Source organism: Oenanthe melanoleuca, chromosome 1 (assembly GCF_029582105.1).
Source record: "Oenanthe melanoleuca isolate GR-GAL-2019-014 chromosome 1, OMel1.0, whole genome shotgun sequence".
NCBI classification, from domain to species: Eukaryota; Metazoa; Chordata; class Aves; order Passeriformes; family Muscicapidae; genus Oenanthe; species Oenanthe melanoleuca.
Genome location: NC_079333.1, coordinates 87,929,931 through 88,002,019, shown reverse-complemented (window position 1 = coordinate 88,002,019; position 72,089 = coordinate 87,929,931). Strand labels below are relative to the sequence as shown.

The window sequence follows — 72,089 nt, the reverse complement described above, 5'->3', positions numbered from 1 at the left end:
TTACTTCCATTAATAAACTGTTCATATTTTCCATAGGTGACTGATGCAAATGTCAGGTGCTTGTATTTCTGGAAATAATAAGTGAAGAGATCTGCTATCTAGTGCTATTAGTAATAAAAGATGAAAACAAAGGAACTTTTGGAGGACGAGTTGAAAAGGTTTGTAACAAAGCTCAGATAAAACAGGTGTACCTTTATTTGTAAAACTGATGTAAATGTTATTTTAACAGTTTAATCTAACTTTAGGAGGGTTCATTGCCCCATCCTTTCTAATATAGGGCTTTTTAGATCAATTTCTTGCTTGAAGTGAGAGCTAGAGCCACAGAATGAGATGTGCCATCAGTGCAGGTGGCTCCTTTCTATGCTGGACCTTCACCTGTGTCTTTTTGAACAGCAGAGATTTCCTCCAGTGAAAATACAGCTAAAGCATCTCTACTCTAGCAAGCAGCTGCTGGGGGCTGTTTCATTAGCACCCTGAAATCCCTGGTCAACAATGTTTTGTTTCTGGGATCTCTATTTTTATGGGAACCGCTTAGGACGCATCCTCCTGGTAGATAGACAAGGACACACACACTTGTTTTTCACTCTGTGGGTGGGTGGGTGTTTCAGAAGGCTGTAGCAGACAAGTGGATGTGTTTCATTTTCTGCAATATACTGAATGAATTTTTTAAAGCCTATCTTTCTCCTTACCTGTCAGGTGCTTCTGGTGGACAGTCTGTGGATGCAGACTGTGGATGGGCATCTCCTGTACATGCTTGCAGCACGAGGTGACAGTAACAGCAGAGCCACTTCTCCTAGCCCAGCACTGCTGAACTTGGACAGGCTTTAGGGGACAGGGTTGGGTTTCTGCAGTAGGAGCAGAAAGGATTGTTATAGGACTGGAATTCCCAGCTGTCTGAAGGAGAAATTCCCTTCAAAGGAATGTGAACATTTCTCATTCCACATTTCTGCTCCCCCCAAATAATTTTAGGTAAACTGGAGTGATCAAAAAGATGGCCACAGGAGAGATGTGAAGGGAATTTACATAAATTATGCCAGGTGTCTTGACCTTTTGTATGCAGCAGCATGTGGAAAAGGTTATATATGATTGTCTTGAAAAGAGCCAGAAGCATAATTTGGGGAATAATTGGCAAATCAACCTTGTTTCAGTCTCTGGATAATCAGGGAGTCCATTTCTGGGCACATGAAGAAGACTGAGAGCTCTCAGCACAGCTTTACACAGGCAAATCATACCTGCCCAGCCTGTTTGCCTTCTGTGATAAAATGACCCCAGCTGTGAATGTAGGGAGAGCACTGGATCTCATTTACCTCAGCTTTAGTGATGTGGGTGCAGTTCATGTAAATTCAGCAAGGCTTTTAAATGTTGTTTCCCATAATATTAATGCACCTAAATTTGGCATTTACAGTCTGAATGGGTGGGAATCTAGATGGGTGAGCAGCTCTTTGGATGGCTGGGCTCAGAGGATGGTGGTTAATGGGTCACACACCTTCTCCTGGGAGCTGGCCCTGAGTGGGGCTCTGCAGGTCTGTCCTGTGACCAGTGCTGTTTGACACCATTCCCCTGGAGCTGGGATGAAGAGCCCTTTGCCCTGACACAGCTGGAATGATGGTGCCATCCCTAGGCTCAGTGCTGTCACCCAGAGGGACCTGACAGGCTGGAGTGGGCAGGGGGCAGAACCTTGTGCAGTTCAACAAGGACAGCTGAATTCATGCAGCTCTCCAGAAGCCTGCAGGGAAACACCTCTGGCTCTTATTTCAGAGAGAAGAATCCATTGAAGCTTGGGGACAAGCTTGTTGTTTCATCCATGGGGATCAGCACCATAAAAAGCAAATAAGCAGAGTAACCCTATTGGCCCATGCTTAAATCAAGTTTACAGCTCTGCAAAGTGTCTTCTTCATTTTTTTTTCCTTGGACAAAGATATGCCATGGTGGTTTCTGTCAAAGAGAAATGGATGAAAATATATCACCAGCTTCTCTGAGCCTTTTCTGTAACTGGGATGAAGGAGAAGGGAATCCCTGGATTTTGTAATTTTTTATGTAATTATTCGTGTTTTAGTTTTACTGTGCCTCAGGCAAGTTCACAACTTCCCACTTCTTGTTTATGATAAATTTTAGACAAATTTAAAACTTGACAACTATTTTGGGCTGCTGTATTTTTATTACTACTTCAGCACCTGGAAATGAACAGAACTGTTTGAAATGCTCACAGTGGTAGCAAAAAGTTTCACACTGAAACACTACTTCTGAGTTTCTCAAATAAACTTCCCCAGCAATGGGATTTTCTGAGCTTAGACTGGAGCAATGTGGAACTTGTCTGGTGTTGGAGTGGTGTTTTCATTATTGCAATTTTCTTTCTATATATCCTGTAACTCAGGAAACAGGAGATTTTTTTGAATTTATTTAGCCCAAAGCAAGAGCAGCCAGCTCTCTTGTGTATAGTGGAAGCCTACTGGAACAATCAAGAGTGAAGATGAACATAAATGAACCCAAAGAACAGGTGCTGCTGTAGAAGGCTGGGAACTGGGACTAAACTGTGATTCACATGCACAAGCACAATTCCTACTGATTTCTTATCTCACATCTCTACTGTCTACATGCACAGTGTCTTGTCACCCTGTCCTTGCCTTCTTCTGTGACCAAACTTGCTGTCAAATGAATTCCTACAGCTTTCACCAAAGCCACTTGGAATTTCAAATATTTTTTACATTATATTTTAAGTAGAAGTCTTGTTTTCACAAGGTTCAGTACAATTGGGAATTCATTTTGTTGTATTAGGAGGTCTTGATTTTTCACAATGCAAATGTTGCTGGGCTTTTCTGAGACTGGACACATTAAATTGCTCCTTATGATTCCCTCTGTCATCATGAAACGTCTTGCTCACAATACCTGGGTAAGTGCAGATTTGCTAATCATATCATGGAGAAAATAAAAGAAATTTGCTAAACAGACCAACAAGAAAAATAACCTGGTGTCTGTAAGCTGAAATTGCCATTAAAATGTTAAAAATATTAATGTAATAGGATGGTAGCACTTAAAATGTGACTGTTTAGAAGAGGACAGAAGAAAGATTGAAGTCAATACAGGTTGAAACCTTGAGACACTCATACCAAAACACGTCTCTGCTCCTGTATCCTGTTACCACCTGAGCAGGTGAATAGGCTGAGGTTTGAACAGCCAGGTCCCCCTTTGAATTCTGATGTTCTCAGTCCATTGTTGCTCAAGCAGCTTCTCACAAATCTCTAACTCTTCCTCTTGGTTTCTCAATTTTTGCCCTCCCTGAAGAAAAGTGCTTGGAAAATAAAATTTAAAAAAAGCAGCTGTGTTAGAACAAATGAAATCCATATTTTTCAAAGAGCTGAAAAATATTGAATGTTGCTTTTAAAGACCAACAAGCTGTTACTTGAAAATTTCCATGTGGTCTGCAAAAATAAGTTTATAAGTTTATCACATACTATGTGAAAGTGAAGGCTGAAGGAGACAGGAGGCATCCATGTATTCAAGTAGCAGAGCAAGCTGATGGAAGCATGGATAGAGCAAGCTGGGAACTTATAGCATGTTCTGAGGAGGGCAATGCATAAAGTGACATTTCCCTTTATACTGAGATTTGGCTAAATTTGATTTTTTTTTTTTTTAATTATTTAAAACACTGTTTAGCAAGCAGGACACTCAGTAAAGGGGTGGCTGGCAGCCCTAGGGAGCAGTGCCCTGTCCCTCAGCCTGGGAAGTTTCTCCATGCACATTGCCAACCTTCCCTGTTCAGCCTCCTGGTGTGGCTGTGTCCAGGCTCTCCTGGAAGGGATGATGCTGCAGCAGGAGGCACCTGGGAGAAACCACACACTGCTGGGCTCTGGGTCTTTTTTGGTTGTTTTTCATCCTGCCTGAAGCCTGAGCTGCCAGCCAGTCCCTACTCAGACACCTCTGTAGCTCCACTGCTGTTTCTGCTCCTGTGAAGCCTTTTATTTGCCTCATTCATATTCTTGGGAAAGTGTCTAAATCAGAATAGAATCTGTAAATTGCATGGATAATATACAGCTGCAGTGACATGGCCTGAAGCTTTTATTGGTAACTGTTATATCTTACTGCAAAGTCTTTTTTTGCACACAATTCCTCCCCTCTAGGTTATGGAGAGGTTATTGCTGAGGCAATAATTTTCTCATATACTTGTTTGTGATTTTGTTCTTTCAGGTCACAGGAGAGAGAAAATCACTGTCCAAAAACAGCATTCAGAGCCAGGGGCCCAGCTTGAAAATGTGATGCAGCTTTGGTATGGGGAGAGTGTGAAGCAGGAATTTCTGGATGAAATTACCCAAGTTGTGCTGTGCAGAATTCACAGCTGGAGGGATTTCCCTTGACCTTTAATCAGCAAGAATCTTTCAATTGCTTGCTTTCTGCCTTAGCAGCACATGGACAGGTGTTTGGTGTTTGATAATGACCTCACACAGTGACCACTGGGTGCAATCCTGCTGTTTGCTCATGCTGAGGAGGATGATAGAGCCTGATTCCTGCTCCCACCTCAGGTTACTTCTTGTCTCTGACCACTCCAGGGGCACTGCCAACAGCAGGCAAGAAAAAATACTGTCAGTTCAAGATATATATTCTTCCCAGTTTTTATATGGTAGAGTACTGTAAAAAAGACTTTTTCCTGGAGATCTACATTTTCAAGAGTCATTACAGGCTTGGGGATGTAGTTTTGCAGGATGGTCAGACCAGAGCTGTGTGTCTCAGAGCTAGCAACCAAAGCAGCACAAGTCTTTGCTCACATTTAAAGTTATTGTACTGTATCAAAAGACATCCAGAAATTTTTCCAGGTGTCTCTGAGCTGTGCCAAAGCTCCCAGTGCCTTCACTGGACCCACCCTGCACCTCCTTGGGGACTTCATCTCAAGGAGCTTTTCCAGCCTTAATGATTTTGTAATCCTTATTTGCTGAGCCCTGGCATCCTTCCAGCATGACAATCCTGGATTTTACATCTGCTTTGGATGCTTGGTGAAGAGGGTCTGTGTGTGTGTCTGTGTGTGTGTGTGTCTGCTCAGGGCAGGAGGGAAACAAAGCCCTCGACTATGGTATGTCAGATGCTCCCTTGAATTACAAATTACAATACTATGTAATGCTTATTAATGTTCTAGGTACAACAAAATAAATTGACTAATCTATTCATCCATTCTCTGATGAAAAGCTACTTGTTTGGACTGGCCTCATTTTCTTTGTCTGCAGCTCTCTGATCACATCCTATTTAATTTCCTCTTCCATCGAGACACCACACATCCAAATGTGAGTGTTGTTACCATGTTCTGCCTAATTAGCTATAATCATCCTTGTTGAGGGAGGCTGAATTCAGAAAAGTCCAGTAAAACCTGATTATTTTCCCCCTCCCCCATCATTAGCCTTGACTATCAGGCTGGTTTTTGTTGTTACAGTGCTAACCACAGCTGGTAAAATTTCCACAGCTCAAAGGCCATCAGCAGGGACAACCAGCATGGAAAGCATCTTCTGAAGGAGGATGAAGGTAGGCTTGGGCACCATCCTCCAGCTGGAGGCAGCCTGCAGAGACCTTGGACCAAAGATTAGTTTGTGGTGTGCTCCTTCCAAAGGGGTGTCATGGCATTTTATTTACAGTACCTGAAGGGTTGCACTGCCCACCTGTGGAAATCCTGTCAGCAGGGATTTTAGGAGCCTCCAGACAGGGAGGTGCCTGGGCTGGATGTTCTTACAGCTATTACTTTCATGAGGAATTCATTTCCACTGATCTATTCCTTACTTGATTTCCCAATTGTTGCCCTCCCTGAAAATCCTTTTTGTGTAGGTTTGCACCCTGGTGTTGATGGAGCCTTTTCTGTAGCTGTGCAACCAGTGCTCCCCAGGAGGGAGGAGCCCATACCAGGCTGGCATGGAGCTGCTGGCCCTGCAGGTGGACACACCATGGATTTATCACCTTGGATCCCAGCTGGCTGACAGCCAGGCATCCCACTGAAGGATGCTTTTTGCAGAAGGAGCACATTGTCTGATGTGTAACTGCAATGTTTGGCCTTCTGTGTGCAGTGTGTGATTGTGCCCTGGGCTGAGCCAGCAGCTGATCCAGCTCCAGGTGCATCTAGTGCTGCTCCTCAGCAAGGCAGGCTGAAGCCACAGCTCCCACTTAATGCTCTCAGGCACATGGTGTGATTCTTCATGCTGTCCTGTGGAAGGACAGGATTTAGGCTTGGTGATCCTGGTGGGCCCCTTCCAGCTCAGGATATTCTATGATTCTGTCATTCACTTGAGGCTTTGGGCACTTAGGGAGCACTGGACTTTCAAGGCAGGGCAGCAGCAGCTCTGCTGGCTCTGCAAGGCAATGATATGTGTGCAAGCTGAGGGTCACACTCTAAGGGCTTTTCCTGGGATTCAATAAAGCTTTGTAAATGAACCACAGAGAAAAATGGCTGTAATTTTTCAGAGCTCACTGTATATAAAGATGACATTTACCCAGAGAACTGTTTCCACAGTATACAGACATCTGGAATACACTGTTAGATTGATCCCTTGTAGCTGAAAATTACCATTACTGTTCAATTGCACACAGACATCTTAAATTATTAATGGAATTCCTGCCTGAGGGTAAACATTGTAGATTCACGTTCTGAAATTTTTCTAAGAGCTCTTTGATTGCTCACAACTAGGGCTGTTAAATACAGTTATTTGTTTTATACATCTTAAATGGATCAATATCAACTGAAGAAATATCAGGGGGATGGAGACTGAGAGTAAAGGAGTAGGAGTAAAGCTACCATCAGTATCCCTTGTTTCTTAAGGGATTTTTAAATCTGAGCTGAGGTTTTGTCCCTTAACTTCTGTGGAGCAGTTTGGGACCCAGCCCCAGACCTGCACACTGCCCTTATAGTCATGGATGTCTCAAGAGCTGTTTTTTGGGATACCAGAAGTCTGGAGTTTATCAAGGGGGAAGGAGAAGAGCACATGGCCCTTGCAGCAGGGATGCTGCCCTGGGCAGTCCCACCAGCTCTTGCTCACCCAGATAACTCATCTTTGTGCTTTCCTTTCCCTAAGGGAAGTTACATTTTACTCCGGATATGAATGGCTTTTTCTAAAGACACACTGCTAGAGATGGCACATGGGGCTTCAATCTGCTCTTACACCTGTATTGGGCACCTGTGTTCACTACTGCTGCTCCTTCTACTCCTGCCCCCTCACCAGCTTCTTAAAGCCAGCTGCCACAGGGAAAAGTCAGGCTGAGATGGAAGAAGCTGCTCTGCCTCCTTTCCAGGTTGCTGGTTGTGCTATTGCTCCTTTTGCAGCTGTCTTGGGGTAAGGTTTCCTAGGAAGGTGTGAGCCAACAGAACAGCTCCCTGCTGCCAGAAGGGGATGGTTCCCATCCCAGCCCCTGGCCAAAGCTCCTACCAGCACCTCTGCCAGGGATGACACACACCAGGCTCCTCTCTGAGCAAAAGCAGAGCCAGGTTTTGCCATTTGGGTAGGTGAGTGGGAACAGGAGAGGGTCTAAGGAGGTGCTAGCCATGCAAGGAAGGTGGTGGGCTAGTGGGGTCAGCAGCAGCAGGAGTGGGATGACTCCCTTTGCTCAGCCATGGGCAGCTCTGCAGGCTCAGCTGGGCATTCAGCTTCAGCTGCAAGCCTCAGCTCAGCTTTATTTCTGCAAGTGCTCCCAGGTGCCAGGTCTCTCCAGGCAGAAGGGAAGAGCCCTGGGGTTCAGGCAGACACACACTGTGCTGTGTGCTGTGCCAGGTGCCCATGCTCACAGGGGAAATGCAAGGGAGGATTTCAAGCCCTCCCTTTTGGCAGAGTGGTGCTATTTGCTATTACAAATTCAGTCATGCAAAAAGAGAAAAAAAAAGATAAAAGCTTCTCCAGACAAAACTGGCACATAAGCAGAGGGCTGAAGCTTTGAAAGATACTTATGTCCAGACTTTGAAGTATGTTTCATTTTAATTATTGTAAGCAAAATAACTTTCTCTTCAGGTAGAAGACAGAGACCAACCCAGCTATTTTCTTTTTAATTCAGCCTAAACTTGTGAAGGCACTGGCATATACTTCATTGTATCAAGATTCATCTTCACTGGATTAACTCACGCCATTTCCATCTATTCCATTCAATCTACACATTTCTTCATACAATCCTGCTGCCCTCTGACATCCCAACAATGTCAGAAAACTTCAGCACTGAAGTGAGGAAAACGGTGATTTAGCATGGCCTGTAGGAAAAAGAGAAAAGATTCTTTTAATGCTGTGGAGAGAACTGTTGCTATATTTGATGCCCCATTTGCCACAAACAATATCTTAATACAAGCATGTTTCACAGTATGTTAATCTTAAATCAAGCATGTAATAATTAAGACTGATGTAACACACCTAGAATCACAGCACAGTGATTAGTCCTTACAGTGCCATTAATTTAGAGCATTTTAAAATGAATGGTGACATTCAGAGATATCACAGGATATGGTTACGATTCCCAAATGATGAATCAGATAATTTCATTCATTCATTCAATTTCCTTTTCAATGTCAGCAAACATATGGTCTGCTATAATACTCACAAATATATTTGAGATTTGAAAATGAGAATTAATTAACAAGATATTTGGGTCTGGAAAGATTGGATGGAGTTTCAAAGCTAGCATTTGAATCGTATATTAAGTGAATTCTGTGTCTCTTTGCAGTGTGACCCACATATGGTGAACAAGCACAGTGTAAGGCTCAGAGGTAAGCAAACAAAAAAAAAACATTCAATCTTCCCAACAGCAACAGTATTGCTTTTCATGGAGTCACCTCTTATAAAACTTTTAGGAGGTAAAATATCACATTGGCAAAGGATGATCATTCAAAATTTCCCAGGAATAAAATGGATAAGGGATATTAATACTGCAACATGTTTTTGAAGACTGAAAACTCAAATCTGACCCCTGAAGACATTTAGCTAGAGTTGACATTCAGGCCCAGAAGTCTATGCCAAGTCATTTGAAAGTCCAGGACTTCGTTTCTAGCTGGCTGTTCCTTCCTTACAAATACACAAATGCCATTCAAAGCTGACCTAGAAAGAATTAGATGACACTAATATTGCAACATGAACCCGCCTTCAGGAGATGTTGCACAGCTCTGATTTTCTCTAATACATTCCAGTAGTAAGGCTGAGCTTCAGAAGGGACAGTGCAGTAATTTGTTAGCACTGGAGTGCAAAAGCCATCTGACATAAGGCAGGAAGATCCAAAGCTGTGATATTTCAACCATCTACCAGGGTTTCTGAAAAAACTTCCCCAAATCCCCCAAAGTGCTTGAGCACTTTGAGTGTATCACAGTCCATAGTGTGGATGGCAAGGTCAGCAAGGTCAGGCTAATAACCATCATCAAATCAGAGTATTGCAAACACTTTTCAGACATGTCCAAGTGCTTCAGTGGTATAAATCAACCTGATGAGAATCAAGGGGTAATAAATGGTGCCCTTAAATCACAAAACCCTCCCTTGCAAGTCCATCAGAGGCATTTGCCATGGGCTGGCTGCCAGGGTCTCTTTGCTAGGCAATGCCAGAACAGAGGAATTTGTGGGTGAAGGCACTGCACACACAGGTTCAGGCATTGAAGTCTCCCATTTCATGCACCCCCCACTTATTTATTACTCACTGAGCATTGAACATATTCTTCACAGCTGTGGAAAAGCTGCAGATTTTTGCCTAAGATGTTGTTAGAGAAAATATTTCTCCTTTAGCTATCACTTGATATTACTAGCTGTTACACTTGCCAGATGACTTATGTCAGAAGCATCTCTGTGCCTGGCATCCTCCAACACACGTGCTGAGCTGTATGCACTGTTAGCTCGTCCCAGGGATCCTGCTCAGCAGTTTGCTATTTCTGGAAGGGACACCACCACCTCCTGGCTTACTCTGAGATCCCTTTATTGCTAGGAAAGACTCAAAATGGAAATAAACCAGGCTTATTTGATCAAAGTAAAGTGTTAAACAAGTGTAAAGTGCTGGCCTGCTTGCAAAAGGCTGTACCTGCTGCCCATCCTGTGTTTTAGCTATTCTTTCCTCTTTAACTGTTCTACCTGCTTGACACAACTTCAAACAAAATATTTTTAGCAAGGAATCCTTTTCTTAACATTTTTACTCCTGTTTGCATGTGGACATTTCATGTTTGCTCTTGAATTGCCCAAGCATGTGGCTTTACAAGAGTAGAGTACCTCCACGTTGTGTTGATATGTTGATACTAATGAAGCATCTTTTAAATGTGAGCTGTTTGAGTAGAGAGTCCTTGATCTGCAGTTTTCCCTCAACTATTTACCCCTTCTCTCAAGTGTCAAGCAATTTGCAACCATCAGCTGACTTCCTAACATTTTACAAATCACACATACAGAAGGAGCCCTGGGGGACAGCACGTTTTTGTCTTCTCAGGGATGATGGGAACCCTCTCGTGAGCTGCATGAAAATTTGCCACTTACAGAGTCTAGAATGCCTGACTTTGACACACTTCTATTTGTGTAGTCCATGTGGTGCCCTCAGTATCTGCAGGGGCTGCACATGACTGTGCTATCACAGATGTCTGGCACAACAGGCCAAGTGCCAGGGGATTTTCTGGGCATTGGTATTTAAGTTTTGTGAGAGAAGCACACTTCAGGAGAAAGCTGAAAAACTAATAAAGTCACCAACACAATGAGCCTCATTGTTTCATTTCAGCTTTTTTGTCACCAGCCTGATCTCGCTCTCTCTTGGCAATTTTTTCAGATTTGTCCTTCTGAAATTGGTGCAATAACAGGTTAGTGAAGACCTAACTGGTGAGTTGTATTACTCCAGCCCTGACCTTTAAAATTCAATGCTAACATGGTTTGAACAAAAAAAGTAAAACTATTTTTTTATTTAAAGGGATTTTTATCTCTCTTGCACAGTAATCATCCCCACTAAAGTAATAAAAATTGAAGGATCTGCAGACCTGTCTTATATTGAGCACTGAGTTCAGAATTAAGTTCTGTAGCCCTTAGATTAGGCTGTAGGAGAAGCAACAGGCAAAAACCCAAGGAGTGGGTGCTGTGTCAGTGCTGTGACAAACACAGGGTTAACAGCAGTTTCCTTGCTCACTTGGGAGCTTCATCCAAGTGGAGAGCAGCTCAAGAATTCCCTCTTGCTTCCAGTGCTCCCCCAGCGCAGGGCTGTGGTGCCTCCCAGCACAGGATGGGGCACCCAGAGCAGAGTGCTCTCCTCTCTCAGGGAGGAGACTCCTTGTTTCTCCTTGCACATGCAGTGAGGAGAACCTTCCCCTTCCCCACTGTGGTGAGGGGATGGCAGCACAGCCTGTGGCTCACTCAGGCACAGCTCTCTAGAGGAGGCTTTGTCCTGCCCAAAGGGAAGCACCCAGGTCTCCTCCTGCCAGAGCTGCACTGATGTGATACCACTTATCTATCCTGGTGAAAGTGACTTTGTGCTAAATATTTGTTTATTATTTGAGAAAGGCTATTTTCTAACATCTGATGCAGATTTCATGTTGGAGGCACCTTTTGGTGCAGACTGAGCATTCTCTGAAAAGTCAGTTCAGGCCAGTGGATGCTGCTGACCTTTGGTATTTCCCCCAGATTGCTTTGTCCAAAATTTTTTAAGAAACAAAGATACAGAAGGACTTTAACAGCAGCTTTAGAAGTAGAGATATAAAAGAAGAGATAAATAAGCAGCTGAGAAGAGGATATGGGTGAAGTCCGAAAGAAATTTAGGTTGTGACCTACATTATTCAAAATACTTGTAAGTGATGTAGGAAGAAAAGCATCCATCATGAGGTGGGAGGGTTTGTTGGTCAGACAATCATAGGATTGTTTAGGTTGGAAAAAACCTCTCAGATCATTGATCCCACCTGTTAAAGCAGCACCCCATGTCCACCACTAAACCGAGTCCCTAAGGCCACATCTGCAGAATTATCCCAAGGTATCTGAACTGTCACCAGTTGCAGACAGTTGCAGAAGATCTCATGGTACAAATTAACTGGAAATAAGGGCAGAGGTGAAAGCTGGTGTTACAGCATTCACCACAGGTCACATACAGAAAACAATCTTTACTACATACACACGAGTATTGATGGGCTCTGTTTCCTCTAAATGCATAGGAAATATCTGATAGTGCTTTGAGAACACCATTTCAGTGTTAAGGAGTAAAGACACTCTTGGTAATTACTAGGAAAAGAAGGGAGCACAAAACAGCATGCATCATTACACTGTAAATTTATGATGCATCCTCTTTTCATATACTGTCATCTCATCTCAAAAGGTTATCATGGAAATGGAAAAGAGGTACAGGAAATAACAAGAATATGCCGTATAGATCCACTTCAGAAAAGTACTGAACAAAATGTGATTCTTCTGCTTGGGAAACAGATGATTGAGGAAAAATACAATGTAGCTCTACAAAATTGTGTGCTGCATAAGAAAATTTATTCACTGCTTCTCACAGAACTGTGGGTCACCAAATGAAACCACTAGAGAAAGCAAATGAAAAGGAGCACTTTTTCATGAAAATTGAATTTTCTCAAAACACTGGTGTTTTTTTGAGCTCATTGGCAAAGGATGTAGTAGTCAAAATTATGAGCAGGTTCAAAAGCAATGAGACAAGCTGATGGAGAGGAGCAGTAAGGGATATGGGAATCTGGTCTGCAGATACACACTCTGACTGGGGCAGAGCTGGGCAGGAGCTGCAGCAAGGACAGGCAGCAGATCTGGGCTCAGCAGCAGCAGCAGCACAGGGAGGAGCTGGGGCAGGACCCCCTGCCCAGCTCTGATGCCAGAGCACATCTGGGCAGCCCAGCTTGGTGCCCCAGTGCAGAAAGGGGCTGATAACCCCTCTAGCCTGAATTTCCCGGTGATCCTATCCTCTTATCCTCTGATTCTCTAATCCTAATTCCTTTAGGGAGAAATTTTCAGAGGTCAGAAAGATATATGGGGGGAAATATTATACTGAACAAGATCGCCCTTGATTTGAACTCAATGCATCTGTTTATTTTTCATGTGTTCTTACAAAGGAATAAATGTAGACAGTAAGAAAAAAAGTAAATTTAATAAAAAGTGGAGCACAATTCTGGGGATAACAGAGCACATGAGGAGAAGCCCTGAAGCCTGAGAGTGACCTGAGCCTTATGACAGTGTAAAACTGTAACTGCAGTCGATTCGTGTCTACCCTGAGGAGCTATTTCAAGGAAGAGAAAGTAGTTTAAGGCATCCACTCTGTCTTGTACATCTTCAGCTGGTTCCTTCTGCAAGTTGCTATTACTCAGCCAATCAATCACTCCTGCCCTGTGGCTGCAGAGGTGTCAATGGAAGCCTTCAGTACCCTGCACAGTCCTGAATGCACTCAGCAGTGTGTCAGGCAGAGGAAAGACAAGCTCAGACCTATGTTCCTAGGCTGAGTTTGGAGGTGCTGTAGCTCAGAAGACCTAGCACAGGTGTTTTCCAGGGTGACCTGAGCTACTGGATCTGTGGTGCAGAAATCACAGATGTGTTTTTCACCTAATTTCACACAAGGCCATTTTTCACCTAATTTCAACCCATGTTTTGGTACTGAGTGAATTCCTGAAAAGGTTGCAAGTGAAAACAACAGTGGAAGATCTGTTGGTCTCTTGGAAGTCCCAGGGTGATGTTTCATAAATGTCCATGGTGCAGGGAGGCTGCAGCTCACCTACTGGTGCAGAACAGATGCTGTATGGACTGCAGGGTGAGAGCAGTGTGAGAGTCATTCCCAACCATTTATTGGTTACAGAGAAATCTCTGTGCTGTTCAGCAATACCCATCCTTTTTTCTTTTTATCTATGTATCTTTTTAGCTTTTTATAAGAAGGACAAACAAGCTCCTCCATCAAGTGCTAGACAGATGTTGGCAAATGTTGTTTTCCTTATGCAATAGGAGTCCCTGAGATAGTTGTGAGTTCATCAGTCACTTCATGACAATGCATATTCATTTTGCCCTCAGGTAAATTTGAGGCACAAGTGGGAAGGAAACCTTGGTGACATTGCATCTGAAATCTAGACCTAGCCCTGCCATCAGAGAACCACAGAGTCACAGAATGGAGGTTAGAAGGGACCACAGGGGGTCATCTCATCCAACCTCTCTGCTCGAGAGGGATCATCCCACAGCTCAGGGCACAGGATGGTGTCCAGGCAGTATTAGAATATTTCCAGTGAGGGAGACTTCACACCCTCTCTGGGCAATCTATTCCAGCCTATTCCCACACAGTAAAGTTCTTCCTCATGTTCAGGGGGAGCTTCCTGTGCCTCAGTTTCTGCCTGTTGCCTCTTGTCCAATTGCTTGGTACCACTGAGCAGAGCCTGGCTCCATCCTCTTGGCACCCTCCCTTCAGACACTGACAGAGACTGATGAGGTCCCCTCTCAGTCACCTCTTCCTAAGGCTGAACAGACCCAGCTCCCACAGCCTTTCCTCACAAAGAAATGCTCCAGTCCCTGAACCATCTCTGCACCCTCCCCTGGACCTGCTCCAGGGGCTCCAAGTCTCCTTTGCACTGAGGAGCCCAGACTGGGACACTGCTGTACCTTAGTCCATGCCTGGTTCCACTGTGTGTAAGAGCTGAGGAACAGGCTTAGAGCATCATGTTTCTCTAAACAGCAACACCTGATTCCCTACGGCAAGACATCACACTTTCAAATTAATCAATATAGATGTTTCCAAAGTTTGATACTACAAATCAAGCAAGAAATTAATTTCAGAGTGCAGGAGCCCTGTACTTTCTTTCCCTCTCAAATCAGTTCCAAATGCTTCACTCAACAAGTTTCTCTACTTTTCAATTACAGCTCTCCAGTGGTAGCAAATAAATTTATTTCAAACACACACTTTTCTCTTCTTTTCAATTACAGTATCCTCTCAAGTAATTTAATTTCTTTCAAGTCTTCAATTCACATCCAACTTTCTCTCCAGCAAATGAATACACCTGGTAACAGAAATGCATTCCAGGCTCTATTTTCTATGGAGGTTTTAGAAGGTTTTTTTTTTTCCTCCATTACCTCTGAATTGGCTAAGGCAGTTCAGCAAGAGACATTTATTCATAACATAATTGTGAAAGCTGCACAAGTGGGCTTTTTTTGGGTCATCTCCTTTGGTTCCAGCAGCTGCCCTAGTCCAGCCACAGGAGGGACTGGAGTGCTGAATGTCAGAGCTCAAAACCATATTTCAATAAAAATTTATTTGTTGTAATTGGCAGCAATAGCTGATGTGATAGTGCAACCCAAGAAGGCCTCATCATTAGCTGCTGTAGGCTGAGAATTATCTCCATCTCATCTTCACTGAGTAGTAGAAGATGTGGAGAGGACAGGGCTTACAATGCACGTGGGGTATGGACAGAGGGGTGCAGAGCTGGAGGTCAATGACTTACTTGGAGCTGAGCCTGGAATAATCATACAGTGTCTGGATGCTCTAGGGAGGGTGTCAAGAAAGCCTGGAGGACAGGGCAATCTGCCAGCAGGTGCACCCTACCCCTCCTGAGAATAAACACAGGACAGAGGTGAGCATTTGGCTACAGCGTGTGCAGCACTGCCTGGGGGAGAGGTGGTGAAAAATGCACATAAATTCATTACAACAAGCACTAATTTAAACTGCTCACATGACAGTAAGGGGCTCAGGGAGTGAGGTGGTGCACAGCCCTCACTTAGCATGGCAGAGATGTGTGGCTGGACTCTGGGATATTTGTTCATTCAGCCAGCTGAGCCAGCAGCTCACTGAACAGGCATGAGTATTTCTCTGATGCTTTGCTACAGCCACCTGTCAGAGGATGGGTAGAGCAGTCAGTAATCCAGAGATCCCCAAGGAGCTTTCTGCTGCCTTTGTTTGCTTAATCACGGCAGAGTGACGGTGATTCAGGCTCAGAGCCCTGCGAGGGTTATCCCAGTGACAGACAGCTCTCCTGAGTCAGCTCCCCTGAGCTCCAGTGATCTGATCTCCACGGCTACACGTGGGACAGGAGTGCTGGGGTGTTTTCTCCATTCCCACCTGCTCCATGCCCTGGCAGGTTCCAAGCAGGCAGGATCACTGCTCCCATGGCACTGGGCAGAGCAACCTCAGTGCCTGTGGTGAAAGGCACCACCAGCTCCTGATGGCCATGGGCGACAAGTTCACACTTGCTCTCACTTGGGACATTAAAAGAGAAAGCACCTTTCTGTCTTCAGACTCCTCAGCTAATAGAGGTTTATTTCTCTCTGGATTTGGCTTTTATTGTGCACCCCAATTGACATTTGCTGTTTTTATTTATTGAGTCTGTTTTGATGAGAGTCTGTATTCCCTTCCCTTCCCTTCCCTTCCCTTCCCTTCCCTTCCCTTCCCTTCCCTTCCCTTCCCTTCCCTTCCCTTCCCTTCCCTTCCCTTCCCTTCCCTTCCCTTCCCTTCCCTTCCCTTCCCTTCCCTTCCCTTCCCTTCCCTTCCCTTCCCTTCCCTTCCCTTCCCTTCCCTTCCCTTCCCTTCCCTTCCCTTCCCTTCCCTTCCCTTCCCTTCCCTTCCCTTCCCTTCCCTTCCCTTCCCTTCCCTTCCCTTCCCTTCCCTTCCCTTCCCTTCCCTTCCCTTCCCTTCCCTTCCCTTCCCTTCCCTTCCCTTCCCTTCCCTTCCCTTCCCTTCCCTTCCCTTCCCTTCCCTTCCCTTCCCTTCCCTTCCCTTTTTTTACTGTTGTTTTGGTTTTTGTTTCTTTGTTTGCTTGGGTTTTTATTGATAATCTCTTTGTCCCCATTTCACTGTGGTTTCAGTTCATTCAGTAGCTTCCTAGTTCTGTAGCTCTGACCCAGGATCTGGCACAGTACTCAGTCTGTCTCTGCCTATACAAGACCATTTCTTTCCTTACAAAGGCTTGTTTTCCTGATATCCAAGTTGTACAGAGGCCCATATGTTTCCATAGCCCATGTGCTCTTAAGCATAGCAAATCTCTATTTAGAAGGAGTGCTCTGCAGTCCCCTGTGCAAGCCAAAACACACTCCTTGGCACAATGCCACTCCCCTTTACAGAACTGTCTCAGGGAGAAGGTTCTCAAGAGGGCACCAGAGCTGATGTGCACAGCAGAAATACAGGTGCAACCAGAGACCAACTCAGCCAGTGCACTCAACATGTAATAATCTGCAAGACAGAAACCTCCCACATTTGAAACACTACGCAGGGCACATGCTGAGCTCCCTTTTCTGCAATGTGCAATGATTAAACTCCTTCAGAGGTTCCTAAGTACACTGAAACCCACCTCTAGCCATTGGGAGCAGACAAAGGACCTCGTGGGAGTGCACAAATATTTACTGGGGCTTCATTAAACACCTTCCCCACTTTGCTTTTGTCCTTTCCCATATTTATTCAGTGTCAAACATCTGTTCTCACAACTGTCTCCCAATTTACTCCCCTCACCATTCGAGAGGGGTCTTTGTTTTCATGGAACCAGCACACCTCCTTGAAACCTTGGTAACTGAGAAGTCAGAAGGGGGTCTTAAAATGAAATCTGAGGTAAGGAAAGGGTTGTTTTTTGACATATTACAGGAGCAGGATATGGAGGAATCTTAAATGTATAATAAATGTATAATAAATGTTCTTAAATGTATAATAAATCAAACTTTTCTTGCACACAATCACAGTGGGTTACAATCTGTAGCATTCAGAGTATTTGATATTTTCAAATAGGTTCCTATGGGATATCACATAGAAGAAGAGGAAAAAAGACAATGTCTCAGTGTTACTGCCACTCCATGATGGAGCTGCTGTTTTCTGAACTTCTTTCATGATGAAAAGAGGCAATAATGCTCATGTTTGCTGTCTTCAGTCTCACAGGACCCAGCTGACCTGTCCAAGAGGTCACCTGTGCATAACTTGGCTCTTCCACGCTGCAAATTGAGTCCAAGGGATGATCTTATTCTGCAGTCCCTGGATTCAGCAGGATTATTCCCTCAGCTGTTCTGCCTTTTACTATTGGGGTCATGGCAGGTTTAACCTCAGGCAGACTACCAAAGACCTAATAAATAGGGCTTGTCATTTTGGGCTTGGTGCCATGCTGACCTGGCTGCAGCTGGCACACATCTGGCTGGGGCTGTGCAGCAGCTTAGCAACAACAACTTGAGGAACTGCTGCACCAGTGTGCCCACCAAGTCTGTGCCATTCCCAGCAGGGGAGGCTGGGCACCAGGGACTGGGAGGGCTGGTCCTGGCCTGGAGAGGGATCAGCCAGGGGTGAGGGCATGCTGCCCTGCTGCTTTCCTTCCATCTGGAACCTTTCACCCTCCACCCTTTTCCCCTGCAGGCCACAGGGCAGGTCTAGCACGATCCATCCTGCTGATGGGCAGGGGCTGCCCGAGCTAGGAAAAGCTGGCTTTGCAGGCACCTTGAAAATGTGAAGGTGGGTGCTGCCAGTGGGGATAATGGTGGTTCTTTAGCTCCAGAAGAGAGGTTGGAATACCCTTGCCTCCTGTAAAACTGCCTCTACCAGATGCAACAGGATACCTGCCCCTATTGATGGAGGCAGCACTGCTCATGTAGAGAATTGCTGTGCATTCAAGAACAGGGTGATCATCAATGTTGTATTTGATTACTGCCAGCAATGCCAACCTGCACCTGCAGGATGATGCTCTGAGATGAAGAGTGAAGATCTATCTAGCAAATGTTGACAGTTTTAGTGAAACAGTGTCCAACCCATCAGCTAATGGAAAACATCTCTGTGATTTATCAATACTAGAATTTCGGCTGAAAATGCAGGTTTGAAATATTAATAATGAATATAGTCCAATAAATCCCTAGGCATTTTATTAGATGTACTGTATATTAAAAAAATCCTCAGGATTTTACACTTCCTAGAATTTATAGGATTTTCTGTTTAGACATCTTATAGTAGGAAGAATTGCTTGATCTCAGGAACCACCATTTAAGTAAGTGCTTTTCTACATCATGCATATACTTTTTGCTTGGTTCTTACACTGTGTACCTGCCTGATTTTCATAATTTGTCTTTTTGGTACTGATTTTTAGAAAATATTTGTATTACACTGTGTGTCGAATATGAAGTAGAATAAACTCAAGTTCTAAGCTAGGTAGCTTAGATCCAACTTGCAACATCTTTTGGAAACAGTGAGAATAAAATAAAGGCAAAAAAATCTCAGCTCCTCCTCCCCCCCATATAAACCTGGCAAAAACTGCAAGCACTATGATGTTTGTGGTTGCCACAGGAAAGCACAAGTAGCTTTGGTGAGACTTAGCTGCCAGCTAGCACTTACAAACAGTGCTTGACCTTTCAGTAGCATCAAAATGAGAACTCTACTACAGATTACATCCTGCCTTTGCAGCAAAAGAAATTCAGACAAACTTATTTTTCTCCTTCAACTTACAGTTTTAGCTGGCAAGAAGAAATATAATTAAGACTATGCAGCTTAGTCTTGTGTTCAAGTACTTGGCTATTTCCCTTGTGGAACACTGCTTGGATTAGTGATCAAGCCAGGGCACTTGTCTTCAGTGTCAAATGTGTGTCTCCCCTGATTGCACTTCAGTCAGTTGAGCCTAATTCCCACTGATTTAGAAATGGTTATCAAGTGCTGTATGTGCAGCTCCATCTCAAGGAAGCAAAGAGAAGTTACTCATCACACTTAGGCATTCTGATCAGAGAGATGATGCCCAGCCTTCATTCTCATACCACAGGTAACATTCATTATGCTTTTTGGGGGGGTTGGGGTATGATTTTGAGAGTGGTAAAGCTTTTAAATTGGATATTAATAATGCTCATAACAGAGCAAAGTAGATGGCTCTTTTATAAATTATTCCACTGTATTAAAAAAAAATTAAAGCCAGATACGCTTTAAAAATAAACCATCTGCTTTAAACCAGAGTTCTTTTGATCCTTGCCTGTGAACAATCAGGCACCAATATGAGACAGGAAACTCTGGGAAAGGAAGGAGAGGTGTGAAATGTCTGGGAGTCATTAAGCAGTGCAGCAGAAATGTAGTTACCAGTTGCCAGGAATAGTAAATCCTGCTTACACAAGACTCTTTTTTTTTCCTGATTCAGCTGGGTCTCAAGGATTTCAGTTCTGTGAGTCTGCGTTCCCCAGTCCTGCAGCAGCAGAAAAATGGGATGCTCTCAGGATACCACCTTCCACTCCTGCCTCGTATGCTTCAGCCTTATTGCTGCACAGCACTGTCCAGCCAGGAAGATGCCCCTTCTATTCCTTTTTGTCCCTGTAGGACATCTACAACTGCTTCATCTCCAGGTTACCTGACCCCAAACATGGCATCCAGGAATTCCACCCTGGAACATCAAGAAATTAATTTTAGCTGCAGCTTGACATGAAGCCATTCTTGGCATTTAGGGGCAAATAACAAAAAAACCCACAAAAAACCCCAAACCCAAAAAAATCACTTATTCAAGTGCCAGAGAAGGTGTGAGTTCTTTTGTCACAAAGGTCTCTAAAAGCACAATTAAAAATAATTTTACCAGGTTAGTAACCAGCCTGGAGAAAACATATCAGGGTTTGAATATGTCAGTGGGAAGCTGCAGCATGTGTCCCCAGCAAGGGAGCAGGGGTCCAGCTACCTCACCCTCTGCTGCTGCTGCCCTGCATTCCCAGATCAGGGCACAAAAAGGATGCACTGCACTGGCTGTGGCAGCATGGAAACACAAACTGGGCAGCTCTGTGCTGGGGCAAGGTGGTTTTTCACTGACTGGGAGAAAGTGGCAGTACACAAAATAGGTGGAGATGGCGCAGGGCTGTAAGTTCAGAATCTGTGTGTGACTGGTAACAGCTGTACTGCAGGTTGTCCCTTGTGGGACAGCAAGGAATCCTCTTTGGTCCAGCTGTGCTTTGTGCTCAGGACTCATTTCCATGTGTTGTGAGGCAGCTCTTCTGGATGTATTACATTTGTAATTGGAATGGCAGAAGCTCCTTAATGATCTGTAACTTGGAAATAAAGAGGAAGGTGCAGTACAATTTCAGACTGCAGGAGGACAACAGATTGTTAAAGCAGTGAAATACACCATGTTCCTTTGCCAGCTTACCACATGAAGCCAGAACAAGGATCAGGATTTGATCAGTAAGATGCAAGACCAGCAATCAGTAAAGCTCACAGCATGTGGAACTTACTCGCATCTGCTCTAGAAGCTGAGCAGCATCTCATCTTAACCTAATACATATCTCAAGTGAAAGCCTATCTTCATCACTGTTAGAAGTTTAGACGAGATTTTATTTGGAATCAGGGGATTGTTAAAAAATATTAAGGACTGTAACTACGTAAGAAGCAGTGTAACACTTCCCTTTTCCCTCTTCCAATGTTGCTAATTTTAACTACTCTGTCAGAAATATTCTGTATCAAAATACTGCCTGAATCTGTACTGACTTGTATTTCTGCCAAAACTGCAAATGGTTTTGAAAAACAAAACAGGAAAGGACTTACATTTAGGGGGAATTAGGGCAACAACATTGGCATCAGCCAGAAAGAAATAAACTGAAATTTCACACAAAATTGAGAGTCAGATTATGAGGAAGATGGTGAGAATAACCAGTTAGTGAATTCCATATGACATTAGCAGTGGTGCTATGGAGTTACATCTGGCAGATGGGAAGAAAACTTTGCTTTTGGACAGCCATTTCGAGAACCAAAATAAGAGTAAGACAAAGCAACACCTAAAAAAATGTTTGCTTGATGCAAGTCTTGAAAATTCAAGACTTGGACATTCGGCCCAAGTATGAACAGTCCCACAATACTACTGCCCTTGCCAGGCAAGCTTGTGAGACTTTAGGCCCAGGTGTTTAAAACCAGCAGTCTCTTCAGGAACTGCAAAGCACAGCTTCATTTAAAGGGCTCAGCACTGCTGTCAGCAGAATCTGAGACTTGGTAACTCAGGCCTGGGGAGGGTTTGTGAGCTCTGACAGGCTTCTCAGGCTACCTCAGCTGGCCTAGCACAGCAACACAGGGAAGTCTTCAAGGTATTTAAAAAGAAGGCCCCTGCTTGTTTTTAAACACCCCTATCACCAATAGCTACATGTACCTGCCCACTGCAGGAGGTTTGGAAGTAGATGATTTTTAAGGTCACTGCTAACCCAGATCATCCTATGATTCTGATATGGAAAGACACAGCTGCACCTGGCAGAACTCATTCAGTGCTTGACAATTCTTTACCTACCAGCTCAGCACAGAGGTGCAGCTGGATCTGCTGAGCACATTACTGTTATAACTTACTGCTCACATGTATCTCAAATACAAGACAAACTGAAAACCAGAAAATTCCAAGTAAGCACGAGAAATTTTTTTTCCTATGACTGTGGTGTGGGCTTACAACAGCAGCATACACTTGGGTATGTATTCACCAACCTCACCCATGCTGGGATTCTGTGATTCCCTATTTCACGTTTTATTGAAAATTTATGGGATAATTTTAAAAACAAGACTTTAAGTGGACTTTGCAGTAAGTAAATATACCGTCTCAAAGAGCACCTGCAAAAATGCCATCTATGAATTCATATCCTTGTTTGATATTTTAAAATTGATACACCTCAGCTCCCTCCTGAGTCATACTCTGTCACAGAGTTCTACCTTTGCAACATTAACTGCAGACAAAGACACCTGGGGACACTCACAGCACACCTACATCGTATGGCCCTCACTGGTCTTTAACAAAGATTTAACAATGAATTGACAATTGGCTTCAATGGGGCCTGGCAAGATACAAGACCTTCAAATCTGTCTCTCTATCGGCATGTGGCTGAACACACAGGCACAGAAGTGTTTTTTAAAATAAAGCTCTGAGTTCTTCCTTTGAATTTGAAGTACAATGTCTTCCAAGGTATTTTTAGGAAAAAACGTGTGAAGAGCAAATGAATGAAAACCAAATGTACAGATTTTAAAAATCTTGCCTTATGAACAGAGTATAAATCTTATCATGCTAAAATTATGTACCTAACATTACACCTCCATATGCCAGCGTGGCTGTACCCAAAGCAAGCTCTCTAGGGATCAGTTTACAGCCATGAAGGTGAGATTTATGAGTGCTTGGATGTATTAGAAGTACAAGAGAGCATGTGGAGCAAACCTGGCAAATACTGAGAAGATCCCCAAACCCCAACACTGCAGCAAATGAGATTCACTGTCCCGTGTCAGTACAATGGCAATGGCATGTGCTCCTCTGGGTGCTACACCAGCAAACCAAACCATCTCAAAACAGGGCTCAGGTGCAGCTGTCCAAGCCCAGTTAATGTGCATGCCTGAGCAGCTCATCTCAGGTGACACTCAGCTTTCTAATGGTCCTTTTTTTTTTTTTTTTGTCTCCAGAAGGCACTGGAGTGGTTTTGCTGGTCTGCAAAAGATTTGGTCAATCCTACTCTCAATCTGAATATCAATCCTGTCAGTCCTACTCTCAATCTGAATACACTGTGAGCATCTTGTGCCTAGTGAACCATGTAGAGTGTAAAGGCTATTTCAAACACTGACTCCCCTGCAATGAGCAACATTTTGCTTAAAAACGTTTGAATGAGACTGTAATTTTTTTTTATTTACAGACAGGCAATTTTTTAACCCAGTATTTTTCAAGCTGAAGGCTGATTCAACTTGTCATACACCAAATATCCAGTTTGTGTTTCTGTAATTCAGTCAAGGCCAACTTGTTGGGCAGTTCCCATTTGCTTTCATATACTGACAAAAAGAAATCCCACAGCAGCACTGAGAAAGATGATGAGAATTGTGACTTATAAACTATTTACTGCTTTCTCAACTTGCCGCTGAAATAATAACATCTGAACAAAATATTCAGATACAATGTAATATGTTTCTTTATTTTTTTAATCCAATTTGTAAAGGTCCCTTTTTAAACAAAACAAGAACAAAAAAATCAACACAATTCAGAGGGCTTATCTCATTTACCATATTCTTCTCCACTCTTCACTTTAACACAAGCAGCAACTCATAGTATTAGTGCTCATATAGTGCACTTATATGAATTTTGATTTATGTATTAAGCATTAAATACAATGTATTTTCTGTGAGCATAGCCCAAAGAGTACACAACGTTACATTTTCAAAGCATATGTTTAAAAAAAAGACAATAAATGTATATCCAAGACAGTCAAACTCAAAATATTTTGACTTGGCAAATTCTATAACGAGTAACAGCAATTTTAAACTGTGTACAAAGCAGAACAGTGCCAACATGCCTCCAGTCTGTGAGCTATGGTAAAACATCAAGCACACATACAAAGGAGAGAAGCCAAAGAAACCCACCACAGAGCTAACCTGAGGCACACCCAACTGCGACCGAACAAAGGCAGCCCACTTTCCCACTCTGTAATGCAAAGAGCCCAACAGCAACAAAAAGCACTGCTACGCTACAGAAAGTGAAACAGCAACTTCTCCCAAATTTGTCTCCGCATTTTTAAACACATTGTACAAAAAATTTAAAGATGAACATCTAATTATACCAAACGAATGTACAAACTATAAAGTCAGAGAAGCTCCAGAAGATTGCCACTTTCAACCTTGCATAGTGAGAGCTGGCATTGATATTGCTACCATAGCTTCAGCAGAAGATACGGAAAAGAAAAATCTTTACTTCTAAGTGATGCACATACGTAGCATTTTCTTCACAAAATTCAGTTAAACATTGTTATAATAAAAGGGAGAACAGCTCTAAAAAGGGAAAGATAGTGTTCACAAGCTTAGAAAAAAAATACAAAACCAGAACATTCCATAATAAAAAATTTGAAACAATAAACATTCCATCATGACAGCACCTATTTTATCACTAAATAAGCCCCATACATGCAACAAACTACAACTATTGTATAAGGCTGTCAAATCAAAGGTTTACTTTTCATATAAACAAAGTGTAAAAATAGCAACAAGTTGCGATCTTCAAATTTAATGCTATGTGAGGATTCTGCCTCCCCAGTTTCATTTGGTAGCAATTTCAATATGCATTTGATATAAATGTCATTCGTCTAGGAACCGTGGTACAAATACATTGTGCCTAGGACAGTATTGTCGTATCTCTGTTCGACCTTGACAGAATTGGAATGCTCAACAACACTACTGAGTTCAGGGATGCTTTCAGCAGTATCCCCAAAACCATGGTAGTGTCCATAGTGCAAAGTGTCTCCAGGGTCTTCCACCCACGAGGGCCGGTTGGAAACACAGCTACTCGGGCTTCCATTCAGGTGCAGAGATCCACACATGTCGGTGGAATTACTCATGGCTTTCTCCGGCTCCTCGGTGCCGTTACTGGTGTGAAGTCGATGCCTGCTGGGAGAAGTTCCCGCAGGAATTACCCCGTTGGGTGTTAATGCTAAGCACTCCTCACGCCTGGCATCCATCCCGCTGAGCTGCTGTGCGGCCATGAAATCCAAGTGTCCATTGATGGCACATCCATTTGTCAGTGCATTCAATATGGAGCTACTGCTATTCATATCTGCATCAAGAAATAAGCCTGTCACCAACAATTAAGAATAAATAGAAATACATCAAAACGTCTCCACTACACTTCACTCACTTAAAAACGTTTCCATACACAGCTCTGAAAATAAATCTATCCTTATCTTTATAACAATGTAGGTACTTCCAAGTAATGAGGTCTGACCAGTAAATTTGTGGCATGGACTCTTAGTTGAAAATGCAACTTTTTTATCCACATTTGTTTTGAAAATATGCCTATATTAGTCTTTGCAAAGGCAATGTGAACTTCCCAGATTTTTTTTTTTTTTTTTTTTTTTTCGCATTTAACTGTATGAAATAAGTACAGCAGACAACATTCTGGGCAGTGTTTTCAAGGGTGGAATAAAAGTGATCTTTTCACCTTAATTGTATTGCCCTCTTAGGAGGGAAAAAATCTGTGAGAGGGTGAAGGGTGGGGTTTTTTTTTTTCCCCCATTTTGCAGCTGTAATTTAACTGTGGCTTTTTTTTTTTTTCTTTTTAGTTGTAACTCTCACAGTACAGTATGCACTGAAGTAAATCAAACAAGGAAATGTTACATTGGGGTGCTAATATTAAATGTTTCCAAGTTCCTTTATTCAAAAGTACCTCAATGTACCTAGCAGCTTGCTAGATAACGTACTGGGCAGGTTTGTATTTAATGCTATGTTCATAATAGCATGTGTACAATCCACATGCAAAATGCCATACAATAGCAACAGCAGAGTGCACAGAAGACTAAAAACTAGTAGTAGGAAACAAAATTCTAAAAATGTGCATGCAAAAATCACTGATAACTGTTTTGAACCAATTTCCCCTTTGAAGTTAGTAATTGGTACAACAGGTTTTGTTTCCATGAACAGATTTTATCAGTCTGAAATGCATGTTTTTGCAGTGGTACTCAAAAGTACTAGCACAAAAAATGCATAAAATATTCTGCCTTTAAAATATAATTTATGTCTATATTGGTAGAGATGAGCAAGGCAAACATAGCAACTACAGAGCTATGTGGTGACATTTAAAGATTTTACATTCTGTGATTATCCTTGGATATATGCACATATGTTTATGTCTCCATGAACACATAAACCCATGTGCAAAACAGGATTGCATTTTCTGCGTGTATGCAAATTAATTCACTTAATTTAGTCTGTTGGCAACTTCCCACATTTGTAAAAGACTGGGTTCCCATTTAAGTGACACATAATGAGTACCACTGTCTGACAAGGAAGAATCTGGAGTTTTGGTTCTTTTGCAGTTTTTTGCATGGCTGTTATTTGAAGTACAACACTGACACTTCACAGACACCAGTATTTTATACAAGATATGTGTCCAATTTGTAACTCCCTGGATGTACTAACTGGAGTTTCCCATTTAGTCCCTACATCGGTTAAAATAACCACATCAGCCAAACTCACTGATCATGAATTCTCATTGAAAGTGGAAAAAACCCCCACAAACCCATCAAGACATCAAAGTTAATACTTCAGTGATGAAAACGCACAGAAGGAGTTTCATATAGTGTTTATTAACTGAAAAGTGCAAATTTTTAACTGTTTAAAAAGAAACCATTATTGGCTGGTTTTGCCAAACCAAATTTAATAAATCTGGCACTTCTATTAGTTAATATGCAAAAGTAGGTAATGAATAGTTCTAGTGATAATTATAGAATGTTATTATTGGCTAAAAATGAGCACCTATAGTAATACAGTAATAGACCATATTTATGAAAGAAAATAATTTTTGCATAAATAAGAACACTTAGTAATTATCACTGGAAAATATCATAGTCTACTTTTAAAGTATTGATTATATATATGTTATATATATATATATGTATTATAAATATCTATTATTTTATCATTCCCTTTGTTGAATTGGATCTGTCGTACAAAGCATAAACATATTTCTGGCAGAAAAAATTGATAAATAGGAAATTAATTTCTGAATGTAATTATGCACTACTGTAGCAACTCTGTGTCTTAACCTACAAAGTGCAAAAAAGGCTGACCCAAGACAGTTTTAATCAAACTCTATACACATCCTGTTACCAAAAGTATCTTGATTAATCAGTCCTTAAAAAATCTAGAGCATTAATATTGACCAATCCTAGTAACATTTTGACTGTTTCATGACGATTGGTACAAAATACAAAATCTGTTTTACCAGGTACACTACTTCCAAATAGCAGATTAAAACTGTGATGTCTGGTCTTCTATTCATATAAAAAAACCCCACAGCAGGATCCTGCACTTATGTCATTGTGTCTGAGCAAATTCTGAACACTGAGTGTATGTCTAGACTATTCTCTATAGTATTTATTGTACTATTCTGAATATAGTTTTGTCACAACGTTATTTTCAAAGCTAGAATATGTTTCTTATCAAGTCTTCTTACTATCTACTCAATCAAAATTAAACAAATAATTTAACTTATTTCTGAATTTCCTTTAACTCAAAATTATAGCAACTAGAAGCAAGGCACAATGTAATACAAGCCTCAGGTTAAAGATGAAACAGCCATCATGGACTTCTGTTTAGCTGAAATATTAAGAAATTACTAATAAACCTTCTCTTTCACCATTACAATACATTGCATGAAACAGCTGATTTTTGATACCTACTAAACCCCCAATATAATGGGTGTTACAGGAATACAATAGTTTTCAAGACTCCAGACAACAATGTGCAAAAATAAGGACTAAATTTTATACTTAAATTAAAAATAGAATGCATATTGATTCTTGCAACGACAAGGAGTTTGCATTGCAGAAACAGTGTATATTTCAATTTCTTTTGGTCCAACAGAAGTACTCTCCTGTTGTTTGGTGTCTTCAACCATTTGAATGTTGTTGTAGTTAACAGGAAACTGTCCACTCCCACCTGATACAACAGCAAACTCTCTATCAACGTGCATATTGTCAGCATCGTCCTCAGCTCCTCCGTTCACCATTGGTATTAAGCCATCAAAGCTGTAAGCTGACATAAAAAGTAATATTTAGTCATTAGTGCCTACTTGAAAACTCACCCAACAAAAAGATGAGTACTTTGATTATTAAAGCAAACCAGAAAATTACCAGGGTACCTATTAGACTTTGCACATATGTATAAAGTTATTAGTCTGATGTACAAAACGTTGAATGAAGAAAAATTTAAGTTACGCATTTTTAGGCTTTACAGGAGATGTGCCCAACTCCTATTTGTTTATTGTCAGTTTAGACTGCTCCCTTTTTCACTCCCAAGGGCCAGCTCCCAGTAACCCACCCTTATCCATATCAGACTGCTTCAGGGATCTCTTCAAGAGCTGAGTAAGCAGAACTGTGTTCTCAGAGAAGCTGCCAAGTGGTTAGACTGCTGGGGGGAATGCTTTAATAAGCAAGATGGGCTTGATTTCAGAACTACTTGTACCTACCCAGAGCACTGCTCCACTCCTATCCCAGCAGGCCCTACCCTGCTCTCACACTGACATTAACACATCTTTCTACACACACTGCACACACGCTAAATATTGTTAAAAATGCCTGCTTTGGTAGACTGCAATTCAGCTCCCATCACCTGGGGCACAACCAAAATTTTTGTAACTACTTATTTTAAAAGAACCTCAAGCCCTGAGGTGTTCCAGGTCCAAAGAGACCACTGAGGGCTTAAATGACATCAGGGCCCTTGGATCAGCAGGCTTCAAATCACCCTAAATCAGGAAGGGAGTTTTTTAGTTATCTAGAGGAATATGTAAGTGCAGTTTCATGCTGGCCAATTCCAGGGTCCAGTTCCAGGAATGCCCTTCATCACACCCCACACAGAACACCCAAGCATCTGTGCTGAGGCCTGTGACACCAAAACATACTGGTTATGAACAGCACACACATCACAGAGCACAAGTCAACCTGCTGAGGGCCGGACTAGAGGGGCCAGGATTACACAGCTGTGTGAACAGCTGGCCCAGTGTGCATCATCATCACCCTCTGCTGACCTTCCCGGGAAGCAGGATGAAATTTCTGGAACTGATTTCAGAAAAATGGACAGAAAATTCAGTTTATGTTCCTAAGTCAAAACGAAAAACGATTCAGCATATGTTCTGAAAGTGGCCACCAACTTACTTCTGTTAATTCTATTTGAATAATTAGTTTCTATCACAGTGTATCATGTATCAGTGTTGCCTAATTTTGAGGTTTAAGGCTTTTTAAAATATTATTAACCTGTTGGCAGATACACTTGTGTGCATATAAACAAGTAATGCCCATCCACTGCCCATTTTAGTTATTCCAGGTCAAAGCACACCTTAAGCATTTATCTTCTCTCAACTCTAGTGCTTACAGGCTCTTGTGACGTATGGTGTCCCATATGTTGTTGCAGCAAGTAGTTTCAAAGCAGTGATTGTTCTGATTTTGAGTATGGCCATCAAAACCTGACTTTTCCCTGCTAATACAGGTTGGCTACACTCTCTGAACATCTGGAATCTTCTGTGCAAAATAGTCTTTAAAGGACAATAGACTAGTGTGGTTTTAATAAGGGTTTAAAATTAACACAAAATTTGGCTTCTTCTGTAAAAAGGACAGCTAAGCACAAAGTTGTACTGCTAACTCATTACTCAGCTCTGTTGTTTACCAAAATGCCTCAGGAACAGTGACTCATTCTCAGTGCAAGAGACTTTTTACATTGATGCACTAGTTATTACTGATGCTGATGTCTTTGAGGGCAAACATGTCAGATTAGAAACTGCAGCTCCCACAGTTATCTTTTAGTTACTCCAAAAACCTTCAAGCAAAAGCAGTGAAGCTTTTGTATTTGTTCATGAAGGTCTCAGAAAGTTTCAGTTAGTAATTTCAAAAATTACCTACCCTGATCGCTTTTCCAACATTTTTGTAATTGCCCAGGAGCACTTGTTCACTTCAAGCACTGTCTGTTTACTTGCTTAATCTAACTTAGGTACTGGGCCTACTCTGGTACAGTGAAAGGTAATGCAGATACAGCACCAATCCTCCAGACTTGTGGGGAAACACTGCATACTGACTAGCTTGGAGCATATTGTGAAAGACAGCTGCTTAGGAACACTCAGATGGAGCAGCTCTTCAAAATGCAAGATAAATTAACTTGACTTCAAGCAATGCCTCCTGGTAGCAGATCAATGGACTGAAAACATCTTTCTGCAGCTGTTATGGACACTTGTGTACTGGGCAAGTTTTCTTATTCTAAGTAGCTACTTAGGAAATACTTATTCCTGAATTCTTGTATTTAATTGCATAGGGACTCTTCTCCATAATGAAATTTATCATTTAGACCAGCTACATGAAGCACCATATCCTGTTTATGATTGGCCCTGGAGTACCCAGTTAAGGTCTCTGATCCTGGTATAGGTAAAGCTGTGTTTGGATAGCAAGTATTGAACAAATGGTAGTGTTGATATTGATGTGATTTGTGTCATATTTAGAAATATGGATTAGTCTCAGTTCCCCCTTTGCTATCTGGAATTAAGCACTGTTTAAGCCCATTCTATCTGGCTCACTGAAATCCATGTATGCTAGAACATCTTTAACTGAACAAAGTGTCTTCAATGAAGACCTATGAAGCCCCTTTCTGGATGCTAAAGAAAAGCATCCTTTGGCATTATCAGGGAAAGAGAGGTCTAAATGCAGAATTACTCCCTTGCTCTTAGTAAGAATTTAGTGGAATGACTAATAGAAAGGAAGAAGATAATTCTCCTCAATCATGTTACTCAAGTTGTTTCTAAAAAAAGACTTCTACAGAGCTACCAAAAAGTATCAATAGGTTGTATTATTCCACTGTTGCTGGCAAAGCAGCAGCATCCTCAACGTACAAGGCTGGGTAGGAAACCTTAAGGTCCATTCTGGATTTACATCCTGGTATAAAATAGCAGTTCCCCAAGGAAAACAATCCTGGAAACTTAGGGTATGTTAATTTACAGACATAACCCCTCTTGATTTGGGAGACCCTTCTATATTCAATTTCTTCCATCCACCTTATGGAGCTCTTTCTAAACAGTGAACTAATCCCTGAATGGAAAATTACCATCAGAACATCCAGGCATCTTTGTGAATCAATGGATTGTTACTTGGCCCTCCTGAAGCCGAAGAAACTGAGGAAGGAATAGAAGCTAATTTCAGCTCCTACTCCTCTGCATAATTATTCTCAGCATCATGCAGCTTTAGCATTGTCTGGAAATAGAAATTTCTGAACATGCCAAAATGATGATAGGGAAACTGGGATCTTGCAGCATGGAATAATTGTATTAATCCACTTCTTCTATTAATATGTAATTTAGATATGCAAGTTTGTCAATAATACTCAACATCCACTCCAAAAGACTTTAAAATGTTTATTTTCCTTTCTCAGCAACAGTATGAACCCATCCCATTTACCTCTGGGGTCTCACCTTCTGTTCTAGCCTTCTTTACTCCAGCAGACTCCGTGTCTTCAAAGGATCTCTTTCGACTTGTCCCACCACTGAATGGATTGGGACCTGCATTCTGATGAACCCCATTTAAGGTGCCATTGCTATAGAAACGATTCAGGTGACAGTTCTGGAGGTTCAAGAGAAACTGGGCACATTCTTGGAAGCCCTGGGTATGTGCAAGGTCTGCTGCTGTCAGGCCACTGGCATTTCTCAAGCTGTACAATACAAAGAAACTGGATTACACTCATTCATCAGGCTAGCTGGCTGCTGCTGCTGCCCTTACTGACTATCTATCTGCTGGTGATGAGAGAAAACATACACTTAGCAAATTTTCCATTAAGAAATTAGTTATCAATCTTATTTTTATAACTATCTTAACTTTTTGCACATACATCTCACTTCTAAGCAAAATTTGGGAGACAATACACTTTTAAATAAAATCAATATACTATGTGCCTTAAACCATCTTCCTATTTAAACTTCTCAAAATGCTTTATTCTAAAATAGTCTGAAGTAGCTGATCTTACATAAACTTCAGACTAATAAAATGTTGAATTTTACCATCTTCTGCAGTTTATTCTGCAATCTATTGCTTTAACTTGAGCAAAAGATCAAATACTCAAAACAAACTTAACATGACTTGGCAATTGTCCATGGCATTCTGGTTTCTAAGGTAACAACAACAACAACACTATTTTTCCTAACAACAAAATATATACATATATAGTAAAAGATAAATAAGAAGATGCTATACTTAGTTATGCTTTGCTTATACTTTTGTTTCTGGTTTGTTTCTCATTTCAAAGTGTGTGACATCATAAGTACTGAAACTTGCTTTGGTAATTTTAACTAAGACTTTTCTGTGCACAAGAAAATAGCACTGGATTTTGCATATTGTAGTGCATCAAGGCAGTTAGGAATGAAATAAAGGAGAACATGTAGAAATGTAGAGGTCTAATGAGAAAAAGTGCTGTATAACATGCATTTACACAAATACACAGGATGTCTTGTGCTTAGCAATTTAGGCTAACTTCATCAGCAAGAGCATAAAAGCAAAGACAAGAAGGCCAGGAATGACAAAACTAGATGGTGATGCAAAAGATGCCAATTAATCTTTCCTAATATTTTTCCAGACAGATGTAACTAGTCAGAAAAACAAATTTTTGTTTCTTGGTTTCTGTCATTAAGACAAGTCGATTACTTAAAATTCCAGAAACAGACCAGCTAACAGAATAAGAATTCACAAGATGAATAGACCTGATTCTCTTGAAACTCCAGGTCATGAGAAGAAATCAAAGAACAAAGCCCAGATTTTCTTCTTAGATCACTGTAATTTACTTGCTGTAGGAAACCTTTAGAAACTGGCTATTGCAGCAGGACTATTTCCATGAATGGATAAGTGAAAATACTACAGAATCACAAACCTCACAATCTAAACCAGGGCTCATTTAATTCCATACTACACTATTACAAGTCATTATTTACTTGCACTACTAGTCAAAATCCATGGAACAGCAGTCAAGAGTGCTCTAGAAAGTAAGACTTCAGAATACTGAAAAATCTAGTTCGTCAAAAGACACTTGGAGGTGTTAATAGTTTTGAATATTTACAGGAGAGCTGCAAAGTCAATAATCTGTTCTGTGCATCCTGTGTAGGCAGTGTATGAATGGGATTAATATGAACAAAGGATAATTAAAGCTAGCATCAGGAGAAAGTTTGAGGATAAAGGTTGCTGAATTTTAAGAGGGGTCTCTTCTCATTTTAAGAGCTGCCTATGATATCAGAAATTCAGCTGTCAATCGTTTCCCCTGTTGAACAGATGACCTGTTGAAGCTGCTGGTAAGTAACATTTGACACTTCTTCAGTAATTATGATTTACTTGTGCAGCATAAGGATGTTGAACAATGAAACCACAGCTTAGAAAACAGAAACCTTAACAGATCTATTCTATTCAAGAAGAAAAGCTCGTATCATTTATTCAAGATGACACCTTTTCAAAATTTGTGAGCTCCCAAATGAACAGTGAAAGAAATCTAACCAAGAGCAAAATAAACAAAGTTACTTAAAGATAAAAATGGTATTGAATGGCCACCTAATTTAACAGAAGTTCAAGGAGTCAGTAATTCTATTACTTAAGAAGTACTACAGAATACTAACTCTGCTTTTTAAAACTGACTGCAAGAGACTACAATTAAGTCATCATTTTGCAAAGGATTGTCAATGTAAGATGCCAGAGGCACCTGGAGATTTATAAACTAAAATCAAAGTGTGTAAAGCTACATGACCAAACTCTGGGAAAGAAAAATTACATTTCCCAGAAACAAAATAAACAGAAATTAGTCTGCAAAAATTTTAAAATGTAATGATCTTTGATATTTAAAGATCTGTCCCATCCCTACCTGAACAAATTACTCTTAACCGCTAGACAAAGATGTCCTTGTTTTACAAAAATATTCTGGAAGCACTGCATAGGCCCTCAAACCTACTGGATTTAACAGTCTTTCTTCTTAAATTTAGAAATACCTCTCTTAAAGGTATGAATCTGAATTTAGCCTATCAAGTTAGTAATGAAAAGAAAAAAAAAAGTTCAATGAAATAAGAGGAGATTGTAAATTCTAAATTACTCTAGAGACTGAACAAATGTTATGGAAAATAACTGGGTTGTTAAGTTCTCTCTGCTCACTTACAGTGGGAACACTAATTTGAGTATCTTTTCTATATCCAGTTGTCAATATCCATGATTTTAATCAAAGCCTGATTATTCTTTCATACACTTTCAAATTTCTGTTATACTGGCTTGCATTCCAATCTTAACAGGAAGGAGAAAAGGAAAAGCTGACAAATTTTGCAGAAACCTTCATCTTTATCAGAAACTTTCTCAGAAACAGGATAGAAAAATAAAAAAAGACCTACTTCTTTGGCTGCTTTCTCTAAGAGGAAAAAATCTGTCAGTGGGAACACAAAAGACAGCAAGAGCTAGCTGTGCTATATCAGCATATCATAACCAAATGCAAGTAATATAAAAAATTTGCGAACAAAATAGGAAAGAAAATGCTCTTAACAGATATCACAGAGTTTTACCAGACTGGAATAGTTTATGTATTTCAAAATAATTTAGAAATATCGTCAATTACTATAAGGATTCTGAATCTGTTGCAGAAAAACAGGGTAATACAGTCCTTCCAGAAATGCTGGAGTACTTGAATGAATTAAAAATCAAAGATATCTACTACACCATTCTTTAAAAAGTGTTAATCTGAACTTGGAGTAGAACCACCCTGTTACAGCTGCAATTACAAGGAAGTAGGAACATATGTAATACTAAATCTGCTACCCATGTCTGACAGTGAAGCGTCTGCCTCAGCTTATCCCAAGAGCTAGGAATTTAAGTGTCATTACTGTAGACAGACTAGATTATACAGATAAAAATAGAAATGGTTCACTGTCCCAACCACACACAAGAGAAGTTCAACCTCTTATGTGCAATTCTTACATCAGCCCTCAGTCATTACCTGCAACTATATGCAACCTATCAAGTGAAAAGGAGTAGTATGAGATTCACTTGGCTACAAAGTGTAGTAGCCACGTAACATGGAACATGTACCTAAAAAAGTGGAAGAAAAATCAACAAGCAGAAAACTCAGAGATAATTACCATATTCAAGTAAATTTACAGCTATTTCAGTTATTAGGTATCCCTTGAAAGGTACTTCATTTATTGCAGCTGCTGACATAAAAAAGGAGGATTAGTAAAGGATATTTAAAGCTGAAAGTAACTTCAATACCTGGGCTGTGAAAGAAAAACTCTGGAAGAAAAAGTAAACCAGTGGACAACTACCTCAATATCATGGACCTTGAAAAAAATCTTTTCCACCCATCCTCCACTTCTTTTAGTAAGTTAAAAATCTGGCACCAGCTTTGATCTTTTATCCTAAACACCCTGAAAGAGTGGAAGCTCCGAGAAGCTCGGAACACACTGATATTAAATCTTCAGGCAAACTGTCTTTTTGTTACTGCTAATCACACAGCAAATATGACAGGTCTATTTCTGCAACTGCATTACTCAGAATTAAAAATGAGTAAGGAAATTTGTAGCAGGTTTTACATTTTGTTTTGTAAGGGTTTGTGTTGTTGTTGGCTTTTTAAAAAAACTTCTTGTTTTGTGGCAAAGATGCCAAACTTAAGGACAAGCTTATGTTTCTTTTCAAGGTTTGTCTCTTGGCTAGGCTTCTAGCTGAAACAAGACAAATAGCTGGTTACAAACACTGCATTTTCCAAATGAATTCATTATGAAGGAAGATGCCAGCAGCAAGGAAGGTGTGGAAGGATGGAAGGAAGACGTAAATAAGAAAATCAAAGTAAGTCTTGGAAAGTGACACGTGTTTTATGTTTAGTCAGCCTTTATTAAACAATATTCATTGACTTGGTGCAGAATTTTCTAAAGGTTGGCTTAGTTACTGTCAAATCAGAGAGCAGTGCTCCAAAAACTTAATTCCTCCTCTCTGCATTAAAAAAGGCAAAAACTAAAGACAACTCTGAAGGTCAATCTAGCTAGAAGAACAGGCAGAAAAACTGAAGAAAGGACACTGAAAACAAAAGCTCTGAAAATATCATTGCTTTTTTGGCACCTGCTCCAGACAGGAACATACATGAAAGCGTGAACTGACAAACAGAAGAAAAATTCCTTACTTAACACTGCCCAGGGCTAAAGCAGTCGTCAGAAAGTCAATTCACTCCATGTTTAGAAAACACATCTTGCATCCTTTCCAAGGCAACTCAAGTATTTGAAAACTGACCGAGTCGACTTCAGGCTTTCTCACTTAGCAGCAATTTTTTGCTATATACTTTATTCACTGTTTCCAAGTAGAAACAAATTAAAATAATGAATAATGGTATTATTTACCCTCAGCCTTCTTGTAGGCTACAATCCAGGAGCTGGGAATAAAAATATCTTGTTTTCTTCAAAGTACAGGAGTATAACATGCTAACTCCAACGCAAAAGAAGAAAGTCAAATGTAAGGAAGGACACATTTTCATATTATAAAGTTATTCTAAATAGAAAAAATCCATGAGAAAAGATGGGGAAAGTCTGAATATGGATGAGTAGGTGATCTTGAAGTTTCTTGACATATGACATTTGCATTGTTCTGTAGTGACAGGTGTTTTATAAATAAACTCAAAATGCACACTGAAATAGTGAGTTAACACTCTTTTGCATATACATTTATTCACAGACCTACAGTGCTTAAAACAACACTCTTATAACATGTTTTTCTTCTTCCATCAAGTGATGTCCACAGTCTGCAAAACTGACTGATCTTGGCATGAAGAGGACTTTTTTTTTAGTCTCCCTCTGGGTTGACATCATATGAACTCCCATTCTAAATGCCAGTTCATCTGAGAGTCCTGGTATCCAAGTAAAGCAGCTATAAAGAGGACACTGATGAAGCATGAGTTTAGGTATTTCTTCTGAAATGCTTTTCCAAAAATGTTGGCTGTGAGTGGAATTCAATTGTTGCTCAACACCAAGAGACAAGTCCATTATGTGGCCAAACAGGATTGGTGTACAGAAACACAAAGTTAACTTTCAGTTTAGCTTTATTTGTGAGGAAATGTTTATTATTTCAATCTAATTTAAGAAGTTTACTAAAGGAAGGAAAAAAATTGAGGCAAGCTTTTAAAAAATTCTCGAGATGGTTCCACTACAGCTAAGCCATAGAAAGTAATAAAACCAAAACAACGAAACACTCAAAATTTAGAATTGTTTAAATATGACTTTGTGAAAGGAAGATTTACTTTAGTGTAACATACAGAATTTACTCTTTGAAAGGTTTGTAGAAAGAAAACAATGACTTGTGCTTCTCACATTGAATTTACTATCAAAAAAATTGATTCCAAGTTGCTTTAATTGTTCATTTTTCATATTCACTGGCAGAAAAAAACATAGCAGATTTTTGTTTTTTAAGATAGTATATTTCTATCTTCAACTTATAATGTCACATACCTTGAAAAAGAAAACAAACATTTGCTACACAAAAAGTCAACAATAAATATTTTTGAAAATCATATATGTAAAAAAAATTCTCCTAAATGTTTAATTTGAAATAGTGATTACAGCACCTACAGCTTACTGTGTTTATGTTAATGCCATGCGACAATCTAAGAAAATAAACCACAGTTTTTGTATATCAATGTAATATCTGTTAAAAATTACTGATCTCAACTTATCTATTGTTAGTTTACAAATAAAAATGTAGATAATTGTAAATTAGGGTAAGCAAAGCATGCAAATCTATAGATTCTATATCTGAATTCCTAGATTAGCATTAAAACCAATCACCGCAACAAATACCTCAACAGTATGCCTTGTGTGCAGAAAGGAAGCGATACTGAACATTCAATGCCACAACTGTAAGGTTTTCGGAGAAGCACCTGTGGCAGTTTCAGCAGTTTCTATATGGAATGCTCCCCCTTTCTAGGATTACTTGAAAAAATCAAGTCAATTCGAATTACGTAGCTGTAAAACATTGACATGTGTAGTTTTTACAGTTTCAGAATCTTCTGTTTGATTTAAACGGGCAATGGTGCATAAACAGGAAACTTATATCATAAGGGATCACATATTTGCAGGCAACATTAAGGTTAAAAGTACATTAACATACATAAAGTGCTGTAGCACATTATTCAATATGTAAGCCATTATCATGTGACCACCTTAACAACAAGATACTAAGCCTTTTATGCCTTTAAAAGCATTATAACTTTCATCCTGAAACCAATTTTTCAGTTCTTCACTGAAATTTATATAGAATTGATTAAAGTTACCGGTCAACTCATGGCTTCAATTACTTTAAATTTAGTAGGCTGTATCTCAAAAGAATTAGTAGCTAATTCCTATACGAAAATTAGCAGATACAAGGATTAAAACAAAACAAAAGAAGAAAGAGAAAAAAAGATCAGAACACTAAAACGCCCACAGTGAGAAAATTGTTTCCTATATAAACAGTAGTATACTAGTCTAAAATTTCTAAAGCAAAATTATTTTCAAATACTAAACTGTAAGTGTTTTAACCCTTTGGTGTCCAAATACAGAAGTTATAAAATTGTTTCAAACCTTTTTTTTTCCAGATACCAAGAGAAAAATAATCTTAACCGAACAGATGTGTGTCACTGCTGGGGTAGCTATACAAATTCATGCTAGAATTACACACTGGGCAGCTACAAAAGCACAAGTTGGTGCCAAGTTTTTATTTCACAACAAAGCATTTGGCAGCTGAAATTATTTTACGCTTTTAAAAACAGTGGTAGAGTTCCTGTGAACATATCCAAAATAATTTAACAAGAGCAATATACTGGACTGAAGGATTCTGCTTTGTGAAGCCACTTTCTCCACAGGAAGACCAAGGTTCCCTATGAATTTTGCAGCTATAAATTAGCTCCTAGATATTTCAACTCCTGACTGAGCAAATATTGGCAGAAGAAAGAATTCATTAATAATGGTAGGCAACGTTGGAATTACCACAAACATCACCATCAGGGTTTTTTTGTTCTATCTGTATTCCCGTTTATACGCTTTACTAAAGACCTCAAACTGTGCACTTCAGTACCTTTTGTACAAAATATTTTGTACAAAAAACCCTTCCCTGAACAATATAGGACTGTCTTGGCCTGGAACCAGCAACTACATTTTTAAATTCATATTTCATTATTTAAGAAGTGATTTCTGATAACAATTTACAAAGTGAAGATACAAAAGACTATGGTAGCTCTTGAAACAACAGTCTGATTGCAATACAGCGTAACAGAAAAGACCTTTCCTACTAAAATGAAAGTACTTCCTACATCACTAGTGAAATTAAATTCCAAAGATGCATCTTTACAGTACTGCAGCCACTTCAAAACAAAGAGAAGAGTTCCTTAGACAACCTTATGACAATGAGAACTATCATTGCCATTGCTTTAATGTCTCTAGAAACAGAGCAAGAATTGCAAATAAAGCTGCTAACAATGAAGAAAGTGTAATGGAAAACTATTGAGGACAGGTTCAGAGCAAACTGACTTGAAAAGATAAAACAGCCTTGCAACAGATTTCTACCAAGATGACTCTGGTAGGAAATAAAATGACATTATTTCTCTTCAACACAGCAACTGAAACCCAAAGATAGCTCAGAACTAGAGATATGAAGGAAGCAAGCCTCCTTCAAATGTGCCAAACTTGAAAGAAAGTTCAAGCTCTTCAGTAGAAAAAGCATGGACAGTGGAAGTTTGGAAATAAAACTGACATAAAGAGGTAAATTAATGTTAAGGCATTTCTGTGCCCAAAGCAGGGAAAAAATCAAGAATGAAAGGACTATAGGTAGTAGATGGTTTCATTATTTTCCCATAACAGAGACACTATCAAACTACACTATTATTTTCTTTTTTTTCCTTTTTGGTGTCAAAAATAACTTGATGTGTTTACTCAAGCAGACATAAAATCTCCAGGATTAAGGAACTGTTAAAGTGCATAAAACCAGTTTAAATGAGCTTCACAAAAAACTTAAGATTTTTCTCTCTTAATAAGAAAATTTATCTATCACATATAAGCCAAATCAAGCAAAACAGAATGAAGCTGAAGAGTAATACTTCCCTAAGTTATAATTACGAAAGGTCTTCCATGGGTTTGTTAAGCCTCCATGCCATGAGATACATCTTGTAATCAGTAGTGCATGACACACATTAGAAAACTTTTCTGACCAACCTGATTATGTTCTGGGCCACACCATAACTACCCCCTGGTTTTTTTTGTCCAGGCTACTAGGTACTACTTGGTCTATGAACAACTTAACTGAAAAGACACAAACCAGATTAGCAAACAAAACCCAAATCAACACAGCAGACTAAAGCAGACATTGCTAGAAACAATCCTCTCATCATGATATCTAGTAAAAAACTATTGCCAGATCAAGCACAGCACCCCTACAGATCACCACCACCGACATCTGGACTAACCATCAGAACAAAACTACTATATTTGGGATATAATTGTTTCTTTCACTGTATTTAACTCTGGCCAAGCTCCACTTGCTAACACAGAATAGCTTATCTTGCAGGAAAAAAAATAAATCTATCTTAAGGGAAACTGTACACATTAATGTGAACATTAGCACAGTATCTTATGTGAAGGCAGATCAATCCCAACAAAAAACCTTGAACATTCCTGTCAGAAATCTGATCTATCCGCATATAAAAGTTTTGGTAACACTTTAATATTCTTTAACCAGCTCTCTTGGACTGAAGAAAATGCAAGAAACCAGAGCAATAAGGTTTCTCACTAATGAATAAGCTAACCTATCACATGCATCTAGTGAATTTCCTCTTTATGTTTCAGAAAGGTCTTAAGTATCATTGCTTTAATGATGTATTTTACTTCACTCATAAAAAGCACAACCTCTCATATCCTGCGCTATTTTCCAACTGATGTCAGTGATCACTGTTGTTATTCAACCCCCACTAAGAATAATCTGCATTCAAACTGAACAGGAATTCAGTGGTACAAATATGCCTCAGCTTCCTGCCATTTTTAGGAATGTCAGTAACTCTGAAAACTACATTTTTCCAGACTGGTGTACTCTAAGACCAAGCCTCTCTTATTTTTCTATCAGTTACCCATGCATATGTATTCTACTTTGGTATTTCCAAATCTTTTCTTCAGACTAAATCCAAATTACTGCTGTACTTCATAATCACAAGCTCCTACAAACCACCTCAAGTACTGCTACAACCATAGCAACCAAACAGGAAAGCAAACAAGAAATAAATTACCAAGCTTTACTTGCAGTTTTTTTGAAGGACAATTAGTGTTTTATCACTGAAATGCACATGCCACTTCGACTTTGCCTTTCCATAAGGATTTATATAAAATGGGAAAGGCAGAATAAATTCCAACATATGTATCCTCTACACTAAAAAATTGTCACTACAAGAATACTACGGTGATGGCCCTTAAAATGCTTGTTACATACTATTAAATAAGAACTGCCAAGTATTTTTCCTTAATTATACAGCAATGTCTAATAATGCAACAACAGCAATTAATCCAGCAGTTTAACTAGTATCTAGAGGCAATCAGGCAATGAAGTTTATAAAAAAAATGTGTATGAAGTGGTCTCAGTTTGGAAAGTACCAAACAGATTACACAAGCACTCATATACTTGTAAGTAACAGATAAGAACCTCTCTGTTGAAAAAGCACCTAAATCCAAACAATCAGTAAGATCTCGAAGCATTACTCTCAAGATGAGGTTAATTTAATGACTGTAGGAAAGTAGGATGTTGGTTCTTCTACACTGAAAAGAAAAACAAGCTCACATTAAAAAACCACAAGGAGCTCCTAGGATTTTAAGGAATCAAGAAGATACCCATTAACTAAAACAGATTTCTGAACCCTGAGACCCTTCAAGAGAACAGGCCATGAAAGCTTCCCCTCCAGACTGAAAAGGAACTGACGGTTCACATGACAAAGGAATGGCCAATTTCCGTGTTGTCATGAAAACAACACATCACTACTCTTCTGTCTCTTCACTAGAAGTGACTGGTTTTCAGAAAGCCAAGAAATCTCAAAAGTACAAAATGAGAAGAATAAAAGCTGAGATATCACAAGAGTGGTCATGTGAAATAGAAATACAAGAATTTCACAAAGGATTAATCCAGCAGCACTAAAAAAAAATCACTGCAGACAGATTCCTGTTATGGAAGATGAAGAGCAGTTGTGAAAAAGAAAAAATATATTAATGTTGCCTTTTTAAGCAACATAATGCAGCTGGTGACTTAAAGTGAAGAAATAAAATAAGTAAGTCCCTGTCAAAGAATGAGAATAAGTGTCTTGCTGAAAAACTTAGTATCAGCGATAGGACATTTCTGGCATTGAATTTACACACTAAGATGAATGCCAGACAGCTTTAACAAGAAAGTGGCTGAAGTGTCTGCCTAAACCAGATCAACATCACAGCATGAATCTGTCATCTGGTGGAAACAGATGTACTGGTTTATTTATCCCAGCACTTCTCCTACTCAAACCTCGAGACCACAGTGTATATTAAACCAGAAAGGAAATTATCTCTTTGGGGTCTCATAACATTCCAGCAGGGTATACAACTCAAATTTACCCAAACCCAGAAGATTTCTGCCAGGCAAATAAAAAACTTCTCTACAATACTATTCAAATTATCATAATCAATAAAACCCTGAAACAAGCAAGAACTTGTGTTCAGTTGGATGGGTGCCTACCAAGACACAACCTATTCCACAAGTTACACCTCTCTCTAACCCAGGATAATACAGTGTTTGAAACTTCCCTCTTGGCTCTAAATCAAGACACTAAGGAATACACAACTGCTTAAATGACAGCTGCAGAAGAATTTTTATTCAGAAATAAGTGGACACAATACACATGCAAATGGACATGAAACTAGTCAGCATAATCAACACTTGCATATGCTGCTTCTTTTTGATTCAATGGAGTCCTGTGTTTACAGCTGAATTTTGTATTTTTATATATGCTGTGATACAATCTATGTAACTACATTAAAACACAGCATTTACATAAAAGTGAAAAACAGCAAAACAAAACATGGCACCAAGAAGGCTTTTCCTCCATAAAGAGCTGTGGACATTTGTCTGTCCCAATCAATTATACACAATCATACATAAACTGCATCAATATGCCTTGTAGTGAAAATCCAGCAGTAATTATGGATACTTTAAAAGGTACTATCCACATTAAAAAGTCAGTTACACAGCAAACCTTTTCACTCATATGAGGACATTGAGACCACCTGCTTCCCCCTCTTCAAGGGTCCATGAATACCATAGTTAGTGGAGCAACCATTTTTATGGCTGTAGAACATACTGTGCACAGAATATGCTTCAGCTAAAATGAGAAGGTAAATACCACAAAAAAATCAAAATATTTTCACTAGGGTACAATTATTATTTTTTAATATTATTAAAAATTTACACAGGAATAGAGACCCAAATTCTCTCTCATCAATTAGGAAAACAATGCAACAGCTTAATGAGATTTATAGACTGCAACATCCTGTCTTTCTCTGTTAAAGCAATACACTAAAAAGCCTGAAATACAGTAAACTAGAAAAATTCAAGTGAGGCTATTTTATTAACACTAAAATTCTTACTTTTATGCTTAACTTGACTATTATCAATATTCTTTGTCTTCCAATGCAACCAAAGGAGGGAATAAAATAGAAATGTGGCAAACATTGACAACAAGATTTCTCTAGTCCAAGTTACTTAATTTTAACAGCGGTATCCCAATAATCACTCATTAACAAAAAACACATTTCTTGTAATATTACATTACTGGTTACTAGTATTTGTGTAATAATGAAATCTTAGCATCCCCATTCTGCTTGCTATAAAAAACTAGGGATGATGACATTCTGGACATATACTGTAAATATCATGCAAAAGTAGTATATTTGACTATGTGCAGCCTCAAGGGGTATTTCATTCATCCTTATGAAACTAGACCTCAGTACTGTTAACTACACTAATAAAACTTTAAAAAAACCCAGAAACTGATTAGAAGATCTAATCCCAGTAAAAATAAAAAGCACTTTATCACTACAGATCAGCAGTTTAATTCTAGTTAGTCCTTAGTTCTGTATTTCATAAAATTCTTGCCTTGATTTTATACAGACAATCATCGTTTCAGTTAATACATACAAATTAGAACTTGAATATATGACTAAAATCCCTCTCCTTTTCTTCTACTGAAGCCATACAATAAAGGAGTCAAAACTTTCAGGGCATCTACATTTTCAAGTTTTTACAAAAACCAGGAAATCTACATAACCATTAATTGGGGCCAGCTTTCAAAACCAGATGACCCAAAATTAATCAGTGTCAAAAGCATCTACATGGATTCAGCCTAATTTAACATATTGAACTCGGAAACTGGATTCTAAGTAAAATAATCCTCATCCCTACCAGAAAACAGCTAACTCCCTCAGGTGACAGGGCTGAGTGCTTATCCTCTAAATGATTAAACTTGGGTTGCTCCATGATAGGACCTGATGTTTAATTAGCTATAAAGCCTGTGACAACTTTACTGAAACATAGATGGAATTCAAAGTTAGAAAACTGAGAATTCACATTATTTCCTGTTCACTAAAATTCCTATAAACCTACACTGCTCCTGCTGCAAATAGCTTTGGTCAAAAATATCACCCATTTCACATTGTTTATGCAGTTCCAGGACTTGTCTTTTGGTTGGCTACTTTGTAAAAATCACAAGATTACATACTAATTGATGATGATAATTAAGGTTTGCTCAATTCCACGGTAAATTTAATTCAGAGTTTATCTTAAAAATATCCAAAAGTGAGTGAAAAATGGAAAATCATACATTTAAGACTGATTTAATGTGCTTGTCAATAACAGAGACAGCTGATTTCATTTTTCTATTAAGAAATCCCTTCATCCAAAGCAATTAGTTCACTACTATTAACTTAAAAGGTAATAATATTTCCTGAATACTCTATGACACCACTAAGAGTTAAATTTTATGGTAGATTTATCAAGGCAGCATTACAAAAACAGTAAGATGGAAACCAAAGGGTAAAACAAGAAATTAACTACGTGATTCTTATTTCACTTACAACTTCAAAATTTCATAGTGCAGATAAAAATACAGTAACTAGTTACCATTTAAGATAATAAAGCTAGTTCTAATTAAAATAAATTGCTAAAGTATTTGTATTATTTATAAGCCATAGAGCTTATACTCAACATTTCTAGGTGAAAACTGCATCCATTTTGTCCATGCTGTAAGTTGCAAAAGTTTGTGAGCTTTTCAGAATGTTTTTGCAGTACATAAACCTTTAAAGAAAAAAGTTAACAGGGCAAATACACAATACACTAACAAACAGTAATAAACTAATGGGGATGTATGTGAATTGCTGTTTTGCATATGATGTTGCTTTTGCATTGTTTTCTATATTTATTCACCAGTGCAAGGTATATAATTCTTGCAAAAAATAACTACATGCTGAATAAAATGTACAGTTTGGGGTCATCTGACAGAAGCACAATAAATATTTCACTGTATCAGATGTACGTGCAACATTAATGTAGCACAATGGTATAATTTAAGGAAAAGGAACTTTATTACTAGACATGCAAAGTATCTTAGGCTTCATTACAGTTGAACATGTCTAGCTCTCATTATTACTTTGATCATGTGTCTGCCGTTTTGACTTTTCATTCTGAAATTAGTATCTATGTTTACCAATCTAAGTTAGTCAGCTACACACACAACAAACAACAACAACAAAAAAATACCTCACTTACTCTATTTGCGCACCATGAGCCACAAGGGCACTTATGGAATCCATACTACCAGACCGTGCTGCTTTATGAATAGGAGTTTCACCAACATAATCCTGTAAAGACAAACTACATTTTGTCAAGCATAATCTTTCTCAAAATTAAAATACTATTATTACATTACTCAATTTAATTAAGATAGCAGATACATAAAAACAGCATTTATTATTAGCTAGTAAACATATCAGGTACTTTATAATTACTTTATAGTCTGCAGTTAGCTGTCATGTTCATTAGACTTCTAGCAAGAAGTAATGCTAAGGGCATTTAACCCACAAGATAAGCCTTATCCAATGGCTCAGCAATCAGCAGACTCATATTCAGCAAAACTGGTTAGCCCTCCCAATATATACCACATAAGAGGTTATTCTAACACCTTCACTTCCTGGCACTTTGGCTTCCCAATGCACTGGAGTGCGCAAGCCCTCTTGAACTCGGGAGCAGCAGGGCCGAGTCTGTGGGACCGTGCTGCTTCCAGATCTTGCTGACACACTGACTCAGTCCTTGAGTGTTGCACCATCAGCACTTGGCAGGAGAGGAGCACACACGCAGAGCTCTACTGCAATAGAGGTATGCCCAGTGTTCACAGGACAGGCCAGATCTCTCCCAACACATACACATTGATTCACATCCTATATACTTTTCTGATCTTCTTCATCAATTTGTATTCCATTGTTATTAACCAGCACATCCAATCATTTATTCTTTTGCATAATGTGCAGACATACTAGGGATAGAGTACTGCTTTTCAGGCAACTCCTCCCCATTAACTGTCTCACAGGTAACAGGGAGGATCTACAACAATTTTACAAATCCAAGCAAGCAGCAGGTAAATTCATGCATCATGATCTACAGGCTGCAGAGGAAATTCAGTACTTGCAATTAATCATCAGTTTTAAGAACCACAGAGAAGAATCTGCAATGAAACATTGCCTTGGAGTAGCAAGTAAATGTTGTTACTGGTTTGTTAATGTGACTAATCCTCAACATTTCCACAGTGTAGCACAATTCCACAGTTTGTTTTTTTTCCTTTGTTTTCTTCCCCCTTTTGTCTCCAAACTTTTGACAGACTTCACTAGTCTGCTCCAGATATTAAACATATTCTAACTGTATGTGCCAGCTTAACTCCCCTGTTCCTCTTATTAAATTATCATCACTAGCTATTAAATTAACACAGCACCTTTACTGATTCACCAGTATTTACACACAAGAGTACATGCCTAACTCCACAGTATTGGTTGCCTGGTTGTATTTTAGCTCTACTTGAAATGTGAATATATGCTAAATGTGATCATACTACCTAGAAGCTACTACGTGTCTAAAATTGTCTGCCAAGCTTTTGAGAAATTTAATCCTATCTTTTAGGCCATGTAAGTATAACTTGAAAATGAATTTTGGGTTATGAGGTATGTATTCTCAATTTTCTACTTGACAATTTTATTTCATGGTGAAATATCTTTACAACAAGTTACAAATTCACTGAGGGTAAGCCAGCTTAAGACATATATTCAGCCAAATAGTGAACTACCTAACACACCCAGCAGGAAACAATAATGGCACCAAAGTTTACTTTCTTATAAACTAAGCAAAATTGTTGAGGTTGAAAAAGTTTGGACACAGAAAAGAGCAGCAAATGCCTTAGAGATTAGAAAAGGGCTATACAGCTCTTCTTCCAAAGTGGATGTCTGCAGTTGATGGATAGAAGACTGCTTTCCTATGAAGTTTATGCAATTTCTCCTATTTATAATGTCCCCTGAAGTAACAGAAAGAAAGAGAAGCTTAAGAAAGGACACAATTTTTAAACTATCATACATGGAAATTTGACGCTAATTTATCCAGAAAAAATTTCTCTGTGTAATAAATTTTCCAATCATAGAAGCTGTCTTCAATTCATCATTCTGTTATAGTCTTCCCTCCCCGCCTCTTTGTTAAAGTGGTGGAAGTACAGAAAGTAAGTGATTTGCCTATTTTGGTCAGCATTAGTATCTACAAGCCCAACCCTAAGTTAAAAGATGATCACTCAACATGAAGTTCAGTTCAGGGTTAGCTTCCCATGCATATGACAGAGATAACAGTATCTCCCCTAGTCCCATACACCTGACCCACTGCCCACAGCAAGATCTAGAGAACTGAATTATTACATTGCTGTGGGGAAACAAAAAAAGAATGAGAGAAGACCTTTGCAAAAAGGACTCCCCAGCACTTCATTAGAAGAATGAGCTAAGCTTATAGCAACTACCACTACCATCACCAAACAGAAAAGATTAGTATTTCAGAAGAGAATAGATGTCATGAGAAGGGCTGCTTTCAATCACTGGCCCAGAAAAGCATGTGTCTAAAGCTAAGGAATTAAAAACATAGTTTAAAAATTACAGAATACAGAGATTCAAATTTTTATAGCATTCCTTTTAATTACAGCACCCAAATTTCAGTCACGACTACTATAATGTTTCTCTGACATTCTTGTAAGAGGCCAAAAGTATTTGCACTGAAACACTTTCCTAGGTCTCCTCAGAAGTTCTCTCTAGATTTTAAGCTACACTAAATGGAAAATACATATATATACATGTCTTTTAAATTTACTTATTTTTCAATGCATTCAAAACCATACATACAGAAGAAAACAAAAGTACTCTGTACGAGTCTCAGAACAATTCTGTTTTGATTCAATAACTGGAATGGATGGACCAAACAGGAAAACAAAGTAACAGTTTTTTTCCAAGAAGTTTCTGAGAGCAGTTCACAGTCTAGTCTGTCAGCACATTCTTATATCTAAGACACTTCTTCCCTATCTCTTTTTAGTTATGTGGAGCAAAAGAAGCTATTTTATTTTGACAAGCTCTATAAATTCCTGATTATCTCCTCATATACTTCTGATAACACCTCATAATCCTTTAAACTGGTCACATTCCCCATCTGTGCTTGAGTCAAACAATTCCTTTTGTATTAATATGTCAGGAAGGGAAGCATCAATGACTTGTACTGGCCTTTCACAACTAGAGCAGAACTTGTCCCTCTGTTGCAACACTGCACTAACAGCCAAACTTGTCTTACAATCTAAAGGATGCATTATAAATAAATGAGTAGAAACTCAAGTTTCATTAATTTAGTATTCAAGATAATACATTTGATTGGTTCTCTGGCTATTAAATATTTTGCATACAGAGCTCTTGAAGAAATGGCAAAAAGAATTAATGAAGCATCAAAGACATTCAGTTTTTGCAACTCACTGCAGAATGCCTTCCTCCTTCCCCCTGGAAAGAATGGCTACCCTTTCACACAGACAAGGGCAGTTTTCTCTAGCTTGGGATCATGACTAGATTACCTTTGACTTCTATTTCATTTTACTGAATAAACATCTAGCTTCCTTCCTTAGTCTCTTTTTACTTATGCAGCTGAAGAGTCTTTTGCTTTTTTTGGCTTTAATCAGTAAATCTATCTCAGCTTGATTCATCAGTTTCCAGTTCCTCACTATGCAGTTTAACCTCAAAAGACATTTCCTCTACTGATTAAGTATTTTTCTCAAACTCTCTTCCCAGGTCTCTTTCATGTATGGATATTTTTTCAATTCAGACTAAAGCCATTTTTTTTACTCCATTTTTCCTCCTTCTGTCTTTTTGGGACCTGAATTCTGTTGGCTTGAGATGGTCCACCTGAATTCAGAGCACATTTCCTATTTTGTTCTCCAAATTCCAAGTCCCTGGATATGATTGAATTGATTTCACTCACTGGTACCTTTACATTTCTTCCATTTATAAAAACCAAACCAAAACAACAAAATAAAAAACCAAAACAAACAAAAGAACACCCCAAAAGCACAACAATCCACCCAACCAAAACTAACTTAGTTGCAGGAATTTATTTTTAAAATAAAAAGCTCCCACACACATTTACACTGAAAGCTTTCAACTATGTATACTGATTTGGATGGGATAGAGTTAATTTTCTTCAGAGTACCTGGTAAGGTGTTTTGGATTTCTGACCAGCAAAGTGTTTTCTTTAGTAGGCCAATGTTATAGCTAGGAGTGGGCTGGGATGTGGCACAGCTGGGACCACTGACTCAAATGGACCAGAGGATTATCTCACACCATATCATCACACTCAGCAAGTAAAACTGGGGCTGTCAATGCTCCAGCAGTGGCTAGGCATCAGTCAGGCAGTAATGCACAACAAAGCTTTTTGGGCTGTGCTGTGAGATTTTTAAAAAAATGTTTTATCACTTGATTTTTTTGGATTTCTTTTTCTTTATTTCCTTTTTTACCTGTTAACTTGTCTTTATTTCAACCCATGAATTCTCACACTTCCCTTCTGATTCCCCCCCTTCATCTCACCTCAGGGTGGGGGGAACAAGGAAGCAGCTGTGGGGTGCTTAGGTATCCACTGGGGTGAAACCTCAACACTACGCAAGCCCTTCTAAAATACTTCTAGTAGTGATATCTGACTAAGACACAAAAGCCCTTACTTGATAAGAAATACAAACTAACTCCATTCCTTAACTCAATTGACTGAATTTTAATGATCTATCAGATGATCACATTTCCAAACACTACTCATTTCTTACATTTCTTAGAACCAGTAACTCACCCCTTCTGAAGTTAGAAGTAGGAACTAAAGAACATTAAGTCCTTTCCCAACTTTGCTAAAAAGGCTTTTGAGTGCAAATGAGAACTGATGGAATCCTTTTAACTGTACTTAAACTTTTCTTTAAAATAAAAACCATAACGCGCCAAAAGAATATTTTCTTCCTCCCCACCAAGGATATCAGCCTGTTTACAGTTCTTGCTCCTAGGGGTAGTCTAACTGTCCTAAAGCTATCTGCCACCACTGCCACACGATGGTAACTGACTGTATGAATACTATGTTGCATCCCCTGTAAGGGTGCAGTATTTCTTTTCCCTTCTCTTTATGACAGGCCACACAACACGTTTGGTTTTTTTTGCCAATCAACAAAGGCAACATACAATAGAAATGTTTAATAGGTTGAGGCTAGAGGGAAAAATATATTTAAATAAAGTTAATGGTTTTCTAAATCAAAGTACTCATTATTATCTGATGTTAATATGATTCTGGGCTGTTGTACAATCTGTGTTGTGACAAGGATAAAACAGAAAAAAATCCTCAGGAAAAGTAGCAGTATAATTGCTTTGCACTGTTACAGTGAACTAGAGCAGGCAGCCAGCCAAATGCAGGTCCTGAGTCACATCACTAAGAACTATTAGCAGGCACTGCCCGCTGAGGGGGAAAAAAAAGAAAAATCACAAACAGTAGGACATTCTCTTGGATCCACTGCTGGGTAGAAACAGACAGACCATTGCTTGGCACTTTAGCTTTTCTCCTGCACATTTTTATATGGTGATCCTGGGGGTAGAGAACTGCCCATGGATGACAGACAGATATGATTCTAGCCAGCACATACAGTTATATAAGAGGGCTGGGCATCCCAGGATATACTCACAGAATTTATTTGGGGAGTAAAGTACAGTTGGGACAAGCAGTTTTCAGCATTTGTCCTTCATTGCTGCCACCTGAGAAGTGTCCTGGGCAACTGTCACCAGCAATGAGATAAGACATTTTTAAGTTTTCCTAAACTTCAGGGCAAGCAGCATGAACTACAATACAATACCTCAGGGCAGGTATGAGAAAGCATGCATTGAAATTCTACTGAATATCAGAGGTTTACAGTAAAACTGAGAGACTCGAGTGGATTCCTTTTCAGAAGCTATCCTTTTCTTTTTCCAGAAGTGAAGGGTTAGTCTGTAGCCAATGACCAGAAGCCAGTTTGGAAGGAAAAGTTTACTAGTTTAAATATCAAGCATTCCCAGATCTTTCTCAGCATGTGTTTTGTATCCAGTGTCCATGGAACACTTGTCCTCACACAAGCATTAGCCAGTGACTATGTCTGTTTGGAGTACAGCATCAGTCAGCGAGCTGGAAGGAATAAACAAAATACACATCAGGAAATAGTGCTCCAAAAGCTCTAAAGTGTGGGTGGAAGCCCTAAATGATCACCTAAAAGTGCTTTCAAGTTAAATAAGGAACTGAGATAATTTAAGGAGTTCAAATCAAACAAGAATAGTAGAATTTGACTGCAATTCAATAAACAGCTGAGGGAATTAGGGATAGCAAAGCATGCACATAGCCATGTATGAAACACTCCAACTATCTGTGGGATAAGTTTTCTGCTTCAGTTATCCCCAAGGCACACTGCCTAGCTTTCAGTGCTACTGCATGTAAAAACAGTGTGACTGACAAGTTGCATCCTATAAACTTCGAAGACTTTTGTTAGTAGTACCATTTCAATTAACCAGAGGTACCTTATTTTAACCACTGAACTGAGTCTAAAACACCTCTGGTCAAATGCTCAATTAATATTGTGTGGGGCCAAAAAAAAAAAAAAAATAGTTGCTACATTTAAGTGTAACTTGAGCCTACCATTAATGACATACAGGGCACCCTCAGTACCCATCCCTCTTGTGTCTGTGGCCTGTCATTGCCTAAAGTCTGCCCTAAACTCTACAGGATACTATCATCACTATCTGAAAATCTGACAATGTGGAGAACCATTTACTCTGGCAACAAGTCATCAACATACAGACTCCTGAGTCACTGGCTTGCCTTAGCAACTTCTTTAAACTGGAATGAGTCTCCTGCCCATTATACTGCCTTCTGCTTTCTCTTACAGTCATCTGCATGTTGCCCTCAGCCCATGCAGAGATCTCTCCACACTCTTCTCTTCTTCTGGGAGCTAGCTGCTACTTTCTTCTTTGCTACAACCTCACTCACTACATGTGACTGTTTTTCCCCCTCATCATGTTCCAGGACATCAAGCTTGTTCTTCAATTCAACCTCACTGGTCAGTTCTTCTCTTTATTCTCATAGCTGGAAACTTTCATTCTTCTCATTCATTCACTTTCATTCATTCTTCTCTTCTCATTTAGCAGTTATTTGTATATCTTTATTCTGTGCATGCCATGTTTCCTCTCTAATCACCATTTCTTTACATTCTTACCTGGTCTCCAGATGCATTTATAGTTCTTGTATTTTCTCTTCTGAAGATTCTACCACTATGCAGCAATAACTTATTGCATAAGTTACTTTTGTCAGGTATCAAGGAGAAGATGCGATCTATAGCCTCTGCATCCAGCCACCTTCATTGTTTCTACAATTCTCCTGGTGTCTCACAGCTGTTCTCAATGCACCAGACTTCTTTTCTGAAAACTCAACACAAACTTCCCCATTTCTTATTTTTGCATAGCTTAAAAAAAAAAAGAACCAAACTCTAGAAATGCAAATGTTTAAGTTCTTCAGCAGACTTAGCTTAACTCTACTGCATATAAAATGCAGTCTGGCCCTTAAATATTTTAAGAAAAGTATGATGCAAGATTTAACAGGCCAGACATTTTATGGATGCTGTACTATACCACAGCTTTTAACAACAACATATGCTGTAGTATTAATTACTCTCACAGAATATTATTAAAAATATTTTTGATTACCATTAAAAAGGATGTTATGTATGCCAGCATACATAACAGATTCTCAGTACTTCAAACATATGATAGTTTTAAAGCATCGATTCTGTTACTGTACCAGAGTACAATAGTTGTTTGCAGGAATTTTTCTACATTAATGCACTCTCTGCTACCAAATAAATTACATACTCACATAAAACTAATGAAAATTATAGTAAAAAAAAAGCAAAAGAAATTTTTAAAATCACCCATTCATTCTTTGTTAGTAAAGTACACGTTTCTGATCTATTTTCAGAAAGGTACTAGAAAAGCTTTAGAAATAATCTAAAAGAAAAACAACATAAAACTAGATGCACATTAAAATAAATCAAGGCAGCCCCTACTAGTTAGATGTATGAGTAAATCATGAAGCACCACAAAGGTCTCATGGTTCTGTAGGTAATGGTAAATTTTTCAATTCTTAGCATATTTAGTAAGTATTATGTTCCTCACTAGTTTTTTTCTTGCCCCTACTGCAGCACTACAATATTTGCTAATGCTGCCAATACCAAGGCAACATTACCATTTTGTTCAAGAAGCAACAAGATGTCAACTCCTAAAACAAATAGCCTCCAAATCTCTAGAGGCTTAAAGAGCATTTATTAGTCCTATCTCTCCTGAAATGTAAAATGTCTAACTGATCATTCAGTCATTTGACTTGAGCTGATGTGAAAAATAAAGTATCTGTATGTTAATGTACGGATCATACATGTCATAAAAAGGGATCAAGACACTTCTTGCAAAACTATATGCATAGGTGAAATATACATTAATCCATACCTGTTTGTTTATGTTGGCCCCCACTTGAATCAACCAATTCAGGCACTGTGGATGTCCTCCAAAAGCAGCAATGTGGGCTGGTGTTTGAGCAAAACGTGTTGTACTGGCATTTACAGAAGCTCCAGCTCTTACTAACTGCATTAGGCACTCCAGCTTTAAAGACATGAGGGAAAATAAAACCAAAAATGTTACACAGATGTGCTATGGCAATTAGCATGTGCTAAATGAATGCATAAAATCTAGAAGAGCTAAACTTACTAGTAAGACTACATGAATGAAAAACAAGACAGAATAAAAAATTTAGGATTTCCTCCCTCCTCCTTCACTCCTTCCTCATTTGATCATAGACCATACCTGAGAAGTACTTAATTCTCACCTCCAAAACTGAATTTCACCTTTAATTTTAGAGAAGAGGACAAACACTTCAATTCTAACTACAAGAGATATTCAGTTCACTTTAAGAGGGTGGGAAAGGAGGAAAGAAAGAGAGGAGAAAAAGAAAAGGGGGGGGAGAGCTCTTATCCAGCAAACATGATACTAACCACATACTATTAGATAATATTTGCCAAAACAAGTGTGTTGTTAGGAGATATATAGATGGTGGATTCAGGAGAGTTTAGAGAAAGCTATATCAGAAAAACAAAGGATTTTTCATTTCTTTGACGTATTCCTGGAGTGACAGAAGATTAGTCAAGAAAACTACCACTTAATATATAATATGTTGAATCTATACAAGGAATAAATTAATTCCACCATTTTCTTGTTATTTCATATAGGAAACTGTTGAAAACAAAACAGTCTTCATATCTGTGGCACCACAAAGATAATAAAAGCTTTTTTTGTTTTAAAAAATTGCAGTATTTTGTCAAACTATATTCTTTCCTTTTTTTCCTAACATACTAACCAGAAGTGTCAGATAACCAGATACTATTTTTAAAGGTTCATAACGTCTCATTTGTAGAAACTAGGCAAACCACAGCTACAATGATCTCAACTTTCAAAACAGTCAAAACAACACTTCTTTCCTGTCACACAATAACACTGTCTTGTTGATAGGAAAAGGAACTCACTATGCTGAAATAAACAGTTTAGTCTAGGCATCCATTTACTGTGGGTAGAAAACAAATACCACTGCACACAAATGCAACAGCAAACAAAGACCCTTACACTGGCTCAGGCATTGGTTCATATAAAACAAATCTGTGGGTGTCTCAGTGTATCACAACTAAGGAAAACATCAGCCACAGCACAGCTGTGGAATACTCTGTCCATAAAGGAACAATTAAAAATCTGAATGTGGGCTGGCAGCTTGACTCAGAAGCATCAACATTAGTATTATAACACTGTTCTCTGTTGATGTATGTCAGCTCTTATTTCTCCCTCTCTCAACCTGTAAATTCCTGATCTTACTGAATTACACACATGAGATAAAAGTACCAACCACTGTAAAGAAGTATTTTATCTTAGTTTTGCAAATATATTGTGAACTTTGTTTCCTTCCCTCATAATTTAAACAAACCATATCCTTTGGAATATACAGAAGTAACTTTTTTTGACTGTAATAGAGCTAAGGCTGGACAGTTTTACCACCAACTCTCTAACTGCATGAAGTAAGGGTGAGGGTAACTGGAACATTGTATACTAATGAAACTAGCTCCATAAATATCAACATTTCCAAAGACAAAGTACCTTTACAAAAGAAAACATGCACTTTGGTTGGGGAAAAAAAAAAAAAATCATACTGAATAAGTGGTGTAAGAAAATTTGTAACTCCAATGCTAGACTACTGAACTACATTTCGTATTTGCCAATATTAGATTTTCTTTGATGCTTACATGTTAGCACCTGTAATATTGCAGTCAATCTGTAGCAATTATTAATTAAATTGTTACACTGCAATTATTAGTAAGTCATGTGATGGAAAACACCCCTCCAGCTACACCAGGTTCATCTGTGGTAACTGAAGGCAAAAATAAATTTCAGCTAGTTTTTAGAACAATAGGCTTTATTAATAGAGTTAATTTGAAAACACTTCCAGACAAGCATTACAACTTCAGGAAAGAATAATATTTCCTGCACAGGCACTGGGCTGAAAGAACTCCTTAATTAGACAGGCATTACAGCCCATAAACTAAAAAGGAAAAAAACACAGAAACTGATTCACCAGTGCTATCCTGCACAAGAATACAACATTTTATCCCATTAAAAGTTTGAGTATGGATCTTCTGTATCATGGCTGCCAGTAAACCTGCTTCTTCCAACGTTATGGAAGAATGAGATTAATTACATCTATGAACAGGAAAAGTCAATATGACAAAAAAACAATACCTCACTTGATCATTTATGCTTGAGATCAGGACATGCAAGTCCACTTTCATTAAATAACCTAAATTTAATACAGTGGATATTTTCCAACCTAAAGCAGAGGTTAAATTGATTTAGTGAAGAAAGACAGGCCTCCACATAGCCCATAACACTGGCAAAATGCCAAGCAAGAGACAGGCATTTTTATCTCTATCACTTTTGTTCCAAAAGAAACAGAACATATTTACTACTATTTTGCTTCCTATAATGTAAACAGTCAAATGGCAAAAAATAAAAGCAGAAGAAGAGCACAAGCAAATAGATGTCCTCAGAGAAAATAAAAATTCAATTGCAAGTGATTAAAAAGAAAATTAAAGTTAGTCCAACTCAAAGTGAATTAAAATCAAGACCAAAATTTTTTTTTTATGCAAGCCCTATATTTTCTACACCTCTGGTAGCTTTTTTAGACTGTTAACACTTTTACATTCTGACCCATCTTCTCAGAAATCTATGGAATACCAGTGTAATTTAGGACACTATACAATTAACTCCAATTAAAATACAGAAACTCTAATGGGAATTAATCCACATCTCAGGAGACAAGCACTTTTCTGAAGTCAGGGAATGCCCCGAATATGCAAATTCCATCACAGGTACTCAACAAAACAAGTAAATCTGCACTTGATACTATCTCTAAAAGGAAATCCATGCTGTCATTAAATGCCCAGATAGTATAACTAGAAACACAAGCTGCAATATCCATCACCACCAATTGACTTTGCTGGTATTTTAAGTATTGCCTGCAAACTGTAGAAGTATATTTTAGAGTAAGATGTTCAAGAACTCTGTGATTTCACTCATAATTGTAAGAGACTCCATTTTTACTGGTACTGGTACAGTATTCCCCACTCCCAATAAGCCACCTTTCCTCTTTCACATCTTCATTTATAACCAACTTGACCACTGCTGCTACTTCCTTCCTGAAAGATATCCACAACTGCATGCAAGAATGTAGCTGTACACAGCTACAGCTTTACTGTAAGATTCTTCCATACTGCCCTTCGATGCAGGGAGAGCCATCTTCCATGTTCAACCTGTGCCACAGGCAGAGGAAAAGAAAGCTCCCTTTGAAGTTCACCAAATCTGGACTCCTGCTGTGTGTGCAGGCACACATATGTACATGTATGAACTGGCTTAGATTTCATTGCTTACAAGTAGTTCAGAAAATAACTAAATCAGTTTTGTCTTTTCAGCCTCCTGCAGAACTGCAGTGAGAACCAATACATGTCTGGTGGACCATGTTACTAATCATGTTCCTGTATCAGGCAGACAGACATGAAGCTCTGTCATCACACAGTTTCTTCTAGGTAAAGAAAAAAACCAAAGAAGTGAAAATCCCACAAAATCTAGAAAAACTAACACGTGAAGAGAAAAGGACCTGTTCAGTAACTGTTAATGAACACTTCAAAAGTTAACATTTGAAAACTGTGCTACTTTGAGAAGCAGAAGAATTTTCCATTTTGTTTTGATGAATGTGAATTTGGGAAATAAAAAAGCCATAAATATGAATGTAAGACAGACATCTGAGCAGCTCTCGTGCCACTGCTGGCAACATTCTGCTAACTGGTGAAAGGTACAAGTGTAACCATGCCACACAAACACAAACTCAGTGGGGTGCGGGATCCAATTACACTATGGTAACTTTTTCAAAGTGCTGTGCAGTCTTCGGCTCTGAGAAAGGAACACAACTAACTACACTATAAAATATGTAGATAACTTCTACAAATTGCTGCCTAGATCTGATGGCTTTAAGGAAAAAACATACAAAAAATTCTGAAAAATCCATTTACAGCCTATGTCACCTTTGCAAGTCTCATTCCATCTGTCAGATTCCCCCATATGCAACACCAGCACCCATCAAATTTTGCCCATACCTAAGAATGAATAAAGCAAATACAAGCACATGTTGCAGGCTGACTTGTTCCCTTTGTTTGCAGTTTCTGCAAGAGTCTCTTCAAGAGAAACTGGAATGCACACAAAAGCTCACTCAACCTAGGATGGTTAGCAGAAAGTTGAAGATGCTTACAGGAATAAAAACAAAACAATACATACACTATCCAAAAAATCTGTATCCAATAATCTAATAACCACTATCTTGCAAAAGCAAGACTACCAGAAGCTCATACCGAAAAGAAATTCTTACAAGTCAGAGAAAATAAACAGAAGACTGTAAGGCCAATTAATATCTTAATATTTTCTGCAGGTGTACTTCACAAGGAAAATAAAGGCACTCCAGTTTTTTCAGAGTGCAGATTATTAGCTTCTTTCTGAGCAGATAAAAGACTGTTCTACATTCTGGATTTTGTGGCTTTAGGGTTTTTTGTTTTGCTTCGATTTAGGACTGGAAGACTACTTAGCTAAAGCTGTTTCTAAAAGAAGCAACTACAGAGAAGATCACATAATGTATAGAAACCATCTCCTAATGTCCTTTTATAAACCATGACAACTGCCTAAGTACATCAATCTTCCTCCTCTGGCATACAACCAATAAGCAAATAGAAGTATATGGGAAATGGGAGGGAGAACAAGAACAAAAGCCCCTCGAATTCTGAACTCAAATCAATGAGGGGAAAAAAAACCAGATCCCAACCCTCTAGGCTGGAATTCTGCATAGTCTGAGATACTTACTGCATCAGAAACAGGAAACGCATATATAAAAATCGAGAAACTGGAATACCACTCCTTCTAAGATGTGAAATTAACGTAGCTTATATTTCGGTGTTTTCTGCAATGCAACGACGCCAATGCAGAAAATTCCATACGTATGAACCAGCCGCAATTTATTTTTCCTACTGAAGGCAGAAGAGGAGCGCCTTACAGGCACAACAAGCACCTTCTGCCCGAACTCCCAACGAGGCGGTTGTCATAACACGGGCAGCACAACACAGCGGTCTCCAGGCAGGACACGGATGGCGAGCAGAGCGCGCAGACAAAGCGCGGAGCGCCCCGGCGGGAGAAGGAGCAGCCAGGGCGGGGAAGGGTCGCGCCGCGGCGCTGCCTGCAGCCCGCCGGGCCGGGCGTGCCGGAGGGGCTCGGCTGCTCCTCGCCATCCGCTCCTGTGCCCTTTGGTAGCCCGAGCGCGGAGCCGCCGCCGTCACCCGGGGAAGCCGCGGGGAGGGAGAGGGGCGGCCGCCGCCGGCAGCGGGGGTGGGATGAGTGATGCCGAGACGGCAGGTGCCGCCAGCCCCGTGACCCGCGCCACCCACGCCTCGCTGACCGCGGGGACAGGAAGGGAGCCAAGCGCCACGGCCGTGCGCCGCCGTCCCGCCCGATTCCCTGAGGAGCGGCAGGAGGCGCTGAGGAAGGGGGGGCGGCGGCGCTGCCGGCACGGCGCGCGCCACGGGCAAAGATGGCGCCGCGTTGCGCGCGAGCGGGAATCGCGCCCTCCTTCCCCTTCTCCTTCCCGTTCCCGCACCCACCGCCGGCTGAGCCCGGCCAGGCCCCACCTTGCCGAAGTGCGCGGCCCAGTGGATGGGCGTCCAGCCATAGAAGGAATCCTCGGCCGCCAGGTCGGAGCGGGGCGAGCTCTGGAGCAGCGCGCACAGGGCGGGCAGGTCCCCATCGCGGCAGGCGCGGTGCAGGGGGAAGCGCAGGGTCAGCAGCTCCTCGCTGGAGAAGCCCGCCTCGGGGCCGGCTCCCAGCGACATGGCGAGCGGGAGAGCGGTGAGAGGGAATGGGAAGGAATGGGGGAGGGAGAAGGGGAAAAAGAGCGGGCGGGCGCGCGCTGCCCGGGCGGGAAGCGGCGGCGACTGCGGCTGGCGCGCGCGGCCCCGGCACAAAGGGAGCGGGGCGGGGCCGCGCGCGAGGCTCCGCCCCCGGGGGCGGGACCGCGGCCCTCAGGGAGCCCGGAGCGGTCCGTGCTCCTCCCCCCGCCCCTCCGGCTCCGCCTGTCCCTCCTTCCCTCTCCCCATCTCTCCGCCTTCCCTCCCTCTCCGGCTCCGCCTGTCCCTCCTTCCCTCTCCCCATCTCTCCGCCTTTCCTCCCTCTCCGGCTCCGCCTGTCCCTCCTTCCCTCTCCCCATCTCTCCGCCTTTCCTCCCTCCCGCCCTCCCTTCTGTCTCTCTGTCTCTCCCTCCCCCCCTCCCTGCCTCCTTCCCCAATCCCGTTCCTTCCGTCGCCCTTTCATCCTCTTTCTCCATCTCATTCCTTCTCCCTCCTCTCCCGCCCCGCCCTCCCTCCTTTTCCTCCATTCCGCTCTCCTCTCTCTCCCCTCGCTCCATGCCCGATTTTCCATTGTGCGAGGCGGCAGAGCCGCTCTGGCCGCTGCTCCGGGTCGGGCCGGGCCGCTCTGTGCTCCGTGTGTGTGTGTGTGTCTGTGTCTGTGTCTGTGTCTGTGTCTGTGTCTGTGTCTGTGTCTGTGTGTACCGGCGCCAGGGCCGGGCCGCTCTGTGCTCCCTGTGTGTGTGTGTGTGTCTATGTGTGTGTGTGTGTGTGTCTGTGTCTGTGTCTGTGTCTGTGTCTGTGTCTGTGTGTGTGTGTACCGGCGGCGGGGCCGGGCCGCTCTGTGCTCCCTGTGTGTGTGTGTGTGTGTGTGTGTGTGTGTGTGTGTGTGTGTGTGTATGTGTGTGTGTCTGTGTCTGTGTCTGTGTCTGTGTCTGTGTGTACCGGCGCCAGGGCCGGGCCGCTCTGTGCTCCCTGTGTGTGTGTGTGTGTGTATGTGTGTGTGTGTGTGTGTGTGTGTGTGTGTGTGTATGTGTATGTGTGTGTGTGTGTGTACCGGCGGCGGGGCCGGGCCGCTCTGTGCTCCCTGTGTGTGTGTGTGTGTGTGTGTGTGTGTGTGTGTGTGTGTGTGTATGTGTGTGTGTGTGTGTGTGTGTGTGTGTGTGTGTGTCTCTGTCTGTCTGTGTGTGTGTGTGTGTGTGTGTGTGTGTGTGTGTGTACCGGCGGCAGGGCCGGGCCGCGGGGCACCGGCTGTCCTGCTGTCTGCTCCCGCACACCACGGACGTGCTGTCAGGCCAGCTTCAGCACTCGGAGATCGCTATGGGTTTGTGCTGCTCAGTGGGTTGCGAGCCAAAAGATAGCCTGTCAGTGTCTGGTTAGAATGACAACGCTAGATTTTAAATTCCAGCCAGAAACCAGTCCTTGAGTAATGGCTCCGCAGAATTTTTAAGGAACTTCTGTTGGTTGCTCCTGTTTTCTGTCCAAAGTATTTGTGAAGGACTCTTTCTGACACAGTAAAATTTAACTGATTATATTGAAGAGTACAATTGTTTGAATTCAGTACACTCACCTGTCCCTAAAAACCATGGAATCATAGCAGCATAGAATGGTTTTGGTTGGAAGGGACCGTCCAACCCCTGCCATGGGCAGGAGCACCTTCCACTAGATGGGGTTGCTCAGATCTCCATCCAATCCAGCTTGAACACTTCAGGGGCATCCACAACTTCTCCAGGCATCAAGGAGTATTCCTTTTCCAGTACACATTATTGAGCAACACAAGCCAGGAATTATATTCTGAGGCAAAAAAAGGTACAAATAAATTTCTGTTGAAAGTGTCAAGAGGCCCAGGCATTTAAAAAGCTTTTATTTATCATCAGGCTAAATTGATCATCAAGATACTGTGAAATATCTTTTTCTTAATATAAGACTTCTGACTTCTCAGAAATTGTGATTCTGTAGGCATTCCTCACATTTATTTGGCTTCTTTGCATTTTGGCATATATAAAGCTGTGTGTGTGCAGGATCCAGTGCTCAGAGAGTTCCAGAATAAAGAAAAACACCTGCACACAGAAGGAACTGCTCCTTGGCTTGTAGCCCAGCAAGAGACACCCCTCTGACATATGCATCCCATGGCAAGTACTTTTTTTGCACTTATGTAAAATCTTAGGAAAGGAATTGGACAGTCAGCATATGGGGCAATTTTTTGGCTTCAATAAGATGATTAAAGAATTCATTCATTGTGGAAAGGCACTGATAAAGAGTGGGTGTTTGCTTGGATTGTACTGCTCTCATGTAGCAAAGGTCCTTTCCAGAAAGCTGTTGCAACAGCAAACTGGAGATTTGGCTTAAGATTTTCCTTAAAATATCACAGGGGTGGCCTGAGCTAGAAACCATGGATTTAGGCTATAAAAATCATAGCAAAATGAAACACCTTTTTTTTGTGTTCTGAAAGTCTTGTTTTGATCTGCACAGTCAAGTAATAATATACAGCTCTCTGTATTTAGGACTAGAAGCAAAAGTCTGGTATCAATATATTTAAATACATAAAAATAATGAACTTGAAATGTGGCTATATTTTTTATAGCTGCATGAAGTCAGAATATGAAGATGGAAATCTTGCTTTCAGAAACTTTTGTTTTAACCTTAGCTGTCTTCTTTTATTTAAACTGTAAAGACTTATTGAATTTTTTTTTAATCTCAAAATGGGAATAATAAAATCCTGTCCTGAGTGGTGGTAAGAAGCTCAATTAATCAAAGTGCTTTGAGGTAAAAAAAAAAAGCACTGTGATATGAATATACAGATAAGGCATTTCAACATGAGGCATTACTGCAGCTAATATTTGTATCCCCTATATGATATTATAAATTCAATGAAATAAAATATCACTTCAGCTTCTAGAATGCTTCCAAGTTATAGATTCAGAATAATGTGCAAAGGAGGATGGATTACAAATCAGCCCTTTTGTAGATGGTGACACTGAAGCACGGGAAAGCTAAATGCTTTGGCCAGGGGAGGGAGTGCTTTCAGCTACAGCAACTTTCAGTTCAGTCCCTTACCCTTTGCCTTACAAAAACGTCCATTTTATGTTGGACCTGGCCTTTGTTTTCAAAGCTCTGAAAGTTCACCATCCTATATGCACTTCTGATCCTGGGTTATGGGGATTTTTTTCACATGTACAGCTAGGCAGATGCTAACACTTTGTATCTGCGTGCCTTGTTTGGGAATTAAATAATGCAGATCATATATGATGGAGCAATTGAAAGAAAAAAAAAAGGAAAAAACACCTGACAAACCAAACCAAACAAAACCAAACCACACAAAATCCAAAAACAAACAAGGAAAAAGCCAAACCAAACCAAAACCCCCCAACCTATACCACAGCTTATGTCATAAAAAAGGACTTTACCTAAGTGTTTGGTATTAAAGAACACCATTTCCCAGGTTGAACAAAGCAACGTTTATTATACTGTAGTGTTTAAGCACTGACATAATTGTTCACATATTGTTTATAACTATCATAAAAGGCAATAAACGGAGAGAATGTAGTGAAGTGGAACAAAAATTAAAGATTCCTGACCTTGGTAATTAATGTTCAAGATTTGCACGTGCTTTTTATCTCATACAGGGGTATAGAAACTGCCACACCAGACAAAGACAGGGGTCTGGCTAGTTTCCTTATGGACAGTGACTTCATTTACCTGCTAGTAGTTCCCACAAGGTAGACAAGTACCACTGCATTTTTTTGGGGGGAAGGGGGAAGGAGAATGCAGAGACTTTAATGATGATGTGCAGGAATTTGGCATGTGGAAATGAATTCTGGTATATCTTGTTTCGTGACTAAATTCTTTGTTATGAGGTCAATTTTTTTTATTTCCATGCTAGTGATCTACACAAAAAGTTCTAAAATAGCACAGCACAGTGCTCTCTCTATGACTGATTCCTTAATCAGTCTGTGGTTGGCATATGACTTGTGAAATCACATTTGTCTCTCTATTTTTTGAAATGTGAATCATTATCCAGATAAATGTAAAAGATAAATGTGTAATATATTTTGATATTCTGCATTTCCTTTGATTTCCTTAAAATATTTTGGCAATGGACTTTATAAGTTAATTAAATTTAATAGAAATAAAATCTTTAACTACTGTCATATCTTGTGAAACTGAGGACATGGAAATTCTGGGGTTTTAAACATTTCATTTCAATTACATTATAATTTATTCTTTTGTACTCCTCTATCATTATTGTGGCTATACAGAACAATACACATCTTAAAGGGATATTCAATAATCTTATGGTCCAAAAGATCAGATACATAAAATATAAATCTGTTTTGTGGTTATAACTTCTGACTAGATGATAGCTTCTATGTCCCTGACTTGCTATTATGGTCTGTTTGCACACAGAATAATCAAAGAAATTGAAAGTCATGAGTTAAACTGTGATTTACAAGCTTTTATGACAAAAGGGGCACAGTAATATGTAACATTTCATGTTCTTTGCATTTTATATTTTATATAAAGATTTTAGAATTTAATAGGCTTTTTAAACTGTAGTCTTTATTGGAATGCAGTAAATAGTATTGTAAATGCAATGTTAGTTATTAAAAAATGCAGTTTTCATTTTTAAAATTACTCAGAGTTCAGCTACTAAACTTAGTAGAACACATTTTTGTATATATGAAAAAAAAGTAGTTATTTGCAGTTCTATTTGCATTAATTTCATCCACAGTTCTATTCTTGGTCTTTTAAGGGGAGTGAGAAGCTTTGTTTCTGTTTCTGTCAGATCAAGGAGGTAGACTTCATGTTTTGCTGTGGCGTTTAACAGAATTAAATTTCAAACAGCAAAACACACAAAAGAGCTTATAGGCAAAGTGGAGTGGAAGAAGAGATGGGCTCTATTTTAGCTGAGTTTACTTTTATGTTCTCTTTTGGCTAATGACACAGAATTAAAATGGTCTATAAATGAAGACTTCTTGAATATTCACTAGTCTAACAAGTATATATTTAAAAAGTAAACATGTCATTTCAAAGATGTGCTTTGTGAAAAAGGAATTGCTCTGTTACTTAGCTGTAGGGTACTTATCTTCTCTGTGCTACTCTGATAAATTGTATTTTCCTGTTTCTCTTTTCAGACAGGTTGAATATGGAACTTTCTATAATAACTTGTACTGGGCAAAGTCAGGGTTCTGTTGTTTTTGTTCTGTTTGTTTTCTTTCTTTCTTTTTTTTTTTTTTCCCCTGAAAAGTACTCTAGAATTTAATCAAATACAGAAGTCATTCAAATGCCTCCATTCTTGCTGTAGCAAGTTTGTACTGGTTAACACTTAGGGCTTTATTTAGTTGCCCATACATCATTTCTAGTGCCATTTGAGATGCCCAAGAGTATTTGTCCCTGTTGCCAGCTGCTGCTGCAGAACAGGATCAGTTTACAAAAGTTCTTTGCCATGCCTGCACAGAGCTGATAGATACTTTGCAAGTCTGAAGGCTTCTAAGGCTAACACTTCTCCACAAATGTAATTTGAATTGATGTGCCCAGTCACATAAGGAGTTCCACAAATTTTGTCTGGTCTGGAGTCCCATAAAACTTCTTGTCTTTGGAGGAGTTGTCACAGAGTCGCTGTTTGCATCCTGCATTATATCTGAATCTAGTTCTGGGTCTGTAGGTCATTGTAGTAGCTACTTGTGTTTCATTTTGTTTTCCTATCATTGAGGATGATTTTCCAAAAGGACAAACCTATTAAATTTTATTATTTTTTCATTTTTCTTTCTTTTTCCTTTTTTTTCCTTTTTTCCCCCTAAAACTCTCAGTGAACTGTGATGAAAATGTGACATTTCTATAGAGCAATGATTTTTTTAGTGATAGTGGGAACTTTCCATCATTTTCCCAGTGTAAATAAAGACTGACTCATAATTTTCAGGGAATAGTTAGTAAAAGATGAGATTACTTCCGATTTTTGGTTAAATTAAACCACAGCTGAGTGGTGCACCACTTGAAATATGTTGCTCTTATCTAGATAATTGGCTGTCTTCACCTTTCTTCAGCAAAGACCAAGTGTTCTATTTAAATGACTCCTAAAACAGAATCAGAAATAAATACTTTTTTTTTTTTTTTTTTTTTTTTTTTCTTTTTTTTTTTTCCAGATAGAAGTTATTGGGTAAAACAGCTGTAACATTTTGTAAAAGCTAATTTCATAAACTTAGGAACATTGGTGCTCAAGTGCTAAAACTGAGTGTGCATAGTATGTGAGACCTCTGGAGGTACAAAGATCAGGAGATTAATGGCAGCAGTAGCTGCTAACATGGAAAAAAAAAGTCATGAGTGGAAAAACAGTAAACTGAAAGTCCTTTATCCTCCTTTCCACTCCTCAGTTCTCAGAGTTTTGTCTGGCAAGAAAAGCAGGGAATCTGTCTGACTTTCAAATAATTACTGATGTATTACTCTGTTGGAGGCTAGTAGCAAAGAGCAGCTGTGCCCTGTAGACAGAGCCAACTTCTCCCTTTCCCCATCCCCCATTTCTGACTGCCTTCCCTGGAGAAAGCAATCTCACTGTTAAATAAACTAGGGTTGGGTTGCAAGACAAACCAAGAGTTCATTGGGAAAATCATTACTCATGCGTAAAGAAGCCCTTTTTAAAAACGGTGCTGCTTAGGAAACGACGCGATTTCGTGGGTAATAAATAAAAACAGATTTGTTGCACTACAGTTGTAAAGCTGTCATCTTTTATGAGCCTGGGAAGAGTGACCTTTTTCATCATAAGGCTTTGTCAATTCTGCCTCTATGCAACTTTTCTTCATACATGTGAGTCACTGCGCTGTGCTCAGCTGAGAGGTCTAGTCCCTAAAAGATAAGGCAGTTAATTATAGTTCTTGGCTTTTTGACAAACTGCGGCAAACTTTCCCACATTTCCTACCAGTTTTAACTGAAAATTAACATTTCTTGAGTGGCAAAATACCGGTATTGTGGTTAAAAACAGTAGTGTAAGAAATCAATACCAAACCATTTCCATTTATATTGAGCCTGAACCCCAGTAACAGAAACATTCTTCGATGTCCTTATCTTCAAATTGTGTCCTGACTGTAAAAATAAAAATAAAGAGAAAAAAAGAAGCTGACATTTAGGGTGAATATAAATCTCACTTGCTGATCACTTGGATTCAGTAACTCCCCTCTGGAAAACTGGATTGATAAATTATGTAATAATCTAGAAACCTTCACATGAGAAAGTATCTAATAAAGGTGAAAACTACATTTCCACTTACAAAGAGAGGAAACAAAAATCCAGAAGGAGAAGAGTGTGAAACATCTGTCTCTGAGCCTAGCAAATGTTCTTCCAACCTGCATCCTGTGCAGTGAGATTAGATGCTTGTATTTGAGGGGTTTAGTTCTCACTTCTCAAAAAGAGCATGCTCCTCCCCAAACAATGATTTAACAAAGCAATTGTGGCACCACATTTTCTTCTGAGATTGGTGCCTGGTGTTTCAGTTCTTTGGGAAAGGGATTGAAAAAAACGAAACAGCCTATGTAATCAGAAATGGTTTCTATTTCAGCTTGCATCATATGAAAGGAGCCATCTTGTGGTTGTCTCCTTTACAAATAAAATGTTGCTGTAAGATTGCCTTCTAAAGCTGAAGTAAAACGTGTTTCTACACCTCTGTTGTTTAGAAATGTAACATTCTGAGTAACACTTGACCTTACAAATGTTTTTACTCAGAGACCTTTTTTTTCTATCAAGTCCCAGTTCTGTCAAATGTTCAGAATTAAAATAGCACATCTGTCTGTACAGGATTAAAGTAGATGTGTTCATTCTGCATTTCACTGCTAGTCAGTCCATCCCAGTATTTGCTAGTCCTCTGAGCTCTGCTCAGACTGTAATCTTCACTCAAATTTTGCTTTAAACTGCAATCAAAAGCATGCCCTCTGAAATACAATTCTTAGAGGAACTCTTTGTGATTCTAAGTGATCTGTATATCTATCTATCTATCTATCTATCTATCTATCTATCTATCTATCTATCTATCTATCTATCTATGTAATCTTCCTTGAAATGTGCTTGCTAGGAACTCTGTGCATTCCAGGCACAAGGCATCCCTACTCTTTTCTCCTGGACTTCTAACTTGTCTTGGGGAGCCAACATTTAGATGATACAAAAGTCAGATTTTGTCACTTCTTTGCTGATACACAATGACACCAGTTTTAGAGTTTGATAAATCGCACAATCCTGAGTAGATGAGCAAATTTATTTTATGTAGATTAGTTCACTGATGCTTGTATCCATTTATTCAAATATATTTTAAAAAACCCCCACCAAATAACGTTAGTTAAACCATATAAACACAAACTTCAGTCACAATGTTTCAAGTTCAATTTCCCTAATGACTTTGAATAAAGTTAAGAATGATTCAGCTTGGGTAACCATCTGCCTACATCAGTTGTTAGTAACTAAATGTAATATCCAGACCAAGGATCACCATAACTTGCTGAAAATATAGAAAATGTTACAGATTTGATTTGATTGCTTTTTGACACTGGTTGGAAGGAAAAAATATATGATATCTATATTTCTGGTAAATTCGTGCACATATGACAACTAACAGATGAGTGAAGTCTTACTTTAAAATGCGCCATTTGAGGTTTATTGTATTCCTCAGAGTTGAATAAAAGATAGTTTTAGGAAAATGCAAATCTGGAATTGGGGTTTGAAGTGAGACTAATATTTATTCCTGCTGAAATGGAAGGTTGACTTTGAGAAAAGGAGAGATAGGATTATTAATAGTTTTTACTACATCCAGATTGGAAAGACATCATAAAAAATTTATTTTGGGAAAGTATTTGAGACATTGGATTAAAATTAGACCTGATAAAATTTTCAATCAGAGAATACCTATTACTTTTTTACTGAAATTATGCGTGGGCTCTATCAGAATATGTTTTCTTTGTTAAGTATAACATTTTAAATGAAAATCCAATTTTAAAAAAACTACTGAAATAGTTCAAAACTTCATACTAAAATTGAAATGTTTTTAAGTTGTTAAATAAGATGCTTAAGTTTCTTTTCATTGTTTTAATCTCTTACTCATATATTTACTTTTTCTTCTTAGTTAAAGACTTAAAAATTATATTTTTCTTGAGATGGAAAAATAATTTTCAGTGTCACTCTAAATAAGATCAAACAGTCAAATGACATCTCACTGTTTGAGAAAATTACTTAATTGAATGGAGCACCACAGTTGTAGAGAACATAAGTAGGGAAGTCAAAGGTATCATGATCTATCAGTAAGATTGTGTTTGCTCTGCTGTGAGCAACAATAATTTTCATGCTATCTTGCATCTAGTAAAGGAGACACAATCTCTGGAATGAAAGATGTAGGAGAAGATTCTTGCCTAGGAAATAGGTTAAAAGCAAATGAGTTAAAATATCTTCCCTCCAAAAGTGTTGCTGGTATGACAGTGATGATTATTCTGAGTGCTGGAATAAGAGAAACAACATATATATGGGATTATTTTTCACACAAACGATCTGTGGCTATATAGGAAAGTAAATCTTTCATTTTACAGGATTCTGGAAGCTAATGGGTCAGAATAACAATTAAAATAGTAGTGGTTAACCTGCCTCATTTCTGTAGCTGTTTGGATGCAGAAAGTCTCCTTTCAAAAAACTGGGTCTGTGCATCTCTCAAGACAACCACCAGTTACCCAGAACCACAGCTTGACCTCTGTCTCTACATATTTGAGTGGTACTGGAAGCAAAAATTTATTTTTCATATGTTTCCACAAAAACATGTACTTACTTTGGTGAAACTGAAATCACAGATTCATAGATCCCAGACAGATGTAGTTGTGGAACTTTTTTATGAAAAGGCATACAGAAGTCCAGAAATTTGGCAATTGTAGCATATTCAGAGGAGAATAAACACACATTCTAAGAAATGAGGAATATTAAGAAGTTAAACGAGGTTCAAATGCAAGAATGGACTGCTTGGAAGTACCTTTTTAAAGTATTGCATTCTCTCTAATTGCTAAACTCTATGAAAGCTGTTGAAAAGTATCAGCATTTACTCATTTAACTGAACTGATCAGAGTTGATTACAATTACCTGGATTCTTCCAGCTTCCAGAAGTTTCTTGTTGCTAAGTGATTTTGTAGTCATAGATACATTTCTTACCTAGGTCAGCACTTCCATATTAATAAACAAGAAGTCGAGTAAGATTTTCCCTGGAAATAAATCACTGCCATCCACTGTTTATGGAAGCTTTTAGCAGATCAGCCTTAGAGTTACCTTTGCCCAGATTTTTTTGTTTCTGTTAGCTGGGATTACGCTGAGTTGGCAGCCAGAAATTGTGTTATTCAAAACACTTAGAAAAGCATTTTTAAACTGTTTTGTGAAATAATTAAATGGCAGAATCTGGAAGAGAATGTTGTAATGCCACAATCTGGAAATTCATCCAAAAAAGAAACTATTTGTCTCCCTGCTTTTCTTTCTGCCTTGACATATTAAATGAATGTGTAATTTACTTGATTAAAATATTTTGCTTCAGTAGTAAACTCCTGATTTGCTAAAAATAAAATACTTTTGATACAGAGAGACATTTCAAATATCTGTGGAGGAAAGTGAGCTTTATCTGTGCTCTGAAAAGTTTACAGGTATCATATACATGGTACTGAATACCCAATATCCTGGTGGAAGTTAATCAGTGATATTTGCTGTGAATTCACCTTCAGACGAGTGTTATCTCTTTTTGTTGTTTAGTTTGGTATTATTTCATAATAAGTGAATATTTGTTCCTTTTTATAAAACTTTAGTTTTAATCTTGAGAAGTATAGTGTATTTTTACCACATTCAATAGTTGCTAAATCATTTAAATCAGCTAAATGCTAAAATCCTATGGCACACTCATGGTTCTTGCAGACATCAGCCTGTCTTTCACCAGTGCCATCTCTTCTGCAGTATCTAAGTCCAAGTTCTGATCTGCTTGTAATAATGTTAATTTTCATTGAACTCACCAAAATAACAGAACAGATTTGAACTGTTAGCTCTGTTAATTAGATCAATGATTTTACTGTATAAATTTGTGATTACTAGTGACCACTAGTAATTTTACCAGTGATAACTATTTAGCTGGACTGAAGAAATGGTTATAGTCTGAGTGCAGCTGTGTAGAAAGTGACTGTGAAGACCTTGTCTTATGTGCAATTTCAGTACATTTTCTTCGGTCTGCTGGGTGTATCAGCAGGAGGTACCAAGAATAAATGCTGGCCTGAAAGCAAAAGCTTTAGGCAGAGCAAACCAACATGGCAGCCTGGAAGCCTCTCCATGGAGGAGTTCTTATTTTATCAGATGTTGTCTAGCTGGCTGTATTTGCAACATTCTTGTATCAAAATATCCTAACATGCAGATATTCTTTTTCTTGACTAATCTTTCTGACAGGTACAGACATTTCAGGGAGAAAAGATGTGTCTTGTTTAGTCATGGTGTTGCCATTCTGAAGAGGTTTCTGAAATTCGACCTAGCAAGTTTTATGGAGCATCTTACAAGGAAGCTTAAACCACAGCCATTATTTATATCAACATAAAGTAGTGGTGTAACCCCAAAGGAATGGCAATGTGTTA

The 72,089-nt window shown here is 39.4% G+C and overlaps 1 protein-coding gene across 3 annotated transcripts; it reads right to left on the bottom strand.

Annotated features, from left to right (window-relative positions):
- Nucleotides 1–23,714: 23,714 nt before the first annotated feature.
- Nucleotides 23,715–60,601, bottom strand: ANKRD10 (ankyrin repeat domain 10). Of its 3 annotated transcripts, none has more exons than XM_056513521.1 (6): nt 60,268–60,601; nt 54,458–54,610; nt 46,131–46,222; nt 31,760–31,995; nt 28,252–28,347; nt 23,715–25,387 (listed from the first exon to the last, which is right to left on the bottom strand). In XM_056513521.1, the coding sequence occupies exons 1-6, from the start codon at nt 60,466–60,468 to the stop codon at nt 24,903–24,905; spliced, it is 1,263 nt and encodes a 420-aa protein (XP_056369496.1). In that variant the 5' UTR covers nt 60,469–60,601; the 3' UTR covers nt 23,715–24,902. The 3 variants fall into 3 exon arrangements, with proteins under 3 accessions (XP_056369496.1, XP_056369581.1, XP_056369663.1); XM_056513606.1 differs by having other exon boundaries at nt 23,715–25,369; XM_056513688.1 differs by lacking the exons at nt 54,458–54,610; nt 60,268–60,601 and adding an exon at nt 46,543–49,016.
- Between the last annotated feature and the right edge of the window lie 11,488 nt (nt 60,602–72,089).

Coding starts and splice junctions, on each gene's coding strand:
- ANKRD10 (XM_056513521.1), bottom strand. CDS start 60,468: ATGTCGCTGGGAGCCGGCCCCGAGGCGGGCTTCTCCAGCGAGGAGCTG. Junction 31,996..46,130: donor GCTCATGGTGCGCAAATAGA/GTAAGTGAGGTA, acceptor TGTATTGTACAG/CTTGAGAAATGCCAGTGGCC. Junction 25,388..28,251: donor AGAGTTTGCTGTTGTATCAG/GTGGGAGTGGAC, acceptor TGTTGGTGACAG/GCTTATTTCTTGATGCAGAT.